This window comes from Idiotropiscis lumnitzeri, chromosome 5, assembly GCF_059441095.1.
Source record: "Idiotropiscis lumnitzeri isolate Australia: NSW breed Sydney's pygmy pipehorse chromosome 5, RoL_Ilum_1.0, whole genome shotgun sequence".
NCBI lineage: Eukaryota > Metazoa > Chordata > Actinopteri > Syngnathiformes > Syngnathidae > Idiotropiscis > Idiotropiscis lumnitzeri.
This window is the reverse complement of record NC_142395.1, coordinates 6,915,803-6,987,688: the sequence shown is the minus strand read 5'-3', so window position 1 is coordinate 6,987,688 and position 71,886 is coordinate 6,915,803. Positions and strand designations below refer to the sequence as shown.

The following is a 71,886-nucleotide window of genomic DNA, read 5'->3' as shown; positions in this document are numbered from 1 at the left end:
GACGTCTTTAGCCGTCAATGGTATTAAATGAGTTATTGGGTATCATCAGTATAACAGTGAAAAGTAATGTTACGTGTAATATCACAAAGCGGAATGTCACTGATGATGTTGTGGGACACTCGCCTGACTTGAGTGCGGGCAGCGTGGGATCGGTTCCCACTCAGTGACAGTGTCTGTGTGAGCCCTGTGACTGGGCGGCGACTAGATCATGGAGTAGTGCTACCTTGCGCCCGTAGGCAGCTGGGATCGGCACCCCCCAACCCCCTGTACAAGATAAGCAGTGTGGATGATGACACATGACATACCAAGTGAAAGCATGTAGATCCTAAACAATAGATGGCCAAATACCGATCCTTGCGGAACTCCACATTTAACATGACAAAGCTCAGAAGTCACGTTGCCATGAATTACATGGCACGTCTTCTCTGAGTGGTAAGATCTAAAGCAGAAAAGTGCTGAGCCTAAAACCCAACACACGTTTCAAGGTGTTCTAAATAGAATTTTATGATTGAGGGTGTCACAGACAGCTAAGGTTGAGTTATAATAGTATTGATGAGGTGTCGGAGACCATAGTTGGGAGAAGATCATTAGTCACTTCAGCAAAGGCCGTCTCAGTCGAGTGGTCGGCCCTAAATCCTTACTGAAGAATTTCACATTAATTGTTAACAGCCAGGCAATCATTAAGTTCTTGCGCTACAACGTTTTCAAGAATTTTTGCATTGAACAAGAGATTTGAAACCAGCCTATAATTCCAGGGACTCTCGAGGTTGAGATTTGGTCACTTAAGTAGGGGTCTAATAACAGTAGTCTTAAAATATTCTGATACCGTGCCAGAGGAGAGTGATAATTTAAAATTTATGGAAGGCCCTACAATATAAAATTCTTTAATGAGGTTGCCAGGAAGCGAGTCGAGCACACAAGTTGTCTGTTTTGCCACACTACCAGTTTTGTGAGGCTTTCAACAGACACCTTTAGAAAATGAAAGTATATGTTTGTCAGTCAATTATTAGCCTTAATGCCCCTATTAACATCAGTAATCATGGAATCTGACTCGGTTTTAGGAACGGTGTCCTTAACTTTGTCCCTAATGAGCTGAATCTTTTGAGTAAAAATTCATTCGCAGAGTGGGGGCAGCAATCGGAGGTTGGCTGCTGTTGCGTGAGCATTCCTACGATATGAAATACGTATTTGGGGTTATTTTTATTGAGATTGATTATTCCAGAGAAATAATTGGTTTTGGCTAAAACAAGAGCTTCTTTGTATTTCAGCAAGTTTTCGCACCATGCCTGAGGGCAGAATTCGAGTTTAGCCCTGGTTTAGTGTTTTTATGGGTCGCTTCATCTAGTATCTACATGTAACCAAAAGTATCAATTATTGTCTGAAATGGCATGATAACTAGTTCAGACGGAAAATCATATGAATATTTAAGTCACTTATGATTAATATATTATCTATATTATCACAGAGTCAACCACAAATTCAGGAAATTCATCTGACAAGCCTGTGCACGGGCCAGAGTGATGGTAAATAACTAGATGATAAAACAGCAATGAGGCTGTGGCTCGCATAACAAGAACTTCAAATGTTCTGAAGGCGTTGTTTGAGTTTGAAAGCACATTCGGAAATTAGGGCTACACCTCCGCGCAACATGTGAATTTACAAAGTTTGGAGGAAGGCCTCATTTTGTGGTTAAAGACTCGTTTGCTTTTAACCAGGTCTTGCAAAGACCAATTATGTTAAAATTATGATCTCTGATAAGGTTATTAACTTCCAAGGCTTGATCTAATATTCAAGACCCAGTTTCAATGCAGTATTTTGATCTGAGTTATTTGACATCGCAGTATTCGTCGTAACATTAATAGGATTGCGTTGCCCGGGTCCCTTAGTGTACTTCAAGCGGCTCGAGGCACAGCGGGAGGTTAATATTGTAGGAATCTGATAGTTATTTCTTAGCCCGCGAGTACTATTGTTAGGAACGAACACCATGTCATTGATGCGACAGGCCAAGGAAGAATGTTTAAACCATCTCAAAAGAAAGCATATCAGAATACAAAAACAGAAATAGGTATTAAATTGGTGAATTTACGTTGCTTATTCCCGTTCATATAATTCCTTGAAAAAAAACCTCTCCACACCACATGCCTCCATGAGCAGTGGGCCCTTATTAATGTCTTCAAGTGAACTTTGTTCACTTCTGCTGCTTTAACACTTAAACTTTAGCAGAGTTTTGTGCACAAACTGCCAACTCATCTTAGCCGTTCCTAGTCTGGACTCCCAAAAACATAGATAAGTAGGAAGTAAGATATTGTTGATAGTAATGTATCATGATTGTGAGTAAGTGGTGACTTATAATACACTTTATAATTATAACACTCAAAATGTACAATATTTGTGACTTGAAACTTTGAAAGATTTCTGAGTATTATCAGGCCAAATATTGTCTCTCTTCCAACCACCGTGGAGGAAGTAAGAATGCCGCAAACATTAAGCCCACTGGGGTTATTTGTGCTCGTCTGTTTGTCAGAAGAAAAAGATCACTAAATATAGTAAAAAAAAAAAAATTAAAAAAACATTTCTAAGTTGTCCAAGCTTCAGACACAAGTTGTAGCTCTTGCTTGCGACCTCACTTGTCCTAGTATACAAGGGAACACATAAAAAGCACAACTAAAACGCATACATTTCAAATAAAAACACCACATAGCCTATTTTATGTTTTACTTTGACTTCATGGTCACTGAGAGGGCCCGTCAGAGATGGTGGGGGGGCCGGATGTGGCCCTCACGCCATAGTTTGCTCAATCTCATGAACAAAATATACCATTCAAATATGCTTTGTGGTGCTAAATTGCCTGAGAGGTGTGGCGTATAATGCATGTGATCCTTCTTTCTTGTCAGGAAGGTGGTCTACACAAAACTGCATGCTAAGGTGTAAAGATTGTTGTCTGCATTTGGACTCAAACTGGCAAATACATCGATTATAAATTCAAGCACTGTGTTTGCATATATGTATATATGCCCGTCTTTAAAAATCATCTTAAAACACATTTTATTCTTTTACTGCATTGTTTAAGTGTTTCACTGTGTTTACTCTTATTATGCTATTCATTTATTGTTGTAAACATTGGTGGGAAGTCCATCAGTACCAACGGAATGTCCACCAATGACGAACTGTCTTCATAATTCAGTTAACACCCCAATCGTCACTAACGCGAAAAGCAAAGTAATGCAAATAATGTTTTGCGGCACACATTGGCGGATTAGCCCCATCCACACTTGAGCTTGCATGACCGTGCTGCGTCATATCAGTAGCCTGCTGGCTTTTGGAATCAAAGGTTTGTCTGTCGCGAGCTCTCCGCTTAATTAACCTCCGCTTGAGGTGTTGAGAACCCCCAGAAAACCGCCCTATCCTGGGCCCTCTTCCCCAAGGAGCGCAGGGAGTGGGTAGAAATGTTCATCAATGTGGTCCAGACTGTTTCTAAATTCAATCTGAAATCAATTATGTGCTGTTGCCCTTGAAAACTGTTTTTTACTGACGGTCCGAAAATAGTAGTGACGCACTGTAATTTCGCAATGACGGAAGCCAGGTTGAAGTAAACGATGACAGACTGATGACTGACAGACCGGTGAAATTTACCACCACTACTTTTAACTATGGTTGTTTTTATGTCTGATTCTTACTTTATGTACAGCACTTTGTATGTAGTTGTGGAGGATTTAAAGTTGAAATAAAGATCAGTTGAGTTGAGTTCAGCAAGCGTTCATTAAGAAAAATGGCCCAGACTCTACTCACACTGCTCTGCACTCAATGGGAATTTATATATGGTAGACGATAACTTGATAAACTCAGATTGCTTTCCAGTCATTTTTTGGATTTGTGTCTTATTTTAAATTGTGGGATTGCAGCTGCAATGCTATTTTTTTTCCAGACAGCACAGCTACTCTGAAATTGATTAGGAACTGAATATAAAGATTATGACTTTTTGTGTCAAAGAGTGTCTCGAGAATCATTAAGATTATCAACCAGTCCCTCAGGAGGTATGTCTCTACTACTTTTATGTGTTCCCACATTTCTCTCAGAGTCAGGCCTCCCTTAACCCAGGGAATTTGGAAGTGATTCCATCTGGTGACTCAGAGGTCAAGATGTAAGCTGCCGTTATTTCCACAGAAGAGGAAGTGATGGTCTGGATTCAAAGGCCAAAAACTTCACTTCAGAATGTCAAAAAGAAAAGGAAAATTACTGCACATCTTCCTGAGTCCTCATCCAATTTTGATTTAAAGGGATGCTCTCCACATGAGGCATGACTTGACTCTTTGAATCTTGGTGTGTGTGCGTGTGTGTGAGTATGTGCATGCGTACATGCGTGTGTGCGCGCGCGTGGATGAGATCAGACAGATATAACTGATCGGACTACAAATATCCAAGTTCGGTCAAAGGAAGAGATTTCCAAAAGAATTATGTCTGTTGAGAAGTTGGAAGGCTTCTTAGCAACACTGGCCTGGCTGAAGAGTCTAAAGACCCAGTGATAATAGCTTAAGATATTAAATTCTCAGACATACTTGGGAGACCCTGTCCACCATGATAGGTGGCAGGACTCATGTGTTGCAATGGCAACGCTGCGCAATTGGATCCCTGTGTTGCCATCACAAAGTTTGTTCGAGCGTGTTTTCGGACGTCAGTTACATGGAATTGCAGCAAAGGCAAACGGTGGGCTTGCCTAATGATGCAGTATCAGCTTGCCATCAAATAAGTAGGCATAGACTACTTTGAGGCCTTTGACATCAGGCGTCAGAAAAGTCTTGTGAAAAGATATAGCACCATCTTCAAATGACAGTGAGAGGACTCCTGAAACTTCATCTCGAGAAACCGATTTCTTCATCAAAGCCTAGATGAAAGAGCTAAGATCAGAGAATTACACAAAATTTATTGGTGCAGAGTGAGAGTTAAAACTATTAATTAACAACGTGAAACTGCGAAAGATCAATGATCTCCTCTCCTTGAATAAAAATGAATGAAATAAAACTTTTAAGCCTTCTACTGGATCATATACAGGTGGAGTATAAGATCCTTCTGGATGAGGAGGAACTCCATACACTATTCAGTGGAATCAATTTTCATCAATAGATCACTTATTTAAGAATCCATTGACCCAAATGCCCGGGAAGCCTTGACTCCTAACCAATTTATTCAGCTTTCTGCTGGGTCTGTTTTGCAAAGAGTATGACTGTTCGAGAAGGAAAAAAGTCCAATTTATCTTAGAGCAGTTCTGGGATTGATGGACTAAGGAGCATTTGCCACAGCTATAGCAGCATCATACAGTAAGCGGACAAAAGTCAAGTGAGGTTCCGTCCCCGGGGAGTGATTATAGTGGATGAGTAGGCTCCTTACATTGTAATGAGTCACTGAGCCAATTCCAGTCAACAAAATACTTGTAAGGCAAGTACAGGTCAATTACTCCACTCTTTGGAGGCCTGTAGCCAAGCTCTGCCTTCTTCAGCATTTTGGAGAATCTTATCATGGGTGCATTAAACGCAGTTGGTGGATTTCAAAAAGCAAACCCCAAATAGTGGAACAAGTTTCATTGAGTTTAATCAACAAAAAGTGCACATAATCGTGGATAATTTTAGGAAAAATAAAGGTTGAAGTGAAAAAGAAAACAATAAGCAAATAAGAATAACTCGGCAATCTCAATCACGTGTGTCCTGCTGATCTGCCAACAGGTGTGACGCAGGTGGCTCCGCCCACCTAAATGCTCCAAGCAAACTGTCACAGAAAAAGCACAGTAAAGGGTAACAACAAAACAGGATTAGAAGTCTCATTTCACGCTCATTCTCCTCTGCTTATTGCATGGGCACTCTGCATACATAATAAAATTGGAATCACATCTCCCTTTTTTGCGAACCCTTTATCATAAGCCAAACAGTTGAGAAAACAGATCTTTGAAGCGCTTGTGGCAAAGAACACTCGTCGACACTGGCTTGAAATTCCCTCTATTCGACAAAACAAAATTGGTGCCTGATTTTTTTTTTTTTTTGGACTACTCAAAAGCTTCCCATATGATTAATGGATCGCAGCACAGAGGCATTTCACCGAAGGTTTTTGTCATAATTTGATTATAAATATGGGCGTTATTCCTTTGTGACCTTTGTGTAAATGAAGTGAATCTTTGTTCTCTCCGCTCAGAGGCAGTCAACTGTGATGTTTTGCTTTTATTAAATTATACAATATTTCCAACCCGAAGATAGACACCTTCCCTCAGTTATTACTCAGATCCCGGCCATAAATCAACACGCTCCCATAATATAAATTTTTCCAAATAATTAATAAAAGACTTCTTTAATAATGGAATGAAGCATTACAATAAAATCCAGGAGATGCGGCAGTTGGGTGCTCTACAAAGGGCTTTTCCTTTCTTTTTGTGCCAGTAGGAGATTTCTAATCCACTGCGATCAACACAATAAGGGACAGACTGATCTCTAAAAAAGTGTAGCAGGACTGCTCTTAACAGAGAAGCTTCTGTCCCATTCTCTGTAAATTGATTCTGTGTTTCATTTGATTTAGTTCTAACTTGAATTAAAATGAATCAAAAAACACAGAAATGTCAACTGACATTGGACTGAGGTCACTGACGGTCTTGTGCTTTATCGGACTGACTTGACCCTGGCAGTGTGGACGCGGTTGCCTCGCGACAAATGTGATCTTTAATGGTTAATTGTGTCTATGTATATTCCTTCTACTTGACCGCCAACCATGTCATGTATATGTATGTACAAACTAAAAGTAAAGACAATTACGTAAGATGCTAGTACATTCAATTTTTATTACATTTTTCAGCTTCTTGCATGCAAGAATCATCACCACAAACCTTGGTGTTTTCTTCATGTATTTATTAGACTCTATTTCGATTGTACTCATCCATATTATTCATCCGAAATGGTCTTCCCTTTGTGGAGAGTCTGTTAATTTTGTTTGATGTGGTTCGTGCTTGTACGCTTTAAAATCTGTTTATTGGGCTACACCAATTACGAGCTTGACACTCATATATCCGACACTGGTGTCTGATGCAAAAAACATATCAGGATTTACTTGCTTTCCAAGCCACAAATTAACAGCAACTGTTTGTTTAGAGTTCATCAATTGAGGTTTTGTGTTCATCTTTAAAATGTAACCCAAAAGGGAAAACATGCCACTCCAATTGAAATGCTGTCTTGTTTTTCCTTATTTCCCCTTGATGACATGCCTGCTCTGCACACTGGAGCTTCTGACATGCTGACTTTGATGAAAAGATTCAGGGTACTTTTATCTCTTCAAGGAGTGTTTTGTGAATGTGAACTTTTATCAAAGTGAAATAGCATTTTAGTCATGTGGGTGAGTTTTATTTTCTCCACCAAATGGTGTTCGGATATGAAGGATTTATGATTCTCCCAATTCAGTTATGAAGAAATTATAGACAAATGCATTTACACCTCCATCAGTGAGATGGAAGAATTAATGCTTAACAAATGAAGAATTATTGGTCATTATACTATGTATCCATTCATCAAGGTCACATGGAACTGCTGCCCTAATTGGACAACTGAATAAAGAAATAGAAAAGTGGGTTTCGTCTATACCGTTGTCATTTCCCCGTGCATGATTTGGTGAGAGAACAAAAAAGGAGACATGGCATATATATATATATATATATATATATATATATATATATATATATATTCATACATGTAAATACACTCATGAAAACAATTAAGAAACCACCATATGTCGTTCATTATTTGTTAATTTTAATGACCTGTGCCACTAAAGGTATATCAAGTGACTAAGTGACACAAAAGAAAACATAGAATGCCTAAAAGCACAATTTTTTGGCTGCACAATACCATAGCTATATGTGCAAGAACTGGTGAAGTGATTTTGGTTATTGTCAAGAAAACCTTTGGCAAATACATACATGACTGTCAGATAGGTAGAAGGCCGATTGAGTTTAAAATAAAACTAACTCCACTCTCCGACCAAATGATAATATTTCTCACGCACTGGACAACATCATCTCAGTTAGTTGAATGGGAGAAGAACATGATAGTTTGCAAAAAATAATTCCTTTATATGTTTTTTTTTAACTACAATATTTTTCATCTCCTTCAATTTATCAATTTCTCTTCCATACAGTTATGCAACATGAACCAAACCCTTAGTCATTAAGAAAGAGACAGAGAGACAGAGCGAGAGAGAGAGTGTGTGAGAGAGAGAGAACTTAATATGTCAAGTTACTTATTATGATAAATCACAAAACTATAAGATTTGACTATTTTGGTTATTACGTAAATGTTAAAAACCACAGCATCTAAATGTGTCTGCTAAATGTTTTTTGCACTTCACAGTTAGTCTCAGAGTGGTTCCAATATGGCCATTGGCACTGGACTGAACCGCAGCTTCTTAGGTGCATTATGCTGGAGCATTAATTAAATGAATAGGAAAGGTGAGATGAAAGCAGTAATTTATTCTCATCTACTCACATCTGGACACAATAGAGGACTAGGTCGAAAATGCTGTTATTGTTGTTGTTACTCCTTTACCTTCAATTAAAATATATACATATTCAAATACACATTTCATACAAAAATTAGTAGCATAAAAGTTACTTTGCTCCCCTAAATTTTATAAGTCTAGACATGTCTGACAAAAATCACTATGAGCAGTATTCATCTCACTCTGGCTCGCGGGCTATGTATACCTTTTAAGGATGCAAGAATTGCCTGGCAGAGTTGCTGTTAGGAAGAATACTGCCATCCTACCGCATATATTTTATGTGTAATGATGCTCTGCAAGGTCTCAAGAGTGTTGAGGTCAGAGGATGATGGGGATTCTACCATGAGTTTCCTTCCTTCCTTCCCATTACAGCCCCAGCTTGTTTTTATTGTGTGCATTGGTGAAGCATTAGCTCTTCTCTTTGATTCATTTTCATCTACACAGTAATAAATGGGGAGTGATATTTACTTGAAAAATCCTAGGAAAGTTTTTTTCTCTCAGAAATTCTAAGTAAATTTCCGAAGTCACTCCAACGTTGAACCCACTTTATGTTTTTGGATACACATTTCATACACAACGGAGCTCGATGCAAATCGAACCCATAAGCTCTAGGTTGGGAGCCGGCCACTCTAGACCTGAGCTATGCCACTGCTATGGTGCAGTAGTATATTATTGACGTCAGGTGCAAACCTCGGAATCCTACAAAGCGACATGGTTTTTGGCCTCCTTTCGGAGATACTCGCAATATAAACCACTCAAGTCACAGAGCTTTTCTCAGGTGTAGAGCAGGCATCTTCAAATCTGGAGGATGTTGGTTCAATCCTCAATCACATTGAGGTACCTTGTGTACGAAATGAGTTATGTGGAAAAGTAAAAGCTAACTTCCCTTGAGAGGCTTATTTTTAATAAAATAAACTAGTGAAATGTACTCAAAACTGTTCTTATCAAATTTAGTGAGAATGTCTGACTTTACTAGATTTTTTTCAAGTGAATATCACTCCCCATTTTTTTTTTTTCACTAAAATAGTCTAGACACATTCTGTGGCCATTTTGGTTAGCTGCGAGAGCTCAGGGGCTTCCTTTCGTGTGAATAATTTTTTTATCCATATCCTATACCGCTTATCCTTGGATGGTTGTGATTGGGTACAGACTGGACTGGTTGGCAAACAATATTCCACTCCTAAGAACAATTTTGAGCATCCTGCATATTTGAGATGTTTCTCTCCTTCAACACACCTGACCTCAAAGGAGGAGGATCAAGAGGATCGCTTCCCGATAGTTGACCCTCTGTCTCCTATGTTAATTATTTATTTGTTTTTTGTTTAAAAAGAGTCACTGTGCCCCACCACTTTGCTAACTGAAAATACAGTATTGTTTTATAAGTGCCTTGGTATGCGTTGGTTTTGATTAGTTTAGTTTGGTCATGTTTTCATGGAGTTCGTCTCGTTAGAAATTGTGTTCATTATTTGTTCATTTCCAAGCATGGCATTAACCACAAATTTATCATAAATAGATTACATAACTGACCTCCCAGAAGACCTAATTTTGGTGCTTGATTCCATTTAATATTTTGATGCGGACACTTGCAACACTGAAAATTAACTAGCACACAATTTCAATGACAATCAAACTTAGATGTTCACATGAAGCCTCGCTAGCCCTTTTTGTGAACCAGTAGGATGGAAGTTTGAAGTTTTCAGAAGGATTCATTTGGCTATCACTATGAGTCCCTCGTGTCAACCAATTAAATCCCTCAGCGAATTGCGTCTTGTCCGGGTGTTCCACGTTGTCTGGTCAGTTTGTCTGGATTTAGATCCCCGTTTCCTTTCAGACTTTGTTTGTTCATTATAAAAGTCATGTATTCTTTCCTGCATGTTGGTGTTTCCTGGTCTCGTCGTCGTTTTCTGAGTGTTTGTTTAGTTACTTTGAACCTTGTTAGTTTGTACTTGGGCGGCACTGTGGGTGACTGGTGAGCACGATGGCCCCACAGTGAGAGACAACAGCGGTCGTGGGTTTGATCCCGGCCTAACTGTGTGGAGTTTGCATGTTCTCCCCGTGCCTGCGTGGGCTTCCTCCGGGCACTCCGGTTTCCAAAAACATGTATGGCAGCTTGATTGGACACTCTAAATTGCCCCTAGGAGTGAGTGTGGCTGATGTTTCTTAGTCTCTGTGTGCCCTGCGATTGGCTAGCAACCAGTTCAGGGTGTACCCCGCCTACTGCCCGAAGACAGCTGGGATAGGCTCCAGCACCCCCCCCGCCACCCTTGTGAGGAGAAGCGGTACAGATAATAAATGAATGGATGGATAGTTTGGACTTATTTTTGTATTTTTAAGTATTTTTGAACGTTGTTTGTCTTTGTGTTTTATTTAAGTTAAATTTATTTTGGAGTGCAGACCTGTCTCACCTCCCGGCTTCCCTGCATTTGAGTCCTCGTCTTGACCAACAGTAACAGTGAGGACTGTCGTGCGCTCAATTAAGTAACACCTAGTACATGGGAGGGAAAAAGTGGCACACGGATTAACTCAAAAGAAAAATAAATTATAATTAATTATATCAATTGTAATACTGGCCTAAATAGCAACTGAAATTATACTACCATCATTGTAATGTTCCATTGCACTTTGGATTATTTATTTTCCACCCCGAAAAAAAAAAGAGATGTAGGTGCCTGTATTTTTTTATTTTCACAAGGTTACCATATATCCTCTCATAAACACTGGTGCTTTGTTATCCCTTTTAAATGGTGTTTCGCCCCTCTACAAACCACGTGAAGATCAACACAATGATTGGACTAACGTAGCAAATTAAATTACTTTCATTATTTAGCACAAAAAAAGTGTTCGCCGCCCAAGACATAACATCCTCGTAAATCACGAGGCACTAGTGAAGAAACCGAACGGTATTGTCAGGATTCGCAGCATCTTGTCCAAACCAATGGCTAAACGCTTGTTCTGGTTCTATTCCGGCGTGAGTTTCGCGTTGTTTGCGCAGCGCTCTCCGACTGCAGTCGGGCAGTGCCAGTCTGGATCACTTCACCAGCACCGCAGGAATTTCCTTCATGACAACTGGATACGACTCCTAAATGAAAACGACATCGGAGAAACTCGTCCTTCGTATGCGGTCACCATCATGTTGGATAACTGCTCGGATTTTGGCAACATAACGCAGCTGGTGGTTCCGGTGGTCCACAGCGTCCCAGCTCTTGTGTTCGGGATCTTACTGATCATGGTCGTCACTTTCGGCAACGTGCTCGTGTGCTTAAGTGTTTACTCGGAAAAAGCTTTAAAAACTACGACAAACTATTTCATCGTGAGTTTAGCGTTTGCTGACCTGCTTCTGGCGGTTCTGGTTCTGCCACTCTTTGTTTACGCAGAGGTAAAAATCAACTTGGCTCCACCCTACAAGCTCTTTAAATTATCCATAGATACACACAAGCAACAGTTTCACACTAATGCACGAATTCTCAACTAAACGCAGCTTTTTCATATATTATAACACTGTGATGTATCTGAACAGGCTGTTGACTGGACAATTAATGTTATGTGCATTAATTGAGGCTGCTAATTAACGAAACCGCATTGAATGAAAGTCTGCTTGCACGTTTATTTGACTACCAATAAGTAAAGTATGACTCATATGTGTTGAAAGTTTTAAAGGAAATGTAATCACAGCTCTCATTAGGTGTTAAAAGTCACCTGTCTGCTAAAGTATGTGACTCAGAGAACACTGGTGAGACATCCTCTTTAATTGGCTCCAACTGTGATCTTGTCGTGCACCACACCAGCCCTTTGCAGGTTATTTTAATATCAATCAAACAAACTTTGTGTCACACTTTTTATACTAAAAATGTGATCTAAAAATTTAATTGGTGGCCTGCCAGCATATATTTAACATCTTAAACAATGGAAAGTTTATTATTTTGGAAAATGTAAGAAGGAAATGGAAAGGGAGTGTTTTACAGAAACAATGTTTCCTTAAGTGGGCTGGAGTGATGCAAGAGCAAAGAGGATTAAAGATTTTTGGTGGCTATTCAGAGTTTTAGCCGTTAATGAGAGTGTGTGTTTGTGTGTGCATGTGTATATGTGCGTGCATGTGTCTATAGTTCCAGGGTGGAGTCTGGTCATTGAATATGTTTGTATGTGATGGCCTAATGACCATGGATGTGATGCTGTGCACTGCATCCATCTTCAACCTCTGCGCCATCAGTGTGGACAGGTAAGCGTGTGCCCCTCTCAACAGTCACACTGAAATACATTCACCAGGCACTTCACGGGGTACACTAAGTGTATAATGAGATCCAATACAAGAGCTGAATACACATTGTTTACCTTCAAGAAAAAAAATGTGTCCTATAATCTATTTTCATCAGAGAAAGGAGCCGACTGCTGATATTTGTCAATATTTTATATATTTATATCAAAGGGTGGATAGCATGTACACTTTTAGACTTGTTTGTGGAATGTATTTTAAGTCAGAACACACATATATACACACATACAAATATATATATATATATATATATATAACTATTTAATCACAAAAAATTCCATGATTAATCAAAATTTTCAACTACTATTTTTAGCAAAGCTTATAACAGATATTTACTTGAATAATATCTTGGAATTGATGCAAAATCACCAAATATGAAGTATATTTAATTCAAAGACTGTTCTGATCGCTTTCTTCGATTCTTGAATACGATCTAAATGGAGACGTCTTTACAGACATTTATTTTCTAAACATTTCTCAAAACTGCCCACAAGCGCCACACTCCAGCAGAGTTGGTTTGCAAGGCTCAGTGCTAATTTAAACACAGTGTTTTGTTATTAGACGTGCTAAAGACAGCTAATATGGCACAATATTTGCAAAGTATGCAAATTATTTTTTAAGTAAATCAAATTGAGTTAAAATATCTAACTGAGTTGAAATTTTTGGGATTAATCACCTGAGTTAATGCTTTAATTTTGACAGCCCTAATATATATATATATATATATATATGTATATATATATATATATATATATATATATATATATATATATATATATTCCCTGTAGTCCATTGTGTGCTGTTAATAACCTTGCAATGTCAAGGAGCAGTTGTAATGTGCATGGAATGAACCTGAGGTAATACAACAATACAGAAGAGTAAACTGCCTCTTTCCTGGCTATGCGATACAGTTTAAGCAACAATATGTTGGCAATGCATTATATTTTACTGGAGGTTTTATGATGGTGATTATAATAAGCTTGCTGGGTTGATGCTGTTAAATTCCAGTCCTGTCGGTAGGTGCCGATCAAGTGAAATTACAGCGTGCGTCCCAACTTTCATAAAGAACAATTCCTATGTAATTTAGGTACCATGAACTTGATATGAGTCAAGTAGCTTTTTGGTGATGTTAAGGTAGAACACATCAACCAAGTGAGGTATATAAATACAAATGTATACACATTACAAGTCATCCCGGTCCCCAAAAGAAGTAAAAAATATGACAAGTATACGTGACAACTGACAGGAACACCAGCAGCACCAACAAGCAAATTAGCCGAAAAAGACAGAATGAAACAGGAAAGTAAATACTACAAGTAAACTGATGAGACAACAAGGAACAACAAGACATGAGTGGCTGTGGGAGCCAACATCTTAACACAAGGGGAAGGGCGAACTAGAACAGGTGAAAACGCTAACTTAGCGAGCAAGATAAGATAAGACATGAACATGGAACATAACAAAACAAGACATACACTAAATTAAAGATAATCTAAACAGGAAAAACACAGGTCATGACCAGTTGGCTGGAGTGGGTGACTTCAATATGACTGTAAAGATCTATCTGACATCCATTTTATTTTCTAGTTACGTGGTAGAGTTCTGGCACCACATATTTCCACTTTACGCTGTTTTAAGTGGGATGAAAATAAAATCAAATATGAACACCAGCCTGGCCCATAATGCACACAGTGTATATTTGGAGTAACATGTAAATATGGGACAGTATGTAGAAAGTATTGCTATGTTCCTTACGTATTAAGTTGAACACACAAAAAAAAAAAAAAAGTTGAACCATGAAAGAATTTTTATTTTCTTTATTTGGACAAATACATTTGAGATATAATGTCCATAAAATATCAATAAACTTTCTTGTTGCAAGCCACACCAAAAGGAAAAAAAGTCACTGAATCATTCCTTTACCCATCCAACAGCAAATAAACAATGCTAGAGTTAACCAGCCATTGTTTATCTCCAAGTTATCATTGGTTTTTAGAGCTATTCTAAATTTTCACAACCATGTGTGTGCACTGAGTAATGGACTATCACAGAAGCATTTTTTTTTTAGCCCTAAGACTTGTCAGTAAAAACAGAGCAAATAAATACCAGCTATACCAGACAACACCATGTACAGTGTCCAGAAAAGTGCCAAATAAATCCGATACTTTGATTATTATTATTATTATCATTCTGGCAAGCGAAAAAAATTTATGGCGTGCACATGGGTTCCTGCCTACGAAAATAGGGTCCATAGATATGTTATTTTAGCTGGTAAATCTCAGTCATAAGTGCTTTGGAGCTATATCTCTCTTTTTAAACCTTACGACATTCTCACTCTTGTGCTCTTCAAAATGTGCTTAATTTGATTTGTAGGGGTCATGTTAAACTTGACATTTATTTCCTTGATTCATTTTTCAAAGATTAATGAAAAAAATGCCATCATCATCCATATATCTCTTCTTCTCAAAGTGGAGAACAATGATGCGTATATTCTCTGGACATTAGTCATTTTCTTTTAAATATTTAACACAGTATCTGGTTAATCATTGAAGTTGCTGGGAGCAAGAGACGAATCAATCTTTGGCAAAGCCTTTTGCAGATTTTGAAGTTTCTTATGTGTGCTCTCTCTATATGTCATTATTATTGACCTTTTATTGTTCACAGATAATATTTCCATATAGCTAAACTAAGATAAAAGCCTGAAACAAGATGACCATTGTTAAAATAGAGTTATGATGATGTGAAAAGCCTGTACGATATGTTCACTTCGCCAACAGATACAAATCGTCAAACTTCCGTCTATTTTCCGAGTCATGGACAAGCGAAAGACTCTGCCATCAAATCCAGGTTAGGAAATTGGGTAGAATATGGCAAAACAGCGGAGCTCGTGTACGTGATGCAATTGGCTGGCGACCATCCTTCGCCCAATGTCAGACAGCTCGGATAGGTTCTAGCTCAGTCGGAAAAGCACTACAGAGAATAGATGTACAGTCGTAGTGCGGTAAAGGGAAATTCAAAATACAGGGCAAGCTCTGGATTCATCAATTGTCAACCACAGGCTAGTTTTGGTTTGAATGTGGGCCAAGAATTAATCAATTGCTTTGATTCTAGTTCTAACTGCTAAAGCAATGTCAACCACTATGTTACCAATGACTTAATCTTGAATGGCTGGAGCCTATCCCAGCTATCTTCGGGTAGTTAGGCCGGGTACACCCTGAATTGGTTGCCAGCCAATCACAGGGCACAGAAAGACAAACAACCATCCACGCTCACGCTCATACCTAGGACCAATTTAGAGTGTCCAATCAACCTACCATGCATGTTTTTGGAATGTGGGAGGGAACCCTCGCAGGTACGGAGAGAACATGCAAACGATACACAGGAAGGCCAAAGCCAGAATCGAACCCACGACCTTTGCACTGTGAGGCCATTGTGCTAACCAGTCGCCCATGGTGCTGCATTTATTTTCATCTGAGAAAGGAGGAAAGGAGCCTACTGCTGATATTTGTCTATTTTATGTATGTATATCAAAGGGCGCATAGCATGAACACTTCTAGACTTGTTTGCCGAATGTATTTTAAGTCCGGCAGAATGAGGGAGCAAAAATAACAGTTGCCAATAGAAACATATGCTCCTCAAATAGATGAGATTAAGCATCCCTCCATCCGTTTTCTATCCCACATACATATTAATACTCATTAAAGTTGCGGTTGAGCTATCCCAGCTGACTTTATGCCCTGGACTGCAGAATATTAACAGTTACAATTTCTTCTTTTGTTTTGCAGGTTCATTGCAGTTGCCATTCCTCTAAATTATAACCGCAAGCATGTGGACCATCGTCAACTCATCCTGCTTTTGGGCACTTGGTTACTCGCCCTAGCTGTGGCCTCACCTGTTATCTTTGGAATCAACAATGTAGCGGACCGTGACCCCAGCAACTGTAAACTCGAGGACAATAACTATATCATTTATTCCTCCATCTGCTCCTTCTTTATTCCATGCCCGATCATGGTCCTGCTATACTTTGGTGTCTTTCGCGGCCTGCGGCGCTGGGAGGTCGCACGTAAGGCCAAACTGCGCAGCAGCATTGAAGCCTGCAGAAAGCTGCAGCATGCGGTCATCGCCACCGCCCTGCCCCCGCTGGCGGGGGCCATCCCCGGGCCTTTGCAGATGCCTCTACCTAGGATGATTGAAAGAGACTTTGCTCAGTCACGTCTTGACGATATGGATGACTACATAATGCAAGAGATTCCTAAACCCCGTCAGTACGGAGCGAACTCTGTACCCACTGTGACCTACAGCCAAGAACAACACAGCAAGAAAGGAGCCAAAATCAACAGCAGGGAAAGGAAAGCCATGAGGGTGTTGCCTGTTGTAGTCGGTGAGTTTCTCTTTTTTCACATTTTTTTTTACATCATGTGGTTAAAGCCTACAGCCTAATGACACTGGTCAACAAAAGATTCATTTTTTAATCAGAGATGCAAATTAACTTTTCTAGATTTATTTTGCTGATTCGGAATATGCCCTCATTTATTCTGTAGCACATCCGGTTTTCATTATAATTAATAATGAGAATAATAATAATAATATATAAAACTACATTTAATATAATGGTCTTTGACTTGTACAACGCTTTTCCACCTATTAAGGTACTTAAAGCGGTTCACACTGACTTTGCATCTACCTGTTGATGACACACCATCAGGAACAACTGGGGATTCAGTATCTTGTTCAAGGACACGTTGACATAGTCACAATGGCCAGGGATAGATCCCACAACCTCTGGGTTGGAAAAATAACACTCTATACCATGCCGTCCGACAAAAAATTTATTATACTACATGTAATATGATAACACATCAGGTTCAGAAATACGTGACTTTCAAAAGGAAACTGAATAACGAGAGGAAGCAGAATCTTTACTTTGACCTCTGCAGGGTTGTCAACGTAAGAGCCCTTAGATACATTGCCTGGGAACTCAAAGACTGAAGTAGTGATGCACGTTATGACAAATTTCAACCGATAATTTCCTGCTTTGTATAGCAGAGATAGATAGATAGATAGATAGATAGATAAGATTTTTATTTATCCAGCTTTTCATGTTCCTTTTTCCAGATGTTGCTATCATTCAGTATAGCTACATCAATCATGATTGCTGTCTTCTAATGTTTATCCATGACCATTATGTCAGGCTCGTTGACTATCATTAGTTTGTCAGTCTGGATGTGGAAGTTTCACAGGATATTGGCCTGGTTGTTTTCAACTACCCTTGGAGTTGTTTACCATTGAGAATCTGGAACCTCTAATCCATATTTGGCACTGAGTATGTTTGTCCATGTATGACTTGCCAGCCAGCATCTTACACCCTGCTGTGATACAATATGCTGCATCTTTGCACAGCCGACATCTGGGATCCTATCTGGTGTGGTGGGACCCTGTCCCCTATTTATCTTGTGTTTAGTGCCTGTTGTGCTGCCATGATTAGCGCCTCTGTGCTGTCTTACAACCTCTGACCCTACAGTGTTGACCCAACAGTTGAGTTACAAAATTGACCAAGCATTTTGAAAAATGCACGATAACCAATCCATTGTCTTTGGTGTTAGCCTTTACCCTTACCTTACCATTTCCATAAAAGGAACTCTCGATTGGCTTACTCAGTTGTTCAGTAGGGAGCTATGAATTTATATTGAATGATCAAAATTAGCAAAAAAAATGTGACGCACCATAGGCTCCTGTTGGAGCGATTCAAGCAAGCATTGCCTCATTGTCAAACCAGGCCAAGTGCCAGTTCAGCATGTCATAATTTATCTTCCTCAGAACCCATGTCACGCCACAGGGAGCAATCCCCCTTGCCCCGAGGGTGGTTCTTGGGCATGAGTTAATTCCCCACACAGCTCACATCATGATGCCCTGCAAGAAAACAGCCCCAGGATGAAGTGAACTGGTCCATGGAAATGGACAAAGCTTTTGACTCAACCAAGGCTGCGTTGGGCTCCGATGCTCTGCTTTCTCACCTGCCTCCCACCACCCCAGTTGCCCTCACAACAGACGCATCAGACTATGCAGAGGGTGTGGTGTGTGTGCAGTAAGTGGGCAGGGTCTGGCAACCACTGGCATACATCAACAGGCAGCTCCATGACAACAAGAGGAATTACAGTATCTTTGACAGAGATCGCCACCACCAGCAGAATTTTGACTATGACCCGGGGAAGTCAGGGCACATTGAGTCAGAGTGGATCATGTTCCATGCCTGCATTGTTGAGGCAGTCGATCTGAGCTTTGGCTGTAAGGTGGTCGGTGCCTGTCGTGGCGGCAATCCCCAAACTCTCTGGTGGACACTGGGGGTAAGGGAAGCTGTCAAACTGAAGAAAAAGTCAGATTTTGTCAGTGGGACTCTGGCAGCAGCTGACAGATACTGAGGTGCCAAATGGAAAGCAGCTTTTGTAATCAATGAGGCAAAAACTCGGGCGTGGGAGCAGTTTGGTGAGGCCATAGAAATGATTTCCAGACGGCTTCTGGGATATTCTGGTCCACCATCCGGCGTCTCAGGAGAGGGAAGCAGCTCACAATTAACACTGCATATAGCGGAGATGGTGTGTTGCTGACCTCTACTTGGGACATTGTGAGTCGGTGGGGGGAATACTTCAAGGACCTCCTCAATTCCCCCAACAAGCCTTCCATTGAGGGAGCAGAGCCTGAATACTCCGCGGTGGAGTCGCCTTTCTCTGGGGTTGAATTAACCAAAGTGGTTAAAAAGCTCTGTGCCTCTGGATTGGTAGACCGGGGAAGCAGCCAAATATGAAGCAGTTGGGATGAAACTCAGCACCTCCAAATCTGAGACTATGGTCTTTAGTAGCAAAAAGGTGGGGGGGCTTTCTCCGGGTCGGGGATGAGATTCTACCGGAAGTGAAGGAGTTTAAGTATCTTGGGGTCTTGTTGACAAGTGAGGATGGAAAGTGAGATCAACAGGTGGATTGGTGCAGCGTCTGCTGTGATGCCAACCTTGTATCGGTCTGTTGTGGTGAAGAAGGATCATAGCTGAAAGGTGATCTACGTTCCTACCCTTACCTATATGGTCACGAGCTGTGGATCATGACCGAAAGAATTTAATCCGGGATGCAAGCGTCCGAAATCCGCAGGTTGCCTGGCCTCTATAGTGTTAGAAACTCGGTCATCCAAGACGGACTCAGAGTCAAACAGCTGCTTCTCCAAATTGAGAGGAGCCAGAAAAGGTGGCTTGGGCAACTGATTAGGATGCCTCCTGGACGCCTCCCGGGTGAGGTTTTTCCAGGCATGTCCCACTGGGAAGAGGCCCAGAGCACGATTCAGGACACGTTGCAGAGACTATGTCTCCCAGACATGCAAGTGATTTAGGTCACAAATCTTTTTGCAAACTGAATTAAACATGTATGACAAGACACCACAATTTCTTGAAAGGAACTTTAAAATTTAGGTTCCAAATGAAGGTCAGTGTTCTGATGACTGCAGGTGAGAAAACCTTGCTGGTACCGAACTCAAACCAAAAGTCAAAATGATCTATTTGCTTGTCACTATTTTCTCTGACACATTAACAATGCGAATGAGATTATTTACAATAAGATTAAAATATTTCTCCCAGAATAGACTTCAACCAGAATAGGTCACAAGTAGTTCAGTCTATGTTGGTCTGAAATTGCCCAGAGTTTATCAGAGGAGGCTAAATTCCCCCTAATTAGATTTAGAATTACTGAATCTGGAATCATGTGAGTATGAATGGTTATTTGTCTGTGTGTGCCCTGTAATTATCTGGCAACCAGTCCAGCGTACTCCCTGCCTCTCACCCAAAGTCGGCTGGCTTACAGTTGGTTATCATTACCATGGCGCTAGTAAGGACAATCGCTAAAGAAAATTTCCTCCCACGTTCCAAAAACATGGTTGGTAGGTTAATTGAACACACTTAATTGTCCCTAGTTGTGACAGTGAGTGTGAATGGTTGATTTTCTATGCGTGCCCTGCGATTGGCTGACAACCATTTCAGGGTGTAACCAGCCTACTGTTCAAAGACAGTCAATAGACCCATCTGCTCTGACGTCACATTCGTGTACCGTGTGTAAAGGTCTATGTTTGAGGGCAAGCGGTTGATTGATCCAACAACAAAATCGCCCAAATCAAAGTCAAAATCTGTTAATAATGCAGGAATACAACTGTTATGCACTGATTGAATATCATAGAACAATTTTTGTTGGTTTTGAATACATTTTCACAAGATAATCTCAAGGTTAGGCAATTTTTAGTTTTACGTTGCTCCAACATAGCACATTTCATACACAAGGCAACTCAGTGGTGGTGCGTAAGTGTGTGTCTGTATATTATTTCTCCAGCCATGGTGTCATAAATGATGGTATTATGAGGGGGATTAATTCAAATCGGTCTATGTAGGACTTCATTGAAGGTCTACGTGTGAAATGCTTGGCCCACCACTGCAACTCAGTGCGGTTGAGGATAGATCTCTCAACTTCCAGGTTGAGAGACGGCCACTCAACACCTGAGCCATGCCGCTCATACGGTGTATAAGTATTTTGCTGGTCTCAGGTAGAATCTTGTACCTCTAAACTTGGTCTCGTTTTAAAGACATCAACAATAATACACAAACAGAGTAGTAGCAGAATGGCTCAGGTGTCAGGGAGCACCAACCACATTACGTTATATTGTGTAGGATAAGTGATATGTGCCCCCTGTAAAGTATACTTTTTGAGTAAAAAAGTTCTTTCAAATAAATATCATTCCCCATTTTTTACAGTCTAGCAGTGACCATTTTTTAAACTAAACAAAAGGAGATCATCTAGCAACCTGTTCAGGGTGTACCCAGCCTACTGCCCAAAGTCAGTTGGGATAGGCTCCAGCATGCCTGCGGCCCTCATGAGGACAAAAAGCGGTTCAGATAATGGATGGATGGGTAAACTTAAGGAGACTGTTGACTGATAGCGTTTATTTCCCGTGCACATGCTCTCAAACATGGCGATCAGAAACTAAGCTTTGTGGGTAAAATGATGAAGTGATTTCAACAAAAATGGTCTATACCTAAATCCCATTGAGCATCTGTGGCAAGACTTGAAAATTGCTGTTCGGTAGACGCTCACCATCCAATCTGGTTGAGCTTGATCTTTTTTCCAAAGACAAATGAGCAAAAGTTTTAATACCTAGACAAGACAAGGGAAAGGTGGCTTGACAAAATATTGATGCAGAGGGGCTGAATATAAATTTATACATTATTCAGATTTTCCTTTTTTTTTTTTTTTTGCTTAAAATTTTGAAAGCTTTGTATTATTTCCATTTCAATTCACAACTGTGTACTACTTGCGGTGGTTGACCACAAGAAGTCTCAATTAAAAAAAATAAATAAATAAATTGTCGTTGTAAGATGGAAAAATTTAGAAAAAGTTCAAGGGGTATGTATACGTTTTCAAGGCACTGTGATCGTACTCACTGAATCTCAGATGATAAGATTATCATCGTCACACAAGACCAAAGTCTTCAATTCCATCAAAAGTGAATCAACGAAATACCAAAGAAGATAGGAGATGAACTGATTAAACCAGTAAGACATTCCATTGAGGGGGACTTCCAACAGCATCTATTTAATAATCTGCCATTGCACTGAACAAATTATTTAATAACGCTTTATCAGTGGAGCTCAAGTGTTTCAAACATTGATCCCTCAGGCATACGCACTTCCAACTTGTAATAAAATATTGTTCTTTGGATTGTGATAAAAGTAGAACATCTACAAAAAAGACAAAACAGAATGAATCCTTTGATACTGGCAGTCAAATACAAAAATATTTCTGATAATTGTTCTATGCGGCCCCAATCATCTAAACACAATATTGATGAATTTTGCATTGTGGAATGTGAATTAAGCAGCAAAATCCACCCATTTCTAGCTATCACGGTTGTTCGGGATTTAGGAATATTTATTGGCCAAGCTAAATTAAGAACAAGGATCAGACCTGACTTTCAGTATAAATACAAAATGAATCACTAAAACACCATTTTTACCATCTGAAAAACATTTGCTAAAACTATTACTCTATGAATCACTGAATTGTTTACCTCCAAAATACATCAGAGAAATGCTGATTGAATATAAACCCAGTAGGATAATGAGATCTGCTGACTTGGGACCAGAGTTCAAAGTAAACATGGTAAAGCTGCATTCAGCTGTTATGCTGCACACCAATTTAATAAGCTTCCACCTGAACTGAAGTCAGCCCTGAGTTAAAATGCTTGCAAATCCAGTTAAAAAATATCCCATTTTTCCCCATACCTTTGATTCAGGTCCTCTAAACATTTTTTTCTTTTAGGTGCTTTAAAAACTACTTTTATTTAATTACTTTACTTTTAAAAAGTGAAAGTGGTTAACGCTGGTGTTCGCTTCACACTGCTGTCACATCTACCTGCTCATTTAGATGTAGGTCACAGGTGTCAAACTCCAATCCTGGAAGGTTGCTTTCCCGCATGTGTACCATCTCACCCGGCTGCAACACACCTGATTTAAATGAGCAAGATACTGATCATGCTTCTTAAGATCTTGCTGATCATTTGAATCAGGTGTGTTGCACCCAGGAGAGATTGAAAGCATGCAGGAAGGCGACCACCCAGGATTGGAATTTGACACCTCGGCATGTGGGTGGTATATCTTCGTTTATGTGAAGCACCTTGTGTATGAAATGTGCTATATACAAAAAACTGCTTTGGTTTGCCTTGAAAATGGATGGATTGTCATGACCCGTGTCTGCCACGTCAGTGTTTTTGTTGTTATTTTCTTCCCTCCTTCCTGCCATGTGCTTTTGTTATTGTTTTCGTCACCTCCCTTCCATGTGCACCTTGTTTTTGTTTTGTCAGCTGAGAGGGGCGTTTCCCTCTCAGCCTTTTCGTTCTCACCAGCCACGCACCTGTTCCCAGTTCATCATCACGCACCTGTTTCTCATCTGCTCCCTTGATCACTGTTTATTTAAACCCCCCCAGACCGACACCACATTGTCGGGTCATTGATCATGCTGCCGCATTTCTCCTCTGTGTCTCGCTTGTTGCCGCATTTCATGTACTGCCACGACCACGTTTATTACCTGCCCTGTTGATGCTCTCTAGTTTCCTTATCCTTGTGCCCGTTCAGTCTTGTTTAGTTGCCTTTTGTTGTTTCTTTGTCCACGCCCCGTTGTTTGTCCCTGCTGAGCTCCGGAATAAATCCCCTTTAAGTTTCACCTACCCCTGCTTCCTCGCGTCTTGGGTCCACCTCCTCATCGCCGCAAGGCGAACGCTGACATGGATACTGTAAAAGAAATGCTGATATCATATAATGCCAGTGGGGGTCTGAGATTTGCGGATTTGGGTCAGATAGTGAAGCACTGGTTTCATAACAAACATGGTGAAGTAGCATTTAGCTGTTATGCCGCACGCAAGTGGAATAAGCTGCCATCAGAAGTGAAATCAGTCCCAATTGTACATGCTTTTAAATCCAGGTTAAAAGAATATGCCCTTTTCCCATACTTTGATTAAGCTATAATAACCACTTAAAATCAACCAAAATCAAAGTTTTTGGTTTGTAAATAGGTTTTATTGTTTACATTATACATTTTAAGAATTCTTAGCAAGCTACTTTTGTTCTCTGCTTTTCCTTTGAATATCTTTCGCTGTTTTTTGTGAATGCTCTCGGGTGTTATGCATTTGTTGTGTGAAGCGCATTGATTTGCCTTGCGAATGAAATATGCTACATAAATAAAACCGAGTAAAATAAAACATAAGCTTATGATGAATGTCAGTTCTCCCAGATTGACACTGTAAAAGAAACATTACCTCCCAGCATCATGAACTGCAAGTTGGATCATTTATGGATGGATGAAAATCTTTGGCACTACATACTCCAACCGTCCAGCTATATTCCAAACTGCTTATCCTCACTAGGGTCTCGGACCATACTTGTCAGGTTTAAAAGGTCCTGACGCCTTCATTAGACTGAATTAAATACTGAGAACCAGAGGAATCACCAGGGAAGGTTTTGTCTTTTCTCCATCGCGATGGGAGGAGAAGCCAGGAGGTGAAGTAGGCGTCATGCCAGTTCAATCTCCCGCACTCTCACTGACTTCTTCGCCCATCCCTCTGGACTTTATTCAAAGAAAAACGAAACCTATGGAAAGTGAAACCCAAACAAGCGTGTGGGTGTGCGCATGTGTGCTGAAGCAATGATGTGCGTGTCTGTGAGTGTGTGTGTAATTATCATTGATACAAATAGTGTATAAAAAACATGATTAAAAATACACAAACTATTTACATACTCTCACAATACTCCAAACGGCATGATGAATTAATGGCAGCTCAGTCTGTAAGGACTTTGCCTTTGGTGTGGGAGGACACAAGTTAAAGACCCACTGTGGACCAAAAGGTAGTCTGCTTGTTGGTTTATGTTGAGCTTCCCTTGAGAACTGCACCGTCCCCTGCTCAAGTGGTGCAGACCTCGTTGTGCATCTCTTACACTCTGAATCCCTCCTTGTGAGTTGAAGTTCCTCTTGATGGTTATAATTAGCATCAAATAAAAATATGAAAAAATGAAACAATATTTAATATAGTTCTTTTTATTGGCTCTCACTGTTGAACAATGTTCGAATGGATCAAATAGCCTGGCCAGTGATTGCAGAGACCTAAGAGTAAGGGCATGTTTAAAAAAAAAACTCTTATAGTAACAGTACACACACGGGGCCTTATTTTGATAGACAGGCAGCCATGATCTCGCCGTACAAACAGACGTAACTTCATTTTTGTGCCAGGGCAATTGCATTCAACCATGTTTGGGATTCTCATTGGGTATTCCGGCACATGGAACTGCCCCTCCCACTACACACCTGACAATTTGGTGACAGGAAATAAACGGCACTCTGTATAAAAACGGGCCATCCTCATTTTTGTGCCGGGGCATTATAGTTTTGGGTGTTTGTGAATTTGATCGACGCGCTCCGCCTCACTCTGATCAAGGCGGTCTCCATTTGCTCACGTCACATGTGCGGCCGGCAAGGGAAGAGCGTGCAGTTTACTTGTATAAATGCACTTTGCATGCTCCAATGTCATGCAGGGACCCCAGAGAGTCTATTTCTGCTTCCACAATTTCAAAGCCTACTTGAGGCTCTGACCACCCTGATTTTATTGGAGATGAGGGGAGCTGATACAATTGAGTCGGCTACTCACACTCACTCACGCCCATTTCTACCTGTGCAAATTCTAAGAAAATATCAATAGAACCAAAACTCCACCCAAATGAACAGTTTGGGCCCTATTTTGGGAGACTGGCGGCCGCGCACTTGGCCTAAAAATGGCTATAGCTTCATTTCATTGCCGGGGCAAGTCTAGACATTCCGGGGACCGAAGGTGTTTTTTATGACATGCCGCCCAGCGCATCTGCAAATCTGGTTTAAAAAAATACACTAGACTTGGGCATGGCATGGGCGGGGAAACTCACCGTCGGGGGTGGTTATGTAAATTAACTCCATCGTTGTGAAGAATGGCTTGTTCACAGACATGATGGTTTCAGAAATAGGCAGATGAAAATGTACTTGATATTTTTTTAGTTCCAGACTAAATGAGAGGCCACTCACTGGAGCTCCAACTCTTTCTGTAAAATTAAAAGGAATGCTCTGCAATTTGCTCCCTTTTCGTCACTGTTGGGTGCGCTGTCCGGCCGAGGCCGGAAGCGAAGGGTGAACTCCACAAACGCTAACCACGATAAGAGTTTCAGACCAGATGTTTATTATGACCGACAGAGAACAATCATTCCATGAGCATCCTAAGCTATGGACTAGGGGACAATATAAATTTAGAGATATAATTAATATTACAAGCGCCGCGAGCGGCGAGAACGAAAAGCGCTGGCGGAGCGAGTCACACCAGGAAACAAAAACGAGATTAAACTTAAAGCACTTGCCGAGCAAGGAAAAACTAGAAAACTAGTGATGGTCCAACGACACCGAGGCGTCGATGCGCGCGCCGAGCTTCCAGGGCAAACCCCGTGTCGGTGCGCGTACTGCTTTGAAAAAGTCACGTGACCACTACCAGAATCGTGTCGACACAGCGGTCGCGCGCCAAACTGTGTTCATAAGGAAGCGTATCTGTCAACAGGATGGACGCTCAAAACAAGCATCGAGTTATTGGCGCGTTACTTTGCGTTAAATATCCGCAAGATGGAAGACGTCACTGTTGATGCGCACTCAGAGGTGCAGCGCTATATGTCAGCAGGACACGTTGCACGTACGGAAGACCCGCTCTTATACTGGAAGTCCATGGAGGCAACGTTCCCTCACCTATTTATATTAGCCACACAGGCGTTGTGCACACCGGCCTCTTCAGTGCCTTGTGAGAGGATCTTCTCAAAGGCGGGGGAAATTGCCTCAAAAAAAGAAATAGACTGAATAACAAAACGCTGGAGAAACTAATTTTTTGGAATAAAAATATTTCATTACAATGAGTCCATTGTCATTCACAACACTTTTACTTGGGCATTCAAACAAATGTTCTCTTAATTTATCAACTGCGTCTCGAATATCAAAGATTTTTTTTATGAAATTGCGTGTATGTAAAAATAATGTGAAAGCAAATGCCTAATCAGAATCAGAAATCCCTTTGTCATTGTACTCAAGTGTGCCACGAGATTAGAGAGCTCCCCTCTCCAGTGCAATACAACAATAATTCAGTTAAATATATAAATTAGATAAGATAGTGCGATGGAAAGTCATACGAAATAGGATATATAAAAACACATCACGTCGCTAATCAATGGAATTGGATAAAATTAGTTTGACAGATCAGTGTCAGATGACCCTGTCAAATGTTTCCTGCAAGTCCACCAGGTGTCAGTATTCAGCAACACAGTGTCAACACAGTGTCAATACATTGTGTCACTGTGTCGAAACGATACAGGATGCCTCATCTACCCATCACTATAGAAAACGCAAATGGTCTTACCGCAAAAGGGAAAGAGAAGTCCAAACCACGATAACGAGAACAAAAGACGAGCCGTAAACAAGCTGAACATGAATAAACTATGAACGAGAAACATAACACAAGGAACAACAAGGGGTAAACGTGAGCATAAGCTGTGAACATGAGCATTTCGGAGTAATTATATAAATTAAATAGTGAGGTCCATTAGCAGGTGATGAGCGTCAGCTGCGCGGCTGGGCGCGTCTGTCCGGTGACGCGCGGCGGGGAGCGCGCGGAGGGGACGCCCTCTGCTGGACAAGAAACAGTCGGGTCATGACAGTCACCTGCATTGTTACTAATATTATTTTTTCTTCATCGTTCTCCGCTCAAGTATTGTTACTGTCCTAAGATGTTCTTGTCAAGCTGCTTTGTGTCTGATTCATGCATTCTTGTGAGAGACACTTGATCACCAGACGAGTCGATGATAAATGATTATTACTAATACTGCTTTCATACAATCATGCAGGCTGCTTCCTCTTCTGCTGGACTCCTTTCTTTGTGGTGCATACTACTCGAGCTGTGTGCTTGTGGTGTGAGATCCCTCCCGGACTAACAAGCACGGTGACCTGGCTGGGCTACGTCAACAGCGCCCTCAATCCCATAATCTACACCATCTTCAACACAGAGTTCAAGAAATTTTTCAAGAAATGCTTCAGAAAATGCTTCTGCACATGCTTGATCTGATTAACATTGTGACCGTCGGCATTGTAACATTCCATCACCAGTTCACAATGTGGGTGGCTGAGATTGACCAATATATCGTATTTTGATTGTGTAGTGGTCATAAACTACATGCCATAACGCATCAATCTGTTGTACTTCTATATTGTCAGTTGGTAATGCGTTGTTTTGCTGCGATAACAGAAAAGCACAATCAATTGTAGACTGTCACAAATCAGAGGTGTGCCGTTTGAAAGTTTTTCTTAAGAACCTTATCGTCTGTGGATGACTATGAAAAGGGATGTCTGCCAAGAAAGATGAATTCAAGACCAAATTGTTCTCCTCCCCTTAAGACATCTTCTTAAACTTGTTTTTCTCTCACGATTGTGGCAGCGTGTATCTTGGCATAAGGACATTAATGTCACGATAGAGTGATGCTATGGATGTTATTATCAATGCTTTGAAACTGGAGGTGTGATTACTGGATTGATCCCAGGAAATTGTAAGTGGTTGGTTTCCATGGTCAGATGAAGCCTTTATTGTGGAATTGTATGGTCTCTTTCAATGTATTTCAGTGGCCATTTTTGGTTATTAACATGGTGGACCAACAATTTGACTACATGTGCATAACATTTCTTTCACTCACTTGGTGATCAGTCACTCAAAATGTAGCTTTTTGAATATACAAGCAATGGGTAGATCCCAATTTAGGTGAATCTCAAACTGGGTTGTAATTTTCTGTGGTTCAGAACCAAGTGGTGTCCCCAACTAGAACAGGGCGGTCCTCAAAAATAGACACAGTTCAAAATATTCGAGACAGCTCTCAGTATAGCACAGTGCAGTTACAGTATAAACAACACAACAGTGAACATATGATTAAATACATGTTATACTGAAAGTGTCATTCAAGCTGGACATTAGCACTAATGGCTAAATGTTTGACACAGCTATGAGATTTGGATATCATTCGATTGTGAAAGTGGCCAGTCGGTGTATTGTGTTTAGAATGAATTGTTTTTACTTTTTAACTCTTATCTATGGGATGCCATTTTATTTTCTTAAATTAATCTTATAATTATGTACGCCATTCTGAAAATGAAATCATCCCTGTGCTGAGCTAGAACTTTCCAAATTTATTGATTCATTACTGACTGTGCCTACTGCATCCAGGTTTCATGTGGAAACAAAAAAAAAGTATTTAAGCCACATAAGCAATCATGGCAAAACACAGTTGGCCTCTGGTGTTGTTAGTTTCTTCACAAAGTACAAAAGGCAAATGACTTTTATTTTAAGTCCGACTGCCAAGCACTATTACATTGATCTGCGATGCTAAAAACACCAAGCTCCACATATAGCCTGACTACTTTTATTATCAGTCCATCATTCATTTTTGTGTTATTAAAGAACATTGTGATTTGCTGCTTCTGTTAAGATTGACAATGTTACTATTCACAACATTTACAATTTACTAAATGCTCTGTGGCCCAACCCAGAACATTGGTGCACATACTGTATTCGATGTGATTTAAATAGACACTAGTCATCCTGATAGTGATGCTGGAAATAACAAAACAGGAAAACCTTTATAATCATGAGCCTCTTATCTCTGGCCATTTCTGAAATGTACTTTCTACCAAGGGCATAGCCAAAAACAACTCACTGGAGTGGTCAGGGCACCACAACACCTCATTGACTGGTGGTCGTGCATGTGTTTGTCATTTTTTAAATCATACCACCCACTGTCAGGGTTTATGAAATAAAATACAATATCCAAAATCTTGTGCGTGCAAGATTGGTGTATGTGTGCATTTGATTTCATGAAACAATGACTGCATGATAAACAATTACTTTTCGGTGATGTTTGCTTGCTCTGGAGTTAACGTAATGCCTGGTTGACAATGACTATAAGAATTGAATGTTTTTTATTTTGAAACATTATTTTAGAGTTTGCATATGATGAACTGTATCTTTAATTCTTAAGTCAAGTCAAGTCAATTTTATTTGTATAGCCCTTAATCACAGACAGTCTCAAAGGGCTTTACATAGCCACAATCGACATCCCCGATCTTAACCCCCAGGAGGGCAAGGAAAAACTCACAAAACCTCATTAGGGGAAAAGTGAGAAACCTTGAGAAGGGACCACAGATGGGGGAATCCCCCTTCCAGGATGACCAGGCTGCAATGGATGCCAACTGGGCAACATTTGGCACATACAATGATGCTATGCAATAATAGATGAGATAATATAAGAGTCAATTGAATGAAGTGCTGCAGGAAGATGACTTCAGTGGAGTGGGTCCTCATCCAGGGCCGTAATATCCGTAAATATGCAGTTAATATATAAAGTAAAAAAAAATAATCTGGTGGAGTATCAAGGTGTCTAAGAATACTCCATCTATGAGAAAATGGCAGAAAATCGCATCAAACTTTTCAGCGCTAGGGGGCCAGGCCACAGAGTGCAGGTCCGCTTGTTCTTTCCACTCAAGTCGTTGGAAATACAACTCCAACCATTGGTTCTTATCAAGATCTGAAGAAGACTGATTGCCTATGTTTTGCAAGATTGTTTCTCACTTCCCACACAGCCAACATGTCAGATGATATCTACCTCGGTATATTGAGATCCTGCTTTCCAGGTGGAAATCTTGGAATCTCTACCACCAAGGAGCAAGCGCCCCCACCACCGATCAAGAAATAAAGTTACAGCAATGGCGACGCTGCTTGTCTGCTCTAAAACAAATGATTCCCTCTTCTAAGAATTTGAGGAGAGACCCAGGACTGAATTAAATGCATCATCTCCTGTGTCTTTGTTGCTTTTCGAGCCACGCAGGACGTCACAGCTGAGACGCAACAAACTTGGCAAAGCTGCTTGGTTATATATTTAACAAGTTAACTTTGGAGCATATGTGGAGAGTTCCATTACAACGGAATGTCACACAACCCACACTCGAAGTTGTAGTTTGTGCCATGAAAACACTGTCATATTGATATCTTCTGCTGAGCGCAAAATTGTTAATACCGTTGAGTTTAAGACGGGTTTAGTTTGGTGATGGGTACGCTGTATTCAGGCTAGAAATGACAAGAATGTACTACTATACTTTCAAATGTATGAATAAATATTCATTGTCTTTTTCCTCATCCTTTCTTGAGACTGGCATATCCAATTTTCTAAATACATAATTGATGAGGATACTCCAGATTGTTACCAGATCATTTAGAACGGTACGAAATATTGTTTCCTCAAAATTATCCAGAATACATTGATCCATCCATTATCTGAAACAGCTTTTCCTCACAAGGGTCATGCTGGAGCCTATCCCAGCCGACAACCACTCTTGCTCATACTCACACCTAGGGCCAATTTAGAGTGTCCCATTAACCTACCACCATGCATGTCTTTGGAATGTGGGAGAAAAATCAGAGAACCTGGAGAAAACGCACTCAGGGAAGGGGAGAACATCTGAGCAACTGAAATCGAATCCACGACCTCTGCATTGTGAGGCGGACGTGCGAACCAGCTGCCCACATTGTCACTCCAGAATATCTTTCCATGTATTATACGATCCGCTTCTCCTCATGAGGGTCACGGGCGTGGTGAAGCCTATCCCAGCTGTCTTCGAGCAGTAAGTACGCCCTGAATTGGTAGGTTGCCAGCCAATCGCAGGGCACACAAAGACAAATAACCATTCACAATCACACCTCGTGACAATTTGGAGTGTACACTCAACATTACATGCATGTTTTTGGAATGTGGGAAGAAACTGGAATACCCGAAGAAAACCCACGTAGGCATGATGAGAACTTGCAAATTACACACAGCAAGACCGGAGCCCAGAATCGTACCTTGCAACTCTGAATTGTGAGGCGGACATGTTTACCAATCATCCACCGCTCCAGAATATAAATCATTGTAATTTTACCAGTTGCATTCACCACTGTGGGTTCGTTAAACAGATGACAGACAGGTTGGATGACTCACAGCAGGCACAGGATGCAAGTTGCCCCCACCACCTCCGTCCTGGCCCTCGTCTGGTCTTTTGCAATGTGACTTATTAGCAGCACAAACAAGCAACGGGCGAAATGTTGCTTTGTCAGCACTAAGTACAAATGCTTTTAAATCTTGGTCGTAAACTATAGCTTTGTCCGCTACTAAGGTACAAAGGGCAATTTATTTCTTGAAGGCACAATCATGGAAGCTGTGAATAGACAAGCATGAGTCATAAAATATTTGTCATAGTGCCCTAACAGAATTGCTAAGACCAGGGGAAAGGTGTGAGAGTAAGTTGAAAGGTAAAGTACCATGAAAATAAAAAAGAGAAAAAAAAAAAAATCAAATTCAAGTTACAATAAAATCAAATTTGAATAAAAAAATGGTCCGAGTAAACTGTAGTGGTTGACTAATATTTCCAGTTATCAAACATGTGATATGAATCTGTATAGTCTATAGGGCACTCCCTATAGTAGGGCTCCCAAAGTCCAGTCCTCGAGATCCCCTATCCAGCCTGTTTTTGATGTCACCCTCTTCCAACACACCTGAATCAAATGATCAACTTTTGAATCATTTGTGTTGGAGGAGGCATGTAAAACAAGTTGGATGGGGGCTCTAGAGGACTGGACTTGAGCACCAAGAGCACAATTGCATCTTTGATGTTTTGACGGGCTCTATATAAAAGCTTATTTGTTATTCCTAAAGAAAAACAAAGCCTGTGAAAGCGAATCTGAAACATTTTGGTGACAATTGATCGCTGCTTTCATCACAAGCGACGAAAGTTATGCATTTTAGAATGTGCCGTCTCCAGTTCCGTTGCTGATGCCACACCAAGACATAGGGCAGTGTAGCGATTTAGCCTATGAAAAAGGGCATTCCATTAATTACAGATTACTCCAAATTGGGTTGATAAGACAAAATGCTAAATTAATTTTCATGAGCAAAAAAAAACAAATTAAAAAAAAACAAAAACATCTTTGTTAGTGAAAAATTAACCTTTAACAATGTCTACCCCAAGGTCAGGGATTAGTGCAGTTTTCATTTCTCCAACTTGGTAAGGAAAATCACTATTGGCTGTCCTAAATGTTTCGTGAAGGCTTGACTGCCTACATTATGTAGTACAATTGCATCACAAGGTGGTTGACGCCAACATCGCTCTACAATTTGAAAACTGATTAAGCCCATTCCATTACTTTAGATCCAGTTTCCAAACCTTTATTAAGCAAATGCACCAACTTTTCATGAAAAAAATATCCTAGCAGACCACCAAATAAAGAAAGTTATAAATACTGAAATAATTATCTTGTCACAATTTCCTCACAAACTCACTTGGTGTTTAAAGCGTACCCATTTAATTCAAACAAGAATCTAAATGTGCAGAGGTAAAAAACGGTAAGGTAATGTGATACACTTGGACTCGAGGATGGAACAAGGGAAAGCAACATGGAGGAAGACGGATCTTACGTGAAGGAGGGAGGGGGGCACCAGGTCAACCAACATGGTACAGCATGATTAAGGACCCAATTTCAGTGAAGCAGGCGAGGAAGGTGTGCGCTCAAAAAGATATTAAATTTAAAGAGAATGAAAAGGCAAACAAGATACTAGAAAAAATCTAAAACACTAAAATAGCTTAAGTACAGGATCAAAGTTACTGAACACACTCTACTTGGACTAAAAAATACAGCAAACAGAAACTAGACCTCACAGGGACACAGAAAACTAACCAAGAAAGACTGAAAGAACACAGGGAACTAAATACAAAGAAATTGACGAGACGAGGAACACCTGGCCAGACAACGGATGGAGGGAGCTGATTGGGTAACACAAGGGACATGATGACAAGTACAGGTGAATCCAATTTCCTAAGAAGACAGCCACACAAAGGAGCACAAGGTATACATGAAACTAAATTTGAAATCAAAACCAAAATCAACAAAGACAGATCATGACAATGACATCTGAGTCCCTGAAAAAAGGCTTAAGCCGATTAAGTATCAAAATAAAGGCATACTTTGCGCAGCGCCATATTTGTTGTATGTAACACATGCTGAAACATTTAAAGGGATGCTTCATTGACGTTAACATTGGCACTTAGATAATGGGCTATAATATGTAAAAATGACATTTCTACTAAAACTCACCAGACTGAAAGACTCTTCGTTTAACGGCGCGCATCGCGGAGCAGTATGTGCTTTTAGTAGGAGACGTATGTCATTTTCAAAGAAGCAGTGTGCGCACATCCCAGCAATCATCTATGTACTTCTGCTCATTTCCTCAGTTCTGGAGCCTATCCCAGCTGTCTTCGGGGAGTAGGCAGGGTCACCCTGAACTGGTTGCCAGTCAGTCGCAAGAGGGAAGCGTCTGTGGTTGATGGAGAGCATGCGCAGCTGTTCATTTCAGATACAGAGGACGAAGACTTTGATGGATTGTGGATGAGGACTGATCAAAAAATATACATTGAAACAAGTTGAAAAAGAACCGTCGCCATGTTTGAATGTATCAGCACGTGTTATGTGCCTGTTCAAAACTGGCAAAACAAAAATGGCATTGTGTAGCCTATATCAACATTTTTGGACTTAATCGGCTTGAACTTTTTTTAAGGGAATCAGATGCCATTTATATTTGCACTATTACTGTAACACACCCGCCAATAGAAAATTAATTTTCAATGGCGTGTTGCTTCAAACATTCACAGTCTCTCCAACAGTTACGATTCATGAATTCTCAGTTTCTGCGTTTTCCAAAACCTGAGTGACTGATAGGAACATCTTTCTTTCATATCCCAAACTATAATAGTGTGTATAATTTCAATAAGTTAACATCTGTTGTTGATGTATCTACATATCTACACTGACTTCCAAATAAAGATACAAATTATGTTGCTCCCAAATCGGGAAACTATGATGTTTAATCATTATTCCTAAGTCTAGTAACTGTGTTACCATGAGTGTACGATTATGTACTTCTGACCACAAGTGGCTTAGCTAAAAATGTTCCTCACAGGTCACAATAATTTCTTTACTGATTAATTTTTTTTATTTGTCTGACAGCCAGCAACAACACAACAGTCAATTCCAGCAGTCCATTAAACATACATTCAGTGCCGTGACGAGCTCATCTGTGTAGTTCATATCTGAAAGATTTTACTCTATTTTAATAGACAGCATAAGAGGGCTTTTATTTTGGCACCTACATTTAGGTGAAATCAATTCAAGTGGTCCAGATGATCTTCTGCAGAACTGTTGAGTCTTTCATTGTTATGTTTCTCATTATTCTTCATTTGTCTTTGTTGCACTCTGCAGATAAATAAAGACACACAACATTCTTATACAGTATTTGCCAGTTAATGATTCATTAATCCTCTTTTTCTTGAGCTTTCAATTAATTGTTCTTTTCTCTTGGCAGGACTAATTCTTTGTTCCTTGTGGAGATCAATGTTTTCAGTTGCCAGTAGGATGGGAACTCACTTTCGCCGCAGAAGCTGCCATCAGAGCATCCAGCTCCTGAGTCCAACCGAGGGCACGGACCAAAGTTTGAACGCCATTTACTACATCACCCAGCAGCACGACGTCACAGGGTCGTCTGTTCCTCATTGCAAATGGACCCACTAAGTCCCTGTTGATGAGCAGCCGAGGAACAGAGGCTCGCACAGCTCCCGCCAGACTGGCAAAGGGCTCTACCTTCAGGCAGGAGAGTGAACGACAGTATGAAGAATTCAGACTTGACCCAAAATTGAGATTGCTCAGCTTTCATTGCTACTCTCAGGAAGGTATTCATTAAATAATAGACCATTCTGAAAGCTGTCTCTAAAATGTTGCCCCTTTCATATGTGGTGGGGGTAAACTGCGGTTCAGTTGAATAATATGACACATTGGCTTTTTAAGAAACATTACATTTAAGAAAGGAATTCTTTGCTAAAAAAAAACAAACAAAAAACAAAAACATGATTTGCAAAGCCAAAGTACATATGTTTGGTCATGATGTACAAAGTACAGGACTGACACTGACACCTCACACAAAATGTCAAGCACTGTGGTGATGATTCTGGATTGTTTTGCAGGTAAATTATGTGCGCACCTCATTATGTCAACTATGAACTTGACTTTATTTTTCTAACTGTTCAAATACAAATACTATTTCTAATTATGATTTTAAAGTCAAATATAAGGCCACCTGTTCCACATCAAAAATAAATATCAGCAGCCATGTCTGATGTGTCAAACTGGCTGGAACGTTCTCATTTACATCTTAATGTATCAAAGACTGTATGGATGTTCTTTTCAATTATGAGGTGTGCTGATACAAATTTTAACGTATTTGTGCAAGGAATGACAATTGAGGTTGTACAGGTGTTTAAATATTTAGGAATCATGTTGAACTCACAGTTACAGCTTAGACAACAAATAAAAAGATTAATGAATCACATGAAACTTAATCTCTCTAACTTTAGATATATTAGGAATAATTTAACTCTTGATTCATCAAAACTGTTTTTAAATGCCATTTCACATATGACTTATTGAAGTAAATCCACACTAAAGCCTGTTGAAATTGCATACAGTCTTTGCAAATCTTGCATAAAAAGCCCAACACGTAAGTGTGACACATCTGTTAAATTCTGAAGAAATATGAACTCCTGAGTTTGGAAAATGTACTAAAATATTCTGATTGTATCCTTGTGTATAAAATTCTCCATGGTCTGGCTCCACCTCCACTAAATAAATATGTACAGAAGAATATGAACAGATAAACCAGAACAGGGACTAGAGGTGACTGTATAGTTCCATTCAGAAAAAGTACCTTTGGCCAGTCAGTGTTTTCGTACAAAGCATCTCACACCTGGAACACAATACCAAATGCCATACGAGACATACCCACTCTCACTTCCTTTGGTAAACACCTAAAAACCTGGCTTCTTGAGAATCAAGCCTGTAATCACATTTCTTCTCAGTTTATGTGATTACCATAGAGTAGGAAACCCTCTGTTTGTTATTTATGTTTATGAATATGTCTTCGGAATTGCTTGTCGCGCTGTAATCTGTTTTTGATTTTTTTTGTGACATCATATACATACAAACAAATAGATGTAGGTGAATAATGTCATTATTGTGTACACAAACATCCGTGTACATTACTGAAGTGCAATAAGAATTTACTACTTGAGTCATCAGCTGACTCGTAGCATTTTAACAGTCAAGCACTTTGGCACTACAACACTTGAACATGTATGAAAGCTAGCACTGCAGCACTTTACAACTCATACTCATACTTAGTTGCATTCAATGTATTTATATGGCTGTCCTTTAGTGTGTTTCTTGAAACTGTACTGTAGTTTTAACTTCTGTTATGTTTTCTATTGTATAATCTAACATCAACCTGCCACAGGGACAACGGATGCAAATTAGCCATTGGCTATAATCTGTCATATTTACGGGAAACTGTTTGATTAACATGCACTGTCCCTTTAAACATTGAAAAATAAATAAACAAACAACAAATACAAAATACAAAGCACACCACCCAATTAAAATGAAGCAATGTTGTAAAGAACAGTGGGCAAAGAAAAAAAAATCCTCCACAACAATTTGTGCAACAAATAATGTCATACATAAATGGATTATATTACATGAGGTTACTGTATTGACGCATCAATTATTTTTTTCAGACACAGGTTTATATTTTTTGCCCATTTGATGTGTAAAATAAAGCATTGCTTTTCACGTGACTGTGTATTAAATCAAAATGGTTACCATTGAAGTTTGAAGTTGGAAAACAGAACTCACCTCCAGTGATGTGCCCATGATGATCAAGAGATCTGCAAGGGGAAAGTCTGTGAGGTACTTGAAGAAGTAAAGTGGCAGCTCCTCTCCAAAAAATATTATGTCCGGCTTTACAACACCCTTACAGGTCGGGCATTTGGGAATCGCTCCACTCATCAAGTCTGGCTAGTGAAAAGGAACATCATTAAGAATTCTTTTACAAGGAAAAGTATCAAATTGAGTGACACCAAAATATTTTGATTTATAACTCACACGTATTAACTCAATAAGCAGAGAGGATTCAGAGAAAAACTTCTGTTTACTCACTTCGAACACACATTAGCAACATACTCCAACAGCGCCCTCACCCTCACCACATCTCGCGGTACCTCACAAACTCTCGCACCTGCGCTGTTAGAATAACATAACTTAACAATCTCCCCTTTTTTCTTTTTTTGTGTTGCATTAACAAAAATATAGGTGTCCTATAGAACATACAGTTAAACAAAAATACAGTACAGTTCAAATTCAGTACTAGAGAAACATTTACAGTTTAAGATTGTAAACACCTTCGCTGAGAGCTCTCAAGAGGCCAAGTGCCGATGCCCCTGTTTTGGTTAAGCAGTTAGCAAGTTGTTCTTTGGTAGCTGACCAGATAATTTGCTCAATGGTCCCCGAATGCATTAGCTCTTTCATATTGCTGATTTCAAGACGCAGTCTTTTCTCTGTAACAGACTTGGTGGATTTGACTGCATCCAGTAGAGAATGATTGTCTGTTACACATACAATGGGTATGCTACTGCATGAACAGTCACCAGTCGTGATTTCTGAGTACAGTGTTGCAAGAAAAATGGCACTGTCTATCCCATCTGCAAGAGCTAACGTTTCCCCTGCCAAACTACTCCTCACAACCCTTCTGATACGTTTTGACTGCCATGATATAGGTGAGAACTTCCCATTTTCACCCATGAGCATGATAAAATGCCCACCCTGCGTACCACCATCAGAGAGGTTTCCCATGGAGGAATCGCTAAACACTATAAGTTTTAGAGAGCTGTTCTCACCCAGGTGCTGAAATCGCAACTTGACACTCTCTGATTTAAGTTTCCTAATGAGCTTGTTTGCACCATGTAGAGTTTGAACCGTGGCATGTTTGGTGTTAGATGCTAAGATAGAAACATCACACATCATATCTGGTCTACTCTGCCTCGCTACCCACAATATTTGTCCTATCTTTGATCTGAGTAGGTCTACTTCATTGTCAGTCAGTGGTGCTTCACGTTGTGTTGCTCTAGTGGGGTCAATGGTGATACTTTGCAGATTTTTAATGTAAATATTTTGTTGTACCTGTATCTCATCCTGCACAGAATGTATTTCCATTCCTATGTAGCTGAAGTTGCTGTTCTCCTCCCTACCAACCTGGAAGGCAGTTTTTAACTGAGGAATGACTTTTGTGGAAAATGCATTTGTGCCCCCCCAAATAAAGTCATCGACATGGGATGCAAGGATTCCTGTCACCTGACCACACTGATCTAACCAGTAAAACACAGCTGGATCTACTTTTGATACAGTGGCTCCTAAATGTCGCATGATGTCTCTGACTCTATTATACCAGTACAAAGAAGCATCTGTCAGACCATAAACACACTTATTTAACTTCCACACAGTTCCTTTGTTCTGTGCCTCCTGAGGAGGACGGATGTAAATGTCCCTTGTTAGTGTCTTGCCTTGTAAAAAGGCGGATTTAATGTCCATTGAATTCAGCTGCCACTTGTTTTGACATATGACGGCCATGATCATCTTCAAAGACTCTGTGGCACATGTGGGTGAATCTTTGGGAAGGTCCTTGGTATTTATCTCCTCGAAACCTCTTGCTACTAGGCGGGCCTTGGGTATAACACCAGCAGCATTTTCTTTAAGTGTGCACACCCACCTTGTTGAGATGCATTTCTGACCTTCATCTGTGATTTCATCAAATACATTGTTTTTCTTCCAATTTAAGATTTCCTCGTGTTTAGCTGCAAGAAAAATGTCCTCCTGCACTACTAACACATCTTCGTTGTTTGCACATGCTTCTGCCTGCTCTGATGGAAATACATGTACACCATCCATTGCTCCAAGATTTACTGATCCTGTTGTGCCAGCATCTTCTGCAGGCTGGCTGAACTGCAAGTTGTACCAGTCTTTGTGTTTTCCAGTAGCTTTTCCAGCTCGGCTGAGGACAGTTCCTGTGCAACTTTGTCCACTTTGTTTGTCTTTATAGGTGACCACTTGGCCAGTCTTGAGCTTAGGTCCTTCATAAGTAGTCTTTTGCAGCACCTGAGATCGATCAAAGCTCCTCCCTGCATTCAACTCTGATTCATGTGGGAGTTCTTCATTACCATCAGCACTTTGAGGTCCATTGTTCATGTGTGTCACTTTCTCATTGTCGCTTTCAAATCCGCTGAGATCTGCTGCTGCCGTCGCTGGTAAATTTACAATCGTGTCCATTTCTTGTTCTATGTCTACGTCCACCACCTCTTTAGTTGAGGGATCATCTACTTTTCTCAGTCTGGTGTGATGCACTCGCACATATGCTCCACCGTGTCTTACAAATACAACAGCACCATCTTGGCCTATCACGACCCCTGGTCCTTTCCACTCATTGCAGTCCACCCTCTTATAGTAGACTTTGTCTCCCGTGTCATACTTGTCATCGACGGGCCGTAGTTGTTTGCGCAGGGCTCTTTTGATTCTCTCTGAGCATTCTGACTCTGTAAATGCTTTTCTCATTGCATGTAGAGTTGTGATGTGCTGAGCTACCCAGGAGCTCACATTTGTTTCCAGGGCTGGGGGCTTATCAATGAGCACTGAGGGCAAGTTTGGATTCTGGCCAAATACTAGTTGATAGGGGCTATACCCGTGTACGTTGTGCATGGAGTTCTTCGCCATTAGTGCCCAATCAAGTGCAGTCTTCCAATCACAGTTGTTGTCTTTTTTAACTTTCAGCAACATCTCGGTGAGAGTTCGATTATGCCTTTCCAAAAGGCCATTACTCCATGGACTGTAGGCTGCAGTAGTTTTGATCTCAATATTAAATTTTTCCGCCATATCTTTTATTTCCTCATTATTGAATTCACCTCCATTGTCACTGAACAGCCTGCGCGGCGGGCCATGGACACTGATCCAACAGTGAATAAACTGTCTCACAATCTCTTTTGGTTTCTTTGTGGTGACGATGCCCCCTGCACTGAAGCGAGTGAAGTGATCAATAGCATGTAGATACCACACATTTGGCTCAAGTTCATGCAGGTCAACAGCTACAGTTTCATTATAAGTTGAAGCCATGGGAAGTCCTACAACAGGTTTGCGCTTTGGTCGGCTGTACCTTCTGCATGTTTCACAGTCCTTGACAATATTCTGGAGAATTACCTTGCTTTCTTTGTCTATAGTGCCCGAGCAAGCCAGTAACTTCAGCAACCTTTCTTCTGAGGCATGTCCAAACTGTCTGTGCAATTTCAGAAGTATCTTCTCCTTTTCTTTCACACTCATGTAATTTTTAACGATGAGAACCTCATCTTCGCTCATTGTCTGAGGCTCACTTGCTTTCTCTTTATCATGACCATCATCTCTTAAGTTTACACAATAGTGCCCTGAAGATGTTAACTCAAGTTTAACTGGCATTTTAAACATTGTTGCTTTGTCGTGCGCCACGTCCAATACAGCCCTTGCTCTCTTCAGTGAGGCCTTGCTCAAAAGCATTGGTATATTTGCTGGAACAACTTCAGTTTCTATTTTGCATCTGGTCTGCCCTATCTTTGCTGGAAGGGTCACTTTTCTTGTGGAGTGAACTACTTTGCCATCACCAAATCTAAATGGCCTTGTGCTGACTTCACCCACCATTTTGTCGAGTTCACTCTGTGCCAGTCCATTGGTGTAATCTTCAAGCCATTTCTCACCACACACTGTTCTTGTGCAGGCTGTGTCAATCACTGCTGATCCTAGCGCTTCCACCATGAAGATTTCAGCATGTGACAACGTTTCATTGGAAAGCAGAGTGATATTGCATTCTTCAATATCTTCCTTTTGTCCTTCATCTTTTGTCAATTTGACACTTTCTCCTCTGTGTGGACAGTCTTTTGCCCAGTGAAATGTACTCTGACAGACTGCACATCTCGTTCTTCTGCCACGTTTGTCAATGGGATTCGTTCCTTGCGCGGCGGCTTGAGGTTTGCTTTCACTTTTAAATGAATATCTCGTGAAATAGGCACATTCACTGTCTGTCCTCATTTGCTGTTTGCTGGCGCCCTCTTGTGTCGAAGTGACGTCTCCAAAAATTCTTTTCAAAGCAGATTTCATGTTGCCGAAGGAAACAATTGGGCAAGCTGTCAGCGCTAACTGTTTATCTTTTACGTTGAGACCAGCAGTATCTAGAAGTTTGAAGGCTAGGACGGCATCCGGGAGCTCCATTTTAAACGAACGTACCTTGTTGTACCTTCGCTCAAATTCGACGATGTAGTCCACCATGGACACACTGCTTTCTCTTGAAATGCCATCGAACTCCGTATACGCTTCGTACTGTCGATCCTTTTCTTCCCTTAAAAAGACCGAATCCAACTTTGTCAAGAGTGTAGCCATACCAGTGTCGGAATTCAAGCCATCGGCGGCAATTTCCAGCGCACTTTCCCTCGCTCTTCCAGTTAGCGACAAGGTAACGGCTAGCGCTTGTTTCTTTTCCTCGAGGTCGGTGACTCTTCTCCATATCTCAATTTCATTTTTCCATGTTTCATAGGACGTCTTCTCGCCAAATGGCGGTGGAATCTTGTAATTGCCAGCAGCAGCCATCCTCTGCTACCAATATTAACTCAATAAGCAGAGAGGATTCAGAGAAAAACTTCTGTTTACTCACTTCGAACACACATTAGCAACATACTCCAACAGCGCCCTCACCCTCACCACATCTCGCGGTACCTCACAAACTCTCGCACCTGCGCTGTTAGAATAACATAACTTAACAACACGTAGGTCCTCTCCATCATATTTTGTTCGGCAAACAGTGCAAGTGGCCGTGGCAAACGTACCGTGGGCCTCCACGAGCATTTCAGAGGGAATTCCGGCCACTGAAGAGGAATGCAGCTACATGTAAAATAATCACTTCTTTACACAAGGAATAAATCAGATAGGGCAAAAGACAAAAAAAGATTAATACATACATCTTTCCAGGCCGTCGATATTCTGTGTGTACATTCTAAGAAGAAGACCCTTCTGGTGAAGTAGCCGCACAAAATAATGTGTAGGGTTAGGTTGGTAATTTCCTGGATACAACTCTTTGGCCAGGGCAAAAAATGGTTTAGGGTTGTGATGAAAAAAGGCAAGTTCAAAAATAGCCTCAGCGTAAGGCAGGTTATATTGCTGCAGGTTGTCATAGAGACCGCTTCCTGGGGACCTGCAGAGGAAACAATCACTCATCAAAGATCCCAGAATAAACGCATGTATAAAAAAAAAAAGCAACAGCAACAGCAACAAAAAACATGTGGACCAGAACTCATGGGCAACACGTTTTACCTAAAATCAGGGATGCCACTGGGAGTGCTAATTCCTGCCCCTGCCATCACCACCACTCTCTTGTACTTCTGATCCAGCATGTTCTTCGCGATGTCTTTCAATGTCTGCTGCTCTGCAGGTGCCCCACCACCCCGGGAGAAAGGTCCCGTTGTTGCATTCCACCAAGGAGAGTTTCTTCGTCTAGGGAAATTAAAAGAATGAGAGTACTATTTACGTAATTGAACCTCTAAGCAATGTACATTAAAGGAATAAGCATGGGGTCACAAAACATGGCATGTGAGCTGCCATACTGGTAATGAGAAAATGAAAACGAGGAGTTTGCCTGTTCAGCATTCTATCTCTATTTTCCAGCAAATTTCAGTGAAAAGGCCAGATGTCAGATGAATTGTACAGCAAAACCGCTAAAGAATCCAGAGATTCTGTTTTGCACCAGACAAAGTGGGCTTTCACTTGAGACAAACGTCATGAAAGACAAAATGCTGAAGTGTGCACTTAAGTTTTAAGATACAGTAAGGTGGCACATTTGAACCTGGGTCAATCTTCTGGATTTTCACATACAAAATACAATCTGAAGACAGAAGAAAGACACGTCACGCCCCATTCATCTCTAATCTTATAATACTGTCTGTACCAGGCATCACTAACCTTTTTCAAACTGAGATACTTCTTGGGAATTGATTAACGCAAACAGCATAATATACAGGTAGATAAAACATTTTATTTCTCTATATATATGAAAGTGTGTAGATTATCAAATAATCACCTCTACAGTATTACTCGGAAATCACAATGTCTCATCCTTGGTATGTCTTTGAGCGGTAGTAAATTCCATGTTTGTGTCTGTACAGTATCTAATCTCAAATAGATCGCAAATCAATGCAAGATTTTCCCACACCGCAAAAAAATAAAAGACTGAAGCAACAGCATTCTTAAAAATAATAAGTACTGTTACTACTATAGCCTACGTTGGTATTTCAAATGTCTGTCAGTGTGTAGTGTTACCTACGCAGAAAAAGGTGTTTCATGTTGACACGGACACAAACTTCTTCGACCACGGTCTATAAAACAGTACATTGGCTCTTTAGTAGGTTGCACAGTAAAGTTAACATTGTAAACCAGGTTTCCCCATCAGCTGTGTCGAGCGTACACTGACCGCTAGCAGGGATACTTCTGCTTATTCTTGATAACCAATGGCGATGCACGACAAAACGGTAGCACATCGAATAAGCCATAACACAAACACACACATGGGCTGAAACAAACAAGAAAAAAAGAGTATTAAGTCTCCATGAAGTGACACCTCGGCGAGCGACGTGAAATTCCTAAACCAGTCGGTGTTGTTTATTGCGTGACGTAGGATACCGTCATTCATACACAGTATTACAGTAACTGTAATCATTTTATAAATCCCTTACATATTTACTTCCACAACGCATATACATTTATAAACATGGTAATAGTGTGTGACCGTAATTGGGTAAGACTCAAGGCATTAAAAAAAAAAAACATTTCCCATAATTCCTTGCATCAACCCCAGGAGACCAACACTACAAGCTGCTTGACGTTAGCCGAAAACTACCAGCTTAGATCAGCACGAGTTCTGTTTCATATCATTGTTTGGCCACCATGAGAGATGTTACCGGGTACCTCAAACAGCAGCAGAGCAACAGCTCAACGCCGGAGATGGCGACCGAGTGGCACACGCTGGAGGATTTGCACAACAAAAGGTAAGAATGTTGACAACTCAAGTTAGCTCTCGCTAGTGTTAGCGACCTCATTCAATTGAATTGCTCGCTGAGTCATGCGCCGACCTAGCATTAGCACAATTTGGGAGTAATCATCGCTTGCATTATAGGCAGGAAATCATGACTTTCCTTCCAAAAAGGATAATTCAAGAAATACCTGAGTTGTCCGTTCTCTGTCGTATATACAAACCATTAATGGTGGAGTTTCTTAAAATTATATTATGTAATAGTCAGATATGGTGGGGAATTCCAAATTTCAAAAATGTTCTCTAACTTTTAATAATATATTACAACATAACTATGTGCCCATGTTAGCGTGGAGAATGAGACACATTTTTTGCCACTTCTGTCTGAGACTGTTTACTAAATGTTTGTGTTGGTTCATTTGATAGGTTGTGGCATCAGCTGACATTGAGATTGACAGACTTCGTTAAAGACTCTTGTTTCAAAAATGGAGATGGCCTTATACAGGTAAATACTTCTTAATCATACTACACGTTTCTGTCCTCATTATTTCTCAAGTGATTTTAGTTTATCAATGTGTGATTTTCACTTAGAATGCTGTATTTGCACTATAAATTGATAACAACATATTTCACAAAATGTACTGCTGATTTTTACATTACACCATATATAGAGTGTTTTGTTACAGCTCCAGCTGAAATGTGCTATATAAATAAAGTTGTATTGCATAGCAGCAAACTTTACATTTTAGCATTCTTATTTTTGTTTTGCAGCTTTATGAAAACTTCATCAGTGACTTTGAACACAGGTGATCAAGAAAAATGGCTAAAAGACTGCCAAGGAATTCCTTAAGCCTGTTAATGTCTTAATGTCATCTTCCAGTAAATAGTTCTTATCCCTTTGCAGAATCAATCCTTTGTCCCTCGTGGAGATCATTCTCTATGTTGCCAGACAGATGACTGGTAAGACCAGTTTGACGTAGAAAAGATTAGTTTCTACTAAATAATTAGATTTCTGTTGTATTTTATGAAGCTTTGATAAAATGCTTGTTTCCAGATCCCAAAGATGCAATCACTTTTCTTGAGAAGACCAAGGAAAAGGTAGGTTATTTATACAGCCACAACTGAATATTAATAGACATGTAAACAACACAATTTAGTCGAACTGGCTATATTTTATCTGTTCCAGGTGAAAAGCAGTGAAGAAGCTGTCATTCTCTGCAAGACGTCCATCGGCAGTCTCAAACTTGAAATCAATGATCTTCCAGCAACAAAGGTGGGAGGAACATCAACTATATTTAAGTGTTGGTTTTTGGACTTTTCCTAGCACATATTGATATGTGTGATGATTTTTTGGTGATGCATGAATGATAACAGTCCAACAAAACATCAGCAGTTTAATTGTGTTCTGTAAACTCTCCACTTTTTTAAACATTATTTTTTTTTTTAACTATCTCTGCATGACACCAGTACTATCCATTAGCGCACGCCATTTCTGACTTTTCTGTAAAGTGCTGTAGGTATGCAGTCACAATTAATGCAGAATTTGGTGTCAAAAGTAATATTTTTTTATGCATTTTAATAATCCAGACGTAACTTTATGTTCACTGTTTTATTCATGCAGATCAGTTTTCAATTTAATTGTCAAATGTTGTGTGGCATATTATTCATTCATTGTGATTAAACATTGCTGGTAAAAATTAAACCATAATTTTAATAGAAAAAGGCAAAACAATTAAGATGTTTTCAATTGATTGCATAATGAACTCACACTTAACCTGATGTAAATGCATCTGTTTTTTTCCTCGTCTAGAAACTAATTGAGGAGGTTGAGGAAATGCTGAATAATTTGCCAGGTGTTACATCGGTGCATGGCAGGTTTTACGACCTCTCGAGCAAGTATTATCGCATCGTTGGGAACCACGCCTCCTATTACAAGGATGCTCTGAGATACCTTGGTTGTGTTGACATTAAAGACCTTCCAGGTTAGCTAATGCATGAAGAGAATACAAACTGGAAGCTGGATGACAAGGTAACAATTGGTGTTTACTTCACAGAGACGGAGAAGCAAGAAAGAGCATTCACATTGGGACTTGCCGGACTTTTAGGAGAAGGCGTTTACAACTTTGGTGAACTGGTACGTTGCTCTCAATTCTTACCATTTGACGTTTTACCAATATCACTTTTTAGTGGTTATGACTGCAAGCTGCTTATTATTGCAGTTGATGCACCCTGTACTGGAGTCCCTGAGAAACACAGACAAGCAGTGGCTCATTGACACACTGTATGCGTTCAATGGAGGCAATGTAGAAAAATTCCAAGGCTTCAAGTCGGCATGGGGCCAACAGGTATGTTTCATTCTCGTCATTCTAGTTTCCAGAATGATCAAATCTCCTAAATGTGTAATTATGTTGTAATTTTATTGTGGCAGGTTATAAATTAGGGCTGAACATCCATCCATTATCTGTACCGCTTTTCCTCACAAGGGTCGCAGGCGTGCTGAAGCCTATCCCAGCAGTCTTTGTGCTGTAGGCGGGTACACCCTGCAATAGTTGCCAGCCAATCGAAGGGCACACGAAGACGAACAACCATCCACGCTCACACTCATACCTAGGGACAATTTAGAGTGTTTTATCAACCTAACATGCATGTCTTTGGACAGAAATAGGGCTGAACAATTAATCAAATTCAAATTAACAATGCAATGCAGCAAAGTGCAATTTTAATATGGCAAAGGCTGGAATAAAAAAAAAAGTTGTCTTCACAGCACAAAATTCAAATGTGCATTACTACTCTTGTCCACTTTAGTGTGTGAAAATATATAACCGTTCGGCACAATATTTTGCGTCAAACGTGAGCTCATTTAAGCAAAAACTATCATCACCTCCACAAAATCAAAAACACCGTGCCAGTTGCTTCTTTACTTATGCAGACAAGCGCATGAATGCGCACACAAACCAAAATTGCAATTTGATTATTTCTTTTCAAAATCATTCCGCCCTAACTGCATATGTTAAAAATCTGTGTTTTGTCATGCCGTTGGCAATTTAGAATAAAGACATGGCTGAAGTGTCAAGGATACATGTTGAATACACTTTCATGTTCCTCAATTTGATGTATCAATCTGAATGTTTCCCTTTCTCATCGCTTGATTTTAGCCAGACCTTGCTGCACATGAACCCAAATTGATGCAGAAGATCCAGCTCCTCTGTGTGATGGAGGTGAGAGTCTTGTACCTTTAGGTAATAGTGGAAGTGCACAATCGGGTAGGTGTGAAAGTGCGTTACATTAAGCACTAATCAATACTGGGGTTGGTGCTTAATCAAGCGTATTTGAACAGATATTTTTAGCAAAACGTCACTTCTTTAAATCCCAATTCACATATTGTGTTTCTCTGACATAGAGAAGGGTTTCAGCTTACACACATGCTACTTCAACAGTCACAGCATCCACACAGAATGCTCAATTGTGCATTCTCTAACACATGAAGTAAACATTGTACGTATTGCAGGTATCTTTGGTGCATGTTATTATGCTATTAGGAAACCCGGGAAAGTCATTGTTGTGGCGGTGTCTAGTGAACTTTCACTGGTGGGTGGTGGCCACCGTTCGCCTTTGAGCTGCACCGGGTTTTTGAGACAGAATTTTCATTCATTTTCGTGAGAAAATTTGATTTGGTTCATAAACAAAAAGAATGAATTATGTACCTGAACTCAGCTTCCAATTTATGGCGCTCCTGCATTATTATTATTTTCACACCCTTGCTCAATCACGTTTTTTTTTTTCCTCACTTGTCTCGTAGGACTTTTCCCTGAAGTCTGCAGTTTTTAGTGAGCGTTCTTTTATGGAGTTCTACAGTAAACTTACTTTCTATAATGTGCTTACATGTGCAAAAGGAGAGTCACAGTCACAGATGTGTTTTGCAGTCAATTATTGAACACCAGGGAAAAAGTCAAGCAAATAAGCAGAAAGAGCACCCTCACGCAGGACCTGCTTTGGCCGCAGCTGACACACTCAAACGCTGTCTAAAAAAGCTCTTAAGGCCTGAAAGTTAGAAGAGTAATGAAACCTAAAGATATAGTCACAGAAAAAAAAACTTGTAACAGTCCTTTGATGTTAGAGGGTTGGGGGTGTGTAGAACAAGATCAGTTCGACAATTATGACCCTTAATAATCTAGCAAAAAAAACTTTAAATGTTCAGAAAGCTGTGGACCAGAGCAAAATCGTGTATACTTTAGTTTAAGTTCGTGGGAGCTACAATCATAAATGCTTCAACTTACTCTTATTTCAGCATGTTAGAAAATGTCCTATCTTGACACACTGACTGCCTCGTGATCCGTCTTTTGCCATTTGCAATTGCAGATGACTTTCACACGTCCAGCAAACCACCGGCAGCTGACCTTCACAGAAATTGCTCAAAGTGCCAAAATCCCTGTTAATGAGGTTTGTGGGATAATGATATTATACATATCCTTCACGAATGTTTGTAAAACCATTTAACATATCATATTCAAGTTGAGGTGAAAAAATTAAATTTGCACACTTATGTTATATTTTTTTTCAGCATGTGTATTAGATGTTTTCCCTCAAGGCTCATGAATTACAGCATCCTTATCATGCTCTTCTTCTTCTGCCCTGTTACCATGACTGCCAGCTAGCGGGTGGTTAGTTCTACTCATGCCTTAGTGGTAAATGGATGTTTTCTGAGATCAAAATTAAACAGAAGAGTGCAAAGCGCATTCCAGGCCCCTAAAAACTCAAATTGATGGACTGATCTAGTTGTCAAATCGCACTCTGTTTGCAGATACTTGCATGTTCATACTGCTTTTTATTACTTTGTTAGCGACCGCTACCATGTAACGTTACATTGTGTGTTTGTGTTACGTAACACTATTATGTGACTCCATGGTGCATTGCAGCTCTGCTTATCTTGTGTCCTTAATAGTGGTTCATTGGATTTGGATCATCATTCAAAAATGGTAGATGTTCGCCCTGGTTGCTTCAATCTTGGACAGATTGCTGAAGATGCATTTTTTACTTGGTTGTGTAATTTCACACTTGATGGGTGGAGCACTTCACCAAAACTAATTTTTTGCATGCAAAAAAAAAACATCTTCAATGTCTCATTTTATGGTATTTGCTGTGTCAATGTGAAAATGTTTCTTGTACACCGAAAGCATTCTATCTCCTGAAATATTTTGTGTAAAATTTCTGTGCAGGTGGAACTTCTGGTGATGAAGGCTCTGTCCGTTGGCCTTATTAAAGGCAACATTGATGAGGTTGACAAGAAGGTGCAGATGACTTGGGTGCAGCCTCGAGTGTTGGATTTGCAGCAGGTGACAATTTCATTCCACCACAGTTTTTTTTTTCATTTACTTTGTTGCTTTTCAGATCCATGAATTGCATATCTGGATGTTAAAACCATCGACTTATTTCATGGTCGCATTTTACTCCCCAATTCAGATCAAAGGTATGAAGGAGCGTTTGGACTTCTGGTGCGGAGATGTTAAGAACATGGCCATGCTAGTGGAACAACAAGCCCATGACATCCTCACCTAAGACCCGCTGAATTAATGCCAACCACGCTCAATGACCAGTAAAGCCTGTTATGTTTTTGTTGTTGTTTTTCTTTCCTTCTGTTGGACTGCATCCTTTAGTTTACTGGCACTTTTCATAACTAACTGTTGTGTTTTACAAAATAAACTTGCTTGTAGTATTACCACAGTTTGGACAAACTCTGTCCGACCAATCCTGAATAAAATGTCCGCAAAAGTCAACTTAATCTCGTCATATATCTTGTCAATTACTTTTACCATTGTTTTGATATACTGTAACGCAGATGTGTCCACTTGCTCACTCTAAAGCCACACTGTTGTAACACATGCAGAATAAATGTGGCCTGGTGTCTTCTTGTTGAAATAAGCAGGGACATCCCAAAAAAGACATTGCTTGAATGGAAGCATATGTTTCTCTAAAATCTGTATGTACCTTTCAGCATTAATGGTGCTTTCACAGATGTGCAAGTTACCCGCGTGAATAGCACGAACACAACTCCATACCATCCCAGATGCTAACCTTTGAGCTTTGCGTCCATAACGGTCTGGATGTTTGTTTTTTTTCCTCTTTGCCCCTGAGGACAAGACGTCCATGATTTCCAAAAACAATTTCAAATGTGAACTTGTCAGACAACAGCACACTTTCACTTTACGTCAGTCCATCTCAGATGACACAATGATGACATTCGTTAATGTGGTGCCACCTGAGGGATCAAAAGGTCACATACATTCAATGTTGGATTTTGCCCTTGCCACTTACGTTGAGACATTTCTTCACATTCTCTTGAGTCTTTTGATGATACTGGCAACTCGCCTTAACAACTGAGCCAAAGCCACCCAGCAAGACCAATATTCTGTTTTTGCTCTACTACTGGTAGCTGGTGACACCAGCAAGACTCCAGCTGGTCACCAGTTATCACCAGCTCCTGGCAGGGCTCCAGCAACAGGCGACCGGGAGGAAGGATACAACCTCTACGTGGTCTCCCGGACGAGTCGGCGGTCCCCCGTCGACGACGAATGTATCCTGCCGGCACCCATATTACCCCACGACTCGGTCCGGAGGACCGGTCAGGGAGAGGGCGCCGCCACTATCTCCTGCCACCTTTTGGCTATGGCTCCTGCGGTGCCCCCGACTCATTCCCCTCCGGCAGAGGATTTTCGGCGACGCACCTCCCCCTCACAACGGCCTCTCCACCGAGCCGCAGAAGGTGATTGCGCTAGCTGGGCGAACCTTGGGAGGTTCCGCCCAGGCGCCAGCCCAACAACAACAACAACAACAACAGCAACAGGCGAGCCCTACTGGGTGTCTGTGGCTGAGTTCATAGAGCAAGTTGCACTTTGAGCAAAGGGTCAGCTTTTCTTGGCTGTGTGCAATTTTTTTATTTATTTATTTTTTTTATTTTGACCTGCACGAAACCACAACAAACCCGTAATGGTCTATGCTGATTTTTTGGGGGTTTTTTTAGTAGCATGTATGCTGCAGTCATTAAATTAAAAATGACAGAATATTTGCAAAAGAATCAGTTTGAAGATTAAATAACTTGTCTTTGTGTTGTACTCAATTGAATATATTTTTATTTACGTTTTACACCACACCCTAACTTCACTGGAGTTGTGGTGTCTAAATCATCAGGAACAGACTGAGATTCTAGTTCATTTTTCCAGGTAAGTTAAAATAAGATTGAAGTGAGATTCAAGTTACATTGACGGCAGTACACAGTCAGCCAACGGTCAAGTCAATGATGTGTCTGATTCCATTTAGATTCACCCAAGTCGTGACACTACTCATGACTACATCCCCATCAAGCACCTTTGAGATGACTGTAAATAGAGATCATAAATCTTGCCTTCTTGTCCAACATCAATGACATCTGACGTTATGAATGTCATTCTGGAAAAATGAACACACACTTACTGACATCCTGTAAAAAGTCTTACAAGAAGCATGGATGCTGATATAGCTTCCAACTGCAGATTCTGAACGCTATGGGCAGATCAAATAGACATGGCAGCACACAGTCTAAAATCTAAATGGACCGCAAAAAAATTGCACGCATCAAACATTAGCACCCATGTACTGGAAGTTAGGATATGTCACTTGCCCAAAATAAACTAAATTGAATCGCGTGTTGGTAATAGATGAACATGATTTCACAAACCAAATATTACAACGTAGGGTTTGAATGTCAGCCAGTGTTTCTGATCGAGTTTAGACCGCAGAGAATGGCTGCTGTTGAATTGCAAAGCTTTTGCGTTTCTTATATGAAAATGTGAGCTGAGCACCACATGACCTCAACAAGGTCTCCTGTTAAACTTTCCGGGAATGATGAAAATCCACGCACCACTTGGAATTGGAATTGGTCACAGTATCACCTGGTGGTGACTATAAATACGAGGTACGCTCACGAGGCATAATAGTACAAGTGCCATCCTTTTCTACCACTTAGTGATGTTCAGGGTCAAAGGGAAGCTGACTAATACAGTGGCCCTGAAGTGGAAAATGGAACAGAAAATAACAAGGGCAAATGAAAAAACAACAAATAGATAAAACACAAATGAAAAACATGACATCAAATTAATAAAACAACAACAAATAACTAAACACAGTAAAATAAATAACTGCGCTACAGTTAATTGAATAACACAACAGCAAATTAATTAAAAAATCAATAAATAACTGACCACAATGTCAATAAAAAACAAATAACAGTAAAACAAATAAATCAAATGAATTTGCTTATGTGGGTTTTCCTTCGCTGTGTTTACTAATTTTTGATTAGTTCAATGCTGTTGTTTTTTGTCATTTACTGTTATGTGTCATTTTTTTTTGTTGAGTCATTGCTGTTGTAGCGGTGCACTCGCTTGATTTGTATGTAGGCAGTGTCGGTTCCGTTCCCACTCAGTAACAGTGTGAATTTGAGTGGAAATGAAACAGTGATGGTATAATTACTAAACATTCTATGTTCACCTTTAGCAAACAACTTTGTTTAATTCATGGGTAATGATGCCATGTTGAGTGCTCTTCAATTTCCAACCCGAATCTTGTAGGTTGTGTCATACACTGAATGAGTGATGAGAGGGTTCCAAATTACATTTGATAAGAACCTCAAATTACTTGTTCCAGGAACCAATTAAATTCCACTTCTTCATGTTTGATGTTTGAGAAGTAGTCAACACCAAAGAAAATTTTAAATAAATGTGCCATTAGGAGGAAAAGATACAAGTAAGGAGCACACACTGCCAGCAAGGACTTGGATGACTTCTAACATCATAAAAGTCATTGTCTATTAAATACGAACAATGTCCAATAGATTAGAAGATATTTCACTTTTAGCAGCCTTATTCAGACGTCCTCAAATTGCTCCAAACTTCAGTATAGCAATCATCACTGAAAATAGTCGTGGAATATTGTGAATGGAAATGTACAGACGATTTAACTTGTGTACCGTGCTCAGCAGAGTGAAACCATACGTTTCTACTTAAAGGGGATGCCAAGTCAAAAATTTTCCTGACAATAAGATGTTCTATGATGTCCCATTAGTCTCAACACAGTATTCTGATTAATAATGCGTTCGTGTAATATGAATTAAGCGGCAAAATCCATCCATTTTTGTCCATCTCAGGGGGTGGCCATTTTGCCACTAGCTGTTAACTGAAAATGACATCACAGCTGCTCAGGGCACAGGTAACAACCAATCACGGCTCAGCTTGTGAATGTCACATGACCAAACTCAGAAAATATTCCCCAAACTGAATATTAATTTGAATGAAGGCTTTAGATTAATGGGGTGCTGTTTATATATTTTTTTGTTAAATAATTATTGAAAACACACACAAACAATCTGTGTTATATATATATATATATATATATATATATTTATATATATATATATATATGGGCCAGCAGAAAAGGCCTTGAAGGCCTCCCACCACTGCATGAACCCGTATTTCATTAGTGTCCATTTTTCTGTCCTTACATTTCTCTGATGGCTAAGGTTGAATGGACTCAGCCAGGGGATGGAGTCCGGACTGATTGCGAGTCAGGCTTACACTTCCCAGTGAACTTCAGTCATGTTGAAATGATACTTGGACTATGTGAACGACTCCTCTGTCCTGCTTGTCATGCTCCATCATATCGCCTACTTCCCCCCCAGATCGCCCGCGCTGCAACGAGTGCCACAGTGTGAAATATTATCCTGTCGCGCTGTATGGAAATACTTAGCTTGCTTGGGCCTGTCATCATTTTTGTACTTTTTTTTTTTAAATTCGGTTTAGAATACACTGAACAAAATGTTGTATGTGCAAGCGCTGTGAGAGATGCAAACAGCTGCTCTGAATGTCAATCAAGTGGCAAATTTCACATGATTGGCAAGTCTACTTATTTATGATTTTTTTTTAACTCATTCACTGCCATTGACTGGCAGCTATCGCAATAGCATAAACCTGTGTGGGCTGGCAGTGATTGAGTTCATGCCATGCGATCGACTGGCACTGCTACTTAGTGGTAGCTCTCGGTCGATGTAATGGGCACCCCTGCATTCCTTTATCAATTTTCAACACACTTGTTTCACCTATAAATACATTTTATTTGTATTAATTATCCCTCTCATTTCCCGGTCTTATGTTCCACTTTGCCAAACTTGACGGACTTGTCGTGTTCCCCATTATCTGTATGCAGTTTGTAATTTACTGATTCAAACTAAAGAACTGTAAGATTTGAGTGTTGAGCAATGGTAGTTGGAATGTGATGATGGTGTAATGTTCTGCTTGCATGCCAGTTTTGAACATTATTTGTGGATTTATGATGATCTGAAAGGTCAGTCTGGGTCAATGTGGTACTCATTAAAGCCCACTGAAGTGACGGCTATCATCCACTGGTTCCAAAAAGCCTGGCAATAGTTAGCAGAGGAGATAGTGGCACAAGATCAATGACCTTACCAACCACCGGTTATGAGGGAATCAGTTTGCTGACCAACCATATTTCAGTCTGAGCGGAGCAGAGGGAGAGAATGAAATGAGGCTGGATAATCAGGAAAAGCGGTCTGTATCCCCAAAGGGAGAGAGCATAGAGCTCCAGACATGCTGATATTGGCACCATCCCTCTGTCTCTATCGCTTTAAGAGCTGAGGGAAGGAGAGTGTATGTGCGCGTGTGGGGGGAGGGGTATTGGCTCGGGTGGAACAGTCCTGTAATGAGTAGATACAAGAGAGACGAGAGGTAGATGGAGAAAAATAGCAAGAGGCCAAAAATCAAGAGAAGGGCAGACGACCTGGTGGATTGAAGGATACAACATTAATTCTGATTTAGGGGGACGCTGGGATGGACAGCACAATAGAGCAGAATATTTTTTTCTGCATCTCTTGACATCCTAAGGAGAGGAGAGAGCCTCCTGTGCAGAGTGGAGAGGGGAAGGAAACAGGAGATAATCACACTCCACTTCGCTTTGGCCTCTGAGTCTGTGCCGAAACAACTCAATGACTCGGTTTGTAGCCTAAATGTTTGTTTTCCAGGCCACGCTATCGAGAAACCGCTTCAACTTTCTGCTTGCCTCCAATTTTTCTGAATGACGTACTAGTGCGGCTGGATCTCAGCTTCATGTCTCCATGTCTACCGGTGCAGGAGGGATGTCGGGATGCTCTAAAAGCTAAGTGAGCCGAGCTCCATTGGTGCTGCTGCCGTTACACGGTAGGCCTGTGGGACTGGTGGAAAAGCCGAGCCCTCGCCTGTCTTGGAGTGCCTCGCCGCACGACTGAGACGACGGCCGGCGAGCTCCCCAACTGCGCGAAGGGTGGAGGAGGCATTTGACGAGGATGAGGAGCACCGTTAGCCTACTCGCCCATGGGAAAGAGCACGTACAGTACAACAACTGACTTCGTCGCTCCAGCTCCATCACCGAAGCTTAGCTTTCTTCTCCATCATAGACGATGCGCTTGCGGCCTTCCTGTCATTCCTAACAGGAAACTGGATTTCACATTTGGAAGCAAGGAAGTAAGGGGCCTGTGCGTCCCCTGCTAGTTGATCCGAACAAGGCCGCCTTCCCGCCGTGCTACTTCTGACCAAACCAGGCCTTTGCATTTCTTTTTCTTGACATTCTAAGGATTTGCCTAAACCTGTTTCATGCATGTCCACTGGAGGCAGGTTTGACTTTGATGATGGGGGGTCGTACTGTGGGGGGTGGGAGCAGGGAAAAGCCCACGGCAGAGGGGTCTGCACGGGGCCACAGGGTCAGGGCGAGTACGCAGGGGCATGGAGTCACGGCTTTGAGGTCCTGGGTGTGTACACGTGGCCCAGTGGGAATAGCTATCAGGGCACCTGGGCGCAAGGCAAGCGGCATGGCATTGGAGTGGAGAGCAAGGGTCGCTGGGATTATAGAGGGGAATGGACACAAGGGTTTAAAGGTCGCTACGGACAGCTGGAGAGCACTGCCAGTGGCGCCCGCTATGAGGGAACGTGGAGCAACGGCCTCCAGGATGGATATGGAACTGAAACCTATTCTGATGGAGGTAAAGCTGATTTAGAGTCTTGTCACTTTTCTGATTTAGTTTCTCTACCTACAATAAAATACTATTTGGGGATTAAAAATATTTCTTCAGGCTGCAAGATGAACAATTGAGAGCATGCAGTAATGATTTGCACATCCGACTTACAGTTCTGAGGTTTGGGATTCAAATCGCCCCTCCAACCTACCCATGTGTTCTTCACATGCTTACCTGAGTCTTCCCCAGCATCTTCCCAAATTACAATTACAAAAACAAGCATGTTAGATAGTTTCTAACTACAAATTGTGTGAATGCAAACTTTTGTTTGTCTCGATGTTCCCTACCATCAACTGCTGACTCTCACCCAAAGTTGACCGCCATGTGCCGTATAGAAAATGGGTGGATGGAAATTGAAGAGGTTGCTGAGCCTGGTGTAAAACGCACGACTTTTCCAGTGCAGTCACATAAATACAATGTGGGTCACATTCACAACAGACATCAAGAGGGCTGTGTCGGTATCATTAATTATAAAACAGCTAATATATGAAAAAAGACGGTCAGCACACCCCTGATTTACTCAGCAACACACCCTCTGTGTCGTAAAGTCGCCATGGTAACGCCAAGACATCAGGTCAGCATGTCACTAGAGACCATAGTACAGCTCTCATGCAGCCTGATTGGCTGTTTGGCCCCCACCCTGCCATCATACTTCTCCCTGTGCTTACTTCTAATTTAGGCCTCTTAATATGTGATGCGACCCAGGCCGAGCAAAGCAGAATGTTGGAGTTCAGAAAATGATGGTGGAGGAGAGAACAAAGCTTTGCGCATTGCAAAGAGGTTAACGCTGGAAATATAAACTCGACGATGAATACAAGGGGGCGAGAAAAAAAAACACTGCGTCATATAACATGCCTGCCCTGGTCTTCCGCTCACGTGGAGGACCGCCGACAGAGGAATTCAGCATGCACGAGCTGACACATTTTCTCCAAGCCAGTAAATCTAGGCACACAACACACAGGAGAGCTAAAATGGACATGAATTGGAGGCCTCGTAGGCCCACAGAGAACAAGCGTGGGTGCTTTCAGGACCATAGACAGCTCCTGGTCACGTTGCAGACAATTAGGCAATAACCCCAGACAGTGGATGATGCTAACAAATACATTGGGGAGGAGCTTTCTTGACATAAATTTGTTGCATCTTTCTACACTATCCTATATGTCTTTTTTGCACTGCTGGGAAAAACACGAAGTTTGGAGAGTCAATAATCAAACAGAGTTGCATGCTTGCAATGGACTGCATCATACTGAGAGCTGATTCTAATTTTGCCCCTCTCGTGTCGTTGAATACAGAAACCGAAACAATGACCTGGAAACAGCCCTCAGTATGAAAAGGTGCAAACTACAACCACAAGTGTGGGTGCAACCATTAAAGCAGTTTTACCTGAGCTATACAATATTCATTCATGAAAATAATTGCAACAGCATTTGTTTAGAAGAATGTTTTTAGTCTTTACAACTGACTTTGTCAAGAATCATTGTCTGTCTATCAAACTAGTGGTATGACGCCCGTTCTCCATTTGCAAAATGTGTGCGTTAGTTCAAACTACCATAAAATAGGTGTCAGATAGCAAGTTCGTTCTGTGACATAATGATTACAGTGTTTCCTCAAATATTGGCTTTAGTTGATGCAGTGACCCAATCTCTAACTGCACGCTGTGCCACCCCTCAAACAGATACCTCATTTTTTCCCTATTAGGAAAAAAATAATAATACCAGGTGGTGTCACTAAGTGACTGTAATTAACTATCCCATCATAAAAGCATTTGCAGTGCCAATGTTCACACCTTAAGGAAATCTGGAGCAAAATTTGTTATACTAAGATGAAAATAATCAATAGTTGGGTTCCATGTGCACTGCCATGACAACATCCGTCCATTATCTGTACTGCTTCTCCTCACTAGGGTGCCGCCCGCCATGGAAACATGTTTTCTGTATTTGCATTTTTACTCTTATACTTCAGATTCTCATAAAGACAACTCAAGTCAATAATTTTTAAGGGTAACAACAGAATTAATAGCTCCATTAATCACAGGAAGTCATCCAGCTCTTGAATGAGCAAAGCAGCCCTACTCCATCACAATTCCACCACCACATTTGGTTGTTAACATGATGGTTTTATTTTATTTTTTTTTATTAAATATCAAATGCTGCTCATTAGTTCACATAATATTTCACCAAAAGTCTTAACAAATATGTTTTGGATCAAATGTGAGAAACCTATTTTTATTAGTAATAATGGCTATGACTATGACTTCGAAAACCCTTGGGTTGATAGATCTCAATCATTTCGTTTCTCTTTCGTTCTTGTGTTTCTTTGCTTGATGGCATTTTTCTTTTTGGGGTCTTAATTGATTTGACAACAACAATTGTTCTGAGGACAGTAAATTACAGTAACCATTATACAATTGATTTTTGTTTATGTCCTCCTATGATGTTTGCATTCTTAAAGGATATTTTTCTGCATTATTTTCCTTTTTGTCTGGCCTAATTGGGAATTAATGCAAGACACACTGTAATTGGAACACATGCGTCCCAATTACATATTACTGTTTACATACTAATTATACACAGATTTAACGGAACAATAGTCCTCTGAGAAAACAGGACCATGGAGCACGGACTCTGCTTTTCTTCCATCTCTCACTATATGCAATCAATGCAACATGTTCCCTTTTAGAGCCTCTTTTCTACAGACACAGCAGCTTCATTATGAACCAAGTCTTGACATTATGAGCCAGCGGGGCTGGGTGATATGCAAGGGCTGGAATATGTGTCACCAGAAATTGAATATTTTATATTGGAATTTAAATCATTAAACTTGAATAATTCCGTTGAAGAACTGAAATTGAATTACACATATTTAATTTTTCTTGTTTAATTTAACTCGTTACATTGAAAATCGGAATTGTACGATTTGAACTATATTTTTTTTAGTTTGTAATTGAAGCCCAATAAATTTGAAACGAAGTAAGACTCTATTTTTTTTCTCTAAAACTGCATTTGATACTGACTGCAATTTCAATTCTGTATATATTCACATTCTGTTTTACAAACACAAATTCAAATCTTCCACGCAGATCCAGTTTGGTTGGCAGACATCCGGGTGCTTGAGGAAAAGCAATTGATCACAGAACACAGATCTCCTCTTTGGCCAATCAGCACCTTCCTTTTTGAGCATGTGAGACAGGCTCTCCAGAAAAATATTAATTTCCAAGCAGCTAGTAACCTTAACAGAACCTTTTTTTAACCTTTGGTGGTACAAGTCATTGGTGCCAGTTCCTGGTGGCACATATTTCATTCTATAGATATGGCTGAAAAGTGTATCACAATTTAAGTATTTTATATTAATAATAATTTATTTTATTTTTTTATATAATTACCCTTCAATCAATAAGTGGTCAACACAACTATGAAAGAGTTAAATAAACTGGCCTACATATACTTGAAAAGGTTGAGAGACCTTTTGTGTTTTTAAGTAATCTATTGAGACTTTACTAATTCCATCATAAAAAAATAAACTCTCCTTTAATGAAAGAAAATTTTAACAAAACCTAGATTTCGTGTGGAGTGACGATCTGCCTCAACAGGTTGGGTTGAACAGATAGCACTATGCTAAAGATAGAGCAATTGAGTAGCCTAAATAGTCTAAATAGACCAATGTGTCATAATATGCAGTAGTAATGTAATTGGGTTACAACAACCTATTCTGAAAGTATCGACGGATATAGAATAGATGAAAGAGGGGCTTTGTGCATTATGGCCATCTTTTCCTCTAAGAGAGGGATGACTCAGGAAAAGCGTGAGTCAGCCCAAACAATAAACTTTAATAACTTGCACACCAGAGGAGCGTGAGTGCTGAAAACACAGCTTCCCGTTCAACTTTTCCTAGTTCGATCTTGATGGTTGTCTATGTCGAAAAGTTGAAAAACCACAAATGTGAATGGAAATGGAAAAAGAAAACCTACTTCCTTTTTAATTGACTTTGTTTAGATCCTGTATGCTGATACTACGTCATCTCACATCGTGTGCAAGTGTGCATTACGATTACAAACTTCTTAAGGGAACCATATACCGAATATAAACTGCGGGTTTGTTTACAGAAGGAGAAATGATCAAACCGATGAGCCAGATTGCAGTTGAAGGAAGAGAGTGAAGTGACTGGCTTGCACAAATGTTGAACCGAAGTTGCATTTGGTGCCTTGCAAAGTTACATTATGGCGCAGCTCAGGAAGCAAGTCCAGTGTCACCCCATAATCCTGAAATGTAAATGTATTTTTCAGCCAATTTGTAAGTGTTATTGTCTGCCAACACCACACCCAGGTATGCTACTAGAAGCATGTGCTTCAGCTTTACCACTGAGCTACATCGATGGAGGAAGTTTTTATTTTAGGAAATTTCGATGAAATTGTTGACACTAAGAGTGGACCAATGTGTGATCTTGCTCCTAGAGTAAACAATGCAATAATAACGTTATGTAGCAAAAGAAAGCCATACTTGTCTGATGTCTGACTCATGTCTCTGTCTGGGCCAGGAACCTACCAGGGCCAGTGGCTTGGTGGGATGCGTCACGGCTACGGTGTGCGGCAGAGCGTGCCATACGGCATGGCGGCCGTCATCCTCTTCCCTCTGCGAACGTCCATAAACTCCCTCCGTTCTGAGCACAGTCACGGCCCCCCGGCTGTGCTTGAGGATGGCGTGGCCAATACGCCCACAGATGGGGTGGCGGCGGGGCTGGCTGGCAGCCCTGTGGGCCGAGGAGGGTTCGCCCTCACTGCTCCAAGTGAAGCCGAGCGCCAGAGAAAGAGGAAAGGTCGTTTCCGGCAGTCCATCCTGAGCGGCTTGAAACTACGGCGCTCGGAATCCAAAAGCTCCCTTGCCAGTCAGCTGAGCAAGCAAAGTTCCTTTTGCAGCGAGGCTGGCATGAGTACGGTCAGCTCGGCTGCATCCGACATCCACTCCAATGCTAGTGAGAATGAACAGGGCACTCCTGTGGATGCAACTGTGACAGAAATGTATGCAGGTGAGTGGCGGAGCGACCACAGGGCTGGCTGGGGGGTGGGTCGACGCTCGGATGGCCTTCACTACACAGGTGAATGGGCAGGGAACAAAAGACACGGGTACGGCTGCACGACCTTTCCTGATGGCACCAAGGAGGAGGGAAAGTACAAGCAGAACGTGTTGGTGAGCGGCAAGCGCAAGAACCTGATTCCGCTGAGGGCCAGCAAAATCCGAGAGAAGGTGGACCGAGCTGTTGAAGCTGCAGAAAAGGCTGCAGAAATTGCCAAGCAGAAAGCTGAGATCGCCATGTCAAGGTAAATTATCATTGTCAAAAAAAATGAAGTGGTCACCCTTGTTTCTTCGGTTTGCTGTTCATTTGAAATGTCTAGGTCCAATATATTAACGACAACAAAAAAAGCGCTTAAAAGTTGAATCAACGAGACATTCTGCAAAGGTTTTCATGATAATAACCAAAACAACTTCATATGTTCCTGCATAAATAGCTATAGCATGTTTTTTTTTGAGTCAGTTATTCACTTGATACACTTTCAGTGGCACCAGACATTAAAATGAACAAGAAATCGAAGAAACATGGCACTTTCTTAATTTTTTCCATTGCTGTGAGTCCAAGATGTTCACCACTTTCATATCGTATAAGGAGTTATTATTCTGCTCAAAATACTGAAGGAGCTCACTGACAACAAAGTAGATAAAAATAAATGTAATCTGACGTAATTATTGTAATCATTGCCAATGGTGAAAAGAGCAAACGGTGACTGTAGGTGAACATCGACCAGTGTCTGAAATACAACTTCATCTGCATCTCATGCCATTCTCACTTTCTAAAAGATAGAACTCCATTCCATAATCTCTCAGGACACTCGAGTGCATGAGTGACATGTTTCTAACTGTTGTGACCAGAATGAGCCACGCTCGCGGAAAAGCAGAGGCGGCTGAGGGAGTTGCACAGAAGGCCATGGAAGAATGTCGACTGTCACGGATCGCTGCCAAAGAGCTCTCGCCCTCCTTTCACATCTACGGCAATGGTGAGTCGTCTAGGCACAACCATGAATATTGTTCTATGTCCATGAGATTTGTCATAATTTGTCTGACATTCATAGTACATCAGGAAGTAATGTTCCACAATATCTGTTCTTTTTTTAATGAAATAGCATCATGTAACGCACAAGACAATGTCAATATTTTTAGATATAGTTCACGATAGTTCCGTATGTTCCTATTATTTTCTGTTTGTCTCATGTGTAATATTTACACAAACAAATTGTGTAGTTATATTTTCTTCAAGCCTTGTATTTAGCATGCCAAATATTCTCATCTAAAAACATACAAATCAGTCAAGAATGAGACAAAAATGTGCAGGGCAAAGAAAAGATCGAAATGAAAAGGAAAACTGCTCATTGTGCGTGGCAGATGGCTGTTCGGATGTGAACACAACCAGTACTTTAGAAGCGAGTGGATTAGGGAATTCATGGAATCAGGAATTGTAATCATATTGATATTATTATATTCATTAATGCATGCTTCTGTTGAAATAAAGCAGCGACGCTGTACGTCATGCTTTAAGTGTGTGGTCAACAGAAACAGCTGAGACAGAATCAACAGCACCTCTGCTAACTGCAAACCAAGTGGTCAAGTAGCCATTCTGCATCAATTCATTCAAAGCTCCATTTCTCTATCCCTTTCCTATGCAGCTGCATTTTAAGAAGCACTCTGGTCCACTTTTTAAAATCACGTTACAGAAGTATCTTTAACATTTACTTCTGCTGCATTTTCCATGTAAACAATTTCTGTTGAAAAAAAAAGGCAAAAGGCTTGTGTTATCTGCTTTTGGAAAATTGTGTAAACTTGAGTAACATATTCTCATTTACATATTGTATGACTAGTGTGTTCTTGTAGTTTTATTTTGTAGGGATACAATACTTCATTTATTCATACTGTCAAAATGCTACGTAATTTACCGAAATAAGATACATAAATAGTTCTGCACAACTGCAAGTTACAGTCAAAAGGGTAAATATTGTGTCGACCACCCGAATGATCTTTCTAAAGTTAGAATTTTTGATACAGCCCTTGTATAAGATGCATTAAGATTGTACAGGTGTGTCTAATAATGTGGAATGTTAGGTTGCATAAAGGTTTGTTGGAGAGAGAAAGCAATAAAGATGGACATTTTCTAAGTAGTATTCCATAGAATAAAATATGATTGAAGAGTGAAGCTCACTTTGACGATCTGGACAGAATTCAGTTTGTTTGCTGCTCTTCTTTTGTTGCACAGCATGCTATTAACACCGCCCCATATTCCCGCACACACTTTCCATCTAACGAGTTCACTTTGGGTTTTTGCCAGATTGCTTCATTGGTGTTATTATCCAACTGTTTTTCTAGGGCTGGAATGTCAGAAGCCCCAGCACCAGAACGTCAAGGACAAAGACCACGAGGTTATCTCCACCGGAACAGACAGTCCGGAGCTGTGTACTCCGGACACGACACCGCCGGTAATAACACCCGAGCTCAGCCCAGCGCTGAGCGTCCCCATCTGCCCAACGCGCAGCCCACCCAATCATGTACATCGTACCAGAAATGCTTGCTTCATGAGACAGAGTGCCGTGGATGACCAGGGCGGATCAGAGATCCAGGTGCTGGTCGAGTCACGGGGTCTGGACCTGTTGAAAGGGGGTGCTAACAACTGGGCGGATGACATGTACCCGGATCGAGGATGTAGCAGCCGCTCGACAACGCCCTCTTTGCTGGAAGAACAGGAGGGACAGATCAATGGCCACGATCCAGTCCCTTTGACCAACCACAAGCTCCGTCAGAAATCCAGCTCCAATTACAAGGTCCGGGAGCACTCTTCTTCCCACAGAGCTTGGGAGCATTCTACGTCCAACCAAAAGTCCTCCAAGCATGCCACTTCCACTCACAAGTCAAGGGAGTACACGTCATCCAATCATAAAACATGGGATCATTCGTCGAGCAACCACAAGGCCTGTGAGCATGCCTCTTCCAACTATAGGCAGGTACACATTTTATCCAATCACAAAACCTTGGAACATAACATGTCCAATCACAAGACTTCTGAGCATGCTTCCTCCAATCACAACCCCAATGACCACGTTGCCTCCAGTTTCAACTTCCGAGAGCATGTCTTCTCCAACCACTACCAAAAGCAGCACAATCCCTCCAACCACAAGCTTAATGAGCATGCTGTAATTGACCAAAGGCAAGATGGCCTCACCGAGGGTTGGACTGCAGAAAGCGCCCTAAGGTGGAGCCCCGCCCATTCCCGCCTCGCAGAGCAGGATGAGGAAAGGATGAACGAATACACGGTAGACATGAGGCTTCAGTGTCCGGAATCGCAGATATCTCGCGGCCTGGCTCCGGAATCGCCAGCGCCAAAAAACAACAGGCTGCGATCCCGAGGCCTGAGACCAGTCAGAGAGGGATCCGTGGACTCTGTCCAGATGCTGGACAATTTGAGCGCGGGGGCAGAGCTCGAGGACTGGCCACTGCAAAGCGAGCTCACCCTCTCGCCACCGTTTCAGTCTCAGCCCATCACTCTGGAGCAGGAAGGAGAGCTTCTCGCCCTCAAATCAAACTCAGTAAGTTGACTTCGAGCTTGCTTTTGTGACCATTTATTCACAGCGCAGGAGAGGCAAAAATATGAATGCTTAATGACTGCCAAGCATAATATTAAAGGCTACAGAAGCAAAGAAAATGACTTTATACAAGTATTCCTCGTGGAGAACTGGACTAATTTTGTCTTTTGCTCCTCCCACTTTTCTAGGGCTCCAGCTCCATTCTGGTCGTTATGGTCATCTTACTCAATATTGGAGTAGCCATTCTTTTCATTCATTTCTTTATTTAAGCTAAAACAGGTATGATCTACTAAGACTTATTGATTACTGAAGTATATTACATGATTACTTATTGAGATGGACATTCTGCTTATTCCACTGTAGCCCACAGCCTGAATGATGGACACAGAGCCTTAGCGAAGAGGTCCATTTCAGTTTCTGCATGAACGCCATTCCGTTTAATTGTTTATTTTAAGCTTGCACCCATTAAAAGATGATTGAATAAGATTCACAATAAAGTGAAGATCGCAGCTTTACATGATTGTGGCATTTCTGGACACATATGCATGGGTGTCCATTGCATACTGTTAAATGGACTTTCACAGGCAGAGTTGGTCCATTTTCCACCCCTCCAGAAGAAAAAATATGAAACTGGTGATCATTTGACATGCTAACCAGGGAAATGAAGCTCACACAACATTTTGCACTGCACATAAAAACATATATTTTGTCTTTCAAGCTTTTCCCTTTTCGGCCCCATTTCTCACTGTCATTCCCCCCGTTCGCACTATGCGCTACGTACAGAACTATGCTGCAAGAGTAGATCCATTTAAAGGGCTCAGCCATTATATATTTATTTATCTAATTTAATCTAAACCCACTTGAGACTTTTGCATGAGGCAGTGCGGGGTGTTAAAATGCATTGTCAAACCCTTTAACATCACCTTCTTGTCTTCATTTGTTTGGAATTCCATCCTAGAGATCACTACTTGTTGCACTTGTTTGAGGTCGCCACATTCCACACAAACAAATCGTTGGGTCTGGGAGGGAAAAAAAGGATCATGTATGATTTGTGAACTTTTGTAGATCATCAACACCAAATTTATACTCAAGGAACTTTGTCAGCAGAGCGAAATTTTTATGTCAGCACTCCTTGTACATGGACGCACATTCGCACGGCAACCCACCAAATGTCACATTTAACTGCTGACATACTGAGAAGAATTCAGCCTTGTCCCTTTGTACAGCCTCCAGACTGTTATGTTATGAACGCTAATTATACTATGATATGTATACGTGTCATTATTATTCCTATTTGACACATTTTGTGAGCCAGAGAGAATGCAGAGTGCCTCATACAGAATTCCATTTCCCTCTCAAATTAATTTCAATGTAAATTGCGATAAAACACAAAATGATGCCAGGCTATGAGGAAACAAATAACCTTCGACGCAACTCACACACTCCCCACCTAACCAGGAATGGCATGCACTGTTTTGACTCTGTCTCTTAGTCACCCATTGGACCACTCAAAATGGGAAGGTGGGGTTTCTACGATGTCATTTCTTGACACTTTTTGGGCCGGATAAGATTTTTCCGCATGTTTGTTAAGCCTGCTCAATCCGGTGTCACTTTGTAAAGTCTCTCCCTCTCGTCTCTTTATTTAGTAACACAAGGCTACGTGAGACATGGAGAGCAGTGTAAAATAAACGCGAGCTTTTAACTCTCAGTGGTTACTGAAATGTCATGAGTTTATGAATGATATGAAAACAAACTCTCTACTATTATATGTTTTATACTTCGCACCCAGTGGCATCATCATGTTGTGACATCATTGCATGCCCGAGCATGCTCTTTCTTACGCTTTGGTTTATGAGGTTGTTAATGTGGAGAAAATAATAAAATGTTTGAAATATTATGTACGGTATGGATGGCTTGTGATTATTGCTTATTATTGCTTGTGTTCTCCATTTTTTTAATTGTTTGGTATCATAAAAATGGAACAAAAAACATACACCTGAGCCTCAAGGGAGATATTGTCCACTTTGTTTTCGTTCCAAATGTTTTCACATTTAGAATAGCAATGGCCAAAAAAGAGTGTTTAGTTTTGGCTGATAACACAATTGATGTCCATATTGTAAAGCTTTTATAAAAACACATGGACACAGTTGTGAATTCTGACCTACTAACTCATCACTGGATCTCACACTTTAAGCACAGTGTTACATAACCGTTTGTTCACATATTACTTCATATGAAAAGGACAGTACATTTGCCTATGAATGATGAACTATCACAGAATCTAACAGAACAGTCGTGCTGTACATGAGACAACAGTACTAACCACTCACGCACTGTGCCGCCTGGAAATGACATTGACAGCAATATTTACGTTTGGCTATTTGCTGCAATTAAGGTAGAACGACATAAGGCATATTAAATTATACAGAAAGATACTTAATGGAAGTAGGACAGACACTACCCCTTTTTAATTCTCCATGCAACAAGCAAACCATTGAGTCAAAAGGTATTTGATGAGAAAAAAACAAATCAGTCAACCTTGAACAACAGTTTCAAAACTTGTTAATCAGGTAAAACACTAAAAGTCCAAATACATTTTACCGTTATTGTAACGTATGGTATTGTATTGTGTTTTTCCTTTATATCACAGTCGTATCTAGTCTGTAACTGTAACTGTCATTTGTAATACTATACATACACACACGCATATTTCACATATTTTTGTCAATTTTTACTCATCATCCCTCAGATGAAGTTGAACTTCAATGCTGCTGTATATTTGGTGTTGCACACCGATCACACACGTGCAGACATACAAGAGGAGAGTTCCCGCAACCCTTGTGAGAAGTGGTATACATAATGGATGGAAAGATCCAGAATATTGCTCAACACACTCATTTCACAGATCTTCACATCATGCATTGTGCTCTTATTCTGAAAGACAAAGTTCAGAAAAAGTAGGGAGCTTAGTGAGCCATACAGGCTTTAGTGAGTAAACATCACGCCAAGCATTGCAAGAATACATCCTGGTGCAACAAGAAATGGCAAATGGCAACAATGCACTTGAAGTGGAGTTGCACGTCGTTATCTTTTGTTGTCTTTAATTGCTACTTTGTAATGGGCTTTGTCACAGCGCTGTTGTGAATTGTACGATACAAATAAAGTTGTATTGTACTGTATCATCAAGTAGGAATAAATCAAAGTAAAAATCAACATTTTGTTTATCTTAATTCTTCCTTCCATGATATCACTTTAACAAGCCTTGCATCCATTGAACTTTTGGGAGCTCGGACACTTTGAGGTTTAATTGATTTGCTTGATGATGAGGTTCTCAATCAGGCTGAGGTCAGGAAAAGATGGTGGCCACACCATCAGTTTCTCTTCACTTATGCACGTAGCAGCCAGGAACTCGGTGGTACTCTTTACAGCATGAGATGAGGCATTGTCATGCATATCGATGACTTTTTTTTGTCGGAAGTTATAGTTGTTCTTTTTTGTACCATGGAAGAAAGAGTCCTGTCAGAAACTATACATACTTTGCAGCGGTCATTTTCACACCCAAGGCACCCTAAAGGGACCTATCAGCTCAATCCTCATCATTACAGTTATCAACAGATTTCTTTACAATTTGATGATCGCACGTAGTTGTTTTCTTAATATACAATGTTTTCATACCCTGAGCAAGTTGGTTGCTTTCACTTTTGAGCAGGAGAGAGAATTTTTTTCTTCCTGATATTGCTTGAAACCTGTGGCCTGCTTAATAATGTCACTTTTAAGCACTTTTCCTTTAATCAGGCTCACCTGAGAGATTTATTTATCATAGGCGCCTGAGATTTATGCCAATGATCTACAGAGCCCGTGAGTTTAATGGAAAAACAAACAAAACAAAGTTTGGGACTCTTAAATCCAATTTGCTTAATAATTTGGAACACAGTATAATGCCATTTTTTTGCAGTGGTTTTGCTGTTGTTTACAAGCACATCGTCTACTTCTCATATTTCTCTTGCACTGATGTGCTAGCCAACAGCCAATCAGAATCATCAATTGCCACAGCTGGCCAACGCCATTTTCTTGTCATGATCCGCGTCAGACATGACCGGGGTTTTGTTATTGTTTTCATATTCATGCGGTTTTGTTATTGTTTTCTTCACCTCCCGGCCATGTGCACTTGTTATTGTTTTGATCTGCTGAGTAGGGGCGTTTCCCCTCAGCACCTCGCCCTCACCAGCCACGCACCTGTTCCCCGTCAGCTCACACACCTGATGCCCATCTGCACTCCTAATGACTGGACTATATAAACACCTCATCCCAACAACTCATTGTCGGAACATTGCCCCTGCTACGCCTGCCCTATGCAATTGCTGCCGCACTTTCCGGACTTCCACGACCACGTTTGTTCCTGTCAAGTTCATGCCCCTGTTCACGTCCTCGTTCCCGTCACGCCCCTCAGCGTTTTGCCCCCGGCTTATGTTCCTCGTCTTCCTTTTCTGTTAGTCACGTTTTGGTTGCGTCCTTGTTATTTTTCATCCTGCCACGTTTGTTTGTCCACGCCCCGTTGTTTGTCCTCGTTAGCTTTATTTAATAAACTCCCTTAGTTTACCCTTCTCCTGCTTCCTCGCTCTTTGGGTCCACCTCCTCCTCGCCGACCGGCGACCGAACCTGACATTTCTATACAATCATGCGACCAATTGCTCATTCATTCAGATAACATTTAAATAGCATAATGACACAAACGTCTCCTAATTATTCATAATTATAAATGTTGCTTTTTCCTTATGTTTGTTCCTGGTTGTATTATGAGTGTATGTGCAAAATTGGTATATGCGTACATCTTATCTCATGAAACCATGACTGGATGGTATGATACAATGACTTCTCTGCCATGTTATTTGCTTACTAAGGTATGAATGTAATGATTTTATTGACATTGACAGTAGGAATTGAATCTCAGCATATTATAGTTTGTATTCAGATAAATTCTACTTGTATTCTTTTAATATGCAGTTAATACAGTATTTTAAAAAATGTAGCGGGAGACTATCAAGAGGTCTAAGAATGCTTCATCCATGTGAAAATGGCAGAAACATTAAAGAAATCCAAATTTCCCCCTTCGTATTGAGTGAAGACTGACATTTTACGGGAATTATGGGAGTCAATTTAACATTTAATCACGCGATTGGGAGAGTACAGTAGCAGCGGGAGAGTCAAATAGGACTTACGTAGCCGACCCCAAAATACTTGCGGCACAGGAGTGGGAGTCATTCTGAACAGGAGAAGGACTGGATGGGAGTCTTTTTCACCAGGATGGGATACAATGTAATAAAATACAATACAACTTTATTTACATAGCGCAGTTCACAACAGCTGGAGCTGCAACAAAGTCTTTCCATATGGTGTAATATAATTGTAAAATGGCAGTCCGTTTTGGAGAGAAATGTACGGAAGCGTATTGCATTCACTTGAGAAAAAAAACCTAGCCTTTGTTTTTTGTATATTTGTTTTTTCTCTGTTTTATGGAGTATTTTTTTCTGTTTTTCGGAGTAATTTTGTTTCTGTTTTTCGGACAATTTTTTTTTTTTTTACCTCTGAACTCCAAGTGACGTGTTGCAGACTTGCTTATGGCGGACTCCTCCTGTTTACCCCAAACTGCCTTCAACTCTATACCCAAACCGGTTCAATTAAGGTAATGCATTTACAGTAATTAGTAACGCAAACATTCGTTT

General features: G+C 40.7%; 4 protein-coding genes across 10 annotated transcripts; 3 read left to right on the top strand and 1 right to left on the bottom strand.

Moving 5' to 3' along the window:
* Window positions 1-11,373: 11,373 nt before the first annotated feature.
* On the top strand, window positions 11,374-30,329 carry drd4b (dopamine receptor D4b). The gene is made up of 4 exons (XM_088295274.1): window positions 11,374-11,899; window positions 12,627-12,739; window positions 16,579-17,174; window positions 28,266-30,329. The coding sequence occupies exons 1-4, from the start codon at window positions 11,459-11,461 to the stop codon at window positions 28,481-28,483; spliced, it is 1,368 nt and encodes a 455-aa protein (XP_088151400.1). The 5' UTR covers window positions 11,374-11,458; the 3' UTR covers window positions 28,484-30,329.
* On the bottom strand, window positions 27,971-45,250 carry sirt3 (sirtuin 3). 6 transcript variants are annotated; one of them, XR_015843081.1, is made up of 9 exons: window positions 44,901-45,249; window positions 44,754-44,805; window positions 43,748-43,927; window positions 43,396-43,628; window positions 43,202-43,302; window positions 38,228-38,389; window positions 35,912-36,124; window positions 35,638-35,740; window positions 33,644-34,831 (listed from the first exon to the last, which is right to left on the bottom strand). XR_015843081.1 is itself a non-coding variant. In XM_088295277.1 (8 exons), exons 1-8 carry the CDS (start codon window positions 44,977-44,979, stop codon window positions 35,714-35,716), a joined length of 1,047 nt encoding a protein of 348 aa, XP_088151403.1. In that variant the 5' UTR covers window positions 44,980-45,248; the 3' UTR covers window positions 33,644-35,713. The 6 variants fall into 6 exon arrangements, 2 of the variants coding, with proteins under 2 accessions (XP_088151404.1, XP_088151403.1); XR_015843080.1 differs by having other exon boundaries at window positions 33,644-34,805; XR_015843082.1 differs by having other exon boundaries at window positions 33,644-34,306.
* Window positions 45,251-45,260: 10 nt separating this feature from the next.
* Window positions 45,261-51,232, top strand: psmd13 (proteasome 26S subunit, non-ATPase 13). The gene is made up of 13 exons (XM_088295275.1): window positions 45,261-45,474; window positions 45,885-45,963; window positions 46,230-46,264; window positions 46,363-46,418; window positions 46,513-46,556; window positions 46,645-46,731; window positions 47,269-47,440; window positions 47,513-47,592; window positions 47,678-47,803; window positions 48,614-48,676; window positions 49,818-49,898; window positions 50,675-50,791; window positions 50,919-51,232. The coding sequence occupies exons 1-13, from the start codon at window positions 45,374-45,376 to the stop codon at window positions 51,012-51,014; spliced, it is 1,137 nt and encodes a 378-aa protein (XP_088151401.1). The 5' UTR covers window positions 45,261-45,373; the 3' UTR covers window positions 51,015-51,232.
* A 4,969-nt stretch (window positions 51,233-56,201) lies between these two features.
* On the top strand, window positions 56,202-68,060 carry jph3a (junctophilin 3a). Of its 2 annotated transcripts, XM_088296863.1 has the most exons (6): window positions 56,202-57,513; window positions 62,080-62,860; window positions 63,468-63,592; window positions 64,953-66,166; window positions 66,352-66,442; window positions 66,527-68,060. In XM_088296863.1, the coding sequence occupies exons 1-5, from the start codon at window positions 57,132-57,134 to the stop codon at window positions 66,430-66,432; spliced, it is 2,583 nt and encodes an 860-aa protein (XP_088152989.1). In that variant the 5' UTR covers window positions 56,202-57,131; the 3' UTR covers window positions 66,433-66,442; window positions 66,527-68,060. The 2 variants fall into 2 exon arrangements, with proteins under 2 accessions (XP_088152989.1, XP_088152988.1); XM_088296862.1 differs by having other exon boundaries at window positions 66,352-68,060.
* The last annotated feature ends 3,826 nt before the right edge of the window (window positions 68,061-71,886 follow it).

Coding starts and splice junctions, on each gene's coding strand:
- drd4b (XM_088295274.1), top strand. CDS start 11,459: ATGGCTAAACGCTTGTTCTGGTTCTATTCCGGCGTGAGTTTCGCGTTG. Junction 11,900..12,626: donor CACTCTTTGTTTACGCAGAG/GTAAAAATCAAC, acceptor ATGTGTCTATAG/TTCCAGGGTGGAGTCTGGTC. Junction 12,740..16,578: donor TGCGCCATCAGTGTGGACAG/GTAAGCGTGTGC, acceptor TTTGTTTTGCAG/GTTCATTGCAGTTGCCATTC.
- sirt3 (XM_088295277.1), bottom strand. CDS start 44,979: ATGGCTTATTCGATGTGCTACCGTTTTGTCGTGCATCGCCATTGGTTA. Junction 43,928..44,753: donor CATGAAACACCTTTTTCTGC/GTAGGTAACACT, acceptor TAATTTCCCTAG/ACGAAGAAACTCTCCTTGGT. Junction 43,629..43,747: donor AGTGGCATCCCTGATTTTAG/GTAAAACGTGTT, acceptor TTTCCTCTGCAG/GTCCCCAGGAAGCGGTCTCT.
- psmd13 (XM_088295275.1), top strand. CDS start 45,374: ATGAGAGATGTTACCGGGTACCTCAAACAGCAGCAGAGCAACAGCTCA. Junction 46,557..46,644: donor TTGAGAAGACCAAGGAAAAG/GTAGGTTATTTA, acceptor TATCTGTTCCAG/GTGAAAAGCAGTGAAGAAGC. Junction 47,593..47,677: donor TTTACAACTTTGGTGAACTG/GTACGTTGCTCT, acceptor TTATTATTGCAG/TTGATGCACCCTGTACTGGA.
- jph3a (XM_088296863.1), top strand. CDS start 57,132: ATGTCCACTGGAGGCAGGTTTGACTTTGATGATGGGGGGTCGTACTGT. Junction 62,861..63,467: donor GCTGAGATCGCCATGTCAAG/GTAAATTATCAT, acceptor TGTTGTGACCAG/AATGAGCCACGCTCGCGGAA. Junction 66,167..66,351: donor TCGCCCTCAAATCAAACTCA/GTAAGTTGACTT, acceptor CCACTTTTCTAG/GGCTCCAGCTCCATTCTGGT.